This window comes from Pseudopipra pipra, chromosome 2 (genome assembly GCF_036250125.1).
Source record: "Pseudopipra pipra isolate bDixPip1 chromosome 2, bDixPip1.hap1, whole genome shotgun sequence".
Classification (NCBI taxonomy): Eukaryota; Metazoa; Chordata; class Aves; order Passeriformes; family Pipridae; genus Pseudopipra; species Pseudopipra pipra.
This window is the reverse complement of record NC_087550.1, coordinates 38,596,715-38,651,334: the sequence shown is the minus strand read 5'-3', so window position 1 is coordinate 38,651,334 and position 54,620 is coordinate 38,596,715. Positions and strand designations below refer to the sequence as shown.

The following is a 54,620-nucleotide window of genomic DNA, read 5'->3' as shown; positions in this document are numbered from 1 at the left end:
TGTATCAAACTGGCCATCATGCTGCACCCCAGTTGCATCTCATCGCATCTCACAAGAATCAAAGCATCCCCTCTCCTGGCACATGCAGAGCTGAATTTGTTGCGTGCAACTCCTCAGCTTTTACCTACATATTCTGCAGCTTAATCAATTGAGTCTTAGAGTGTTTTGAGAGAGGAAAGGTGTTTTAAAAGCACTAAAAGCACAAAAAGGCCATTAATATCAGATGTCAAGCTGTAACAAAGAACAACTGTGCTGCTGATGCTTTCTCGATTAGTCAGGGCACCCCAGATTACATTATCTCATTTGCAACTACCACAGAAAGTTATACCAGCCCCACTTTGGAAAAGTCATTTTATTTTGTTGAAACCACATGTTTCCAAGGATAGAGTAAAGCTCTGGAACCATAAATCATGCCTAGATAAGAATAATCTCAAACAGCATTTTGTAGCAGGATGTTGCTTGTTCTGTGATAATTGCTCAGCATTTGAGGCAGATTTCCCATCACCTGCCCAGATATGTAGCCAGGAAGAAAAATGCCCCATGACAGTTACAGTTCTTAGTGTTTGAAATCTAAGTGTGTGAAGACAACTTTAATAACACTGTTACACATCTGCCCAAATCCTACAGAGCTGCAGTGCCTTAGATTTCAGGGACTGTCCACTTGCAGTCAGAAGTCATAGATACAGCAGAGACCTGGGGGCCTGACCCGAGCTAGGCTGGGGAGCCACTGTGATGGGGATACAACAATCCAGACCTCTTGAGGTTCCCCAGCTTTGCTGTCTCTGTGAGCACATGAGCTCCAATATCACTGTGACTGGGCACTGCACTGGAGATGCCAGTGGAGCTGGGATGCAGGGCTTGCTGCGTTAAGGTGTAGGGAGGCTGCTCTGTGTGAAGAAACCCCAAGAAGTGCATCCCTGGCCACTGAGCAAGACTTCATAGCTAAGATGGGTCAGAGACAAGGCCAAACAGAAGGCACAAGACAGGCAGCTGTGGGGGGCAGCTCCTCCTCCCGTGCTTGGGTTGCATTTGAGAGCTACTGCCACAACACATGCCTTCAGAAGCTGCTGGGGATCCTGGGTCTCCCAGGCTGGGGCCCCGGTCACCCCACTCTGGCATCTCCTGGGACCTGAGCTGGATGCTTTCCTGCCTTGACAGTTGCCATGCAGCCCAAGTGGAGTCGTGGAGTTGAGACAGGGTCTTGTGAAGGAGTGGGAAACCAGCTCCGCACCTGTCTCAGCAGCAGAAAAGGCATATTTGAGTGGACACAGATGCAAAGTATAGTTTGGAGAGCATTAGCAGGCTGTGGACCTGCATCCAGCAACCTGGACCTCGCCCTTTGCACCCAAAATCCCTGAAGTAAAACACTGCTGACTCTACCCACTATAGCCATATTGCCATACAAAAGCCGCCTTTCCTCTTGAACAAAGCCAGCACTGATTGCAGATGGCCTCTCTTTCTCCATAAACCAGCTGTGCCCCACGAAGGGTGAGACAAGGAGTCATCCTTTTTTACCACTAATCCTACAGCCTTCCTACTTCATCCCCATTATTGGCACCGCCAACTTTGCCATTTGCACCACTGCTGCACAGGGTGCCACCTGGTCAGGGTGTGCTGATCTGGGACATGCACACACATCTGCTTGCCTTGGACACAGCCCCTGAGCTAAGGAAACAACTCTCTGTCCCATCATGAACCAGGTAAATCTCCTTTTCCCTTTTAATCCAACTACTCCCAGCTCAGCCTTGCTGCAGGCAGCATGACACGGGCAAAGCTGTCGTGTTAGTAACTGGGTTTTCTTCAACCCAGGACTGGCCACTACCAACAGAGCACCACTGAGTCTCCTATGGGATGGCATCACCTGCTTGCTCACTCCCAGGACTCATTATGGGATGCTATGGCAGATCAGAGGTCCACACCAACATGGTCCTGAAGGGAGGGACAGAGATGGAAATGAAGGGAAAGATCCATGTATGTAGGACTCCCAAATGCCTCTTGGAGTTTAGCAAAAGTAAATACTGCTGAGACATAGAGCCTCCCTCCTGCAGGCAACTGCACCAACTGCACAGCAACCCTGTGCCCTCCTCCAGCAGCAGCAAATGTCCCTGTGCCCCTCATGTGGCTGCAAACCCCTGATGGTCCCCTGCAAATCCCCTGCGTGTGCGCCAGCTCCAGTATCCCAGATGTCAGGGAACATGGCTCATGCTGTCAGGGAGAAGGGGTGAAGAGTGAGATGATGAGCAATGCAGAAGAAGGGTTGGTTCTGCCTCCGATATTAAGATATCTGCTTGTGCGTGGGCTCACTCGGCAGGTGTTTACACAGCAAAACACGTGCTGCACTCCAGGACCCCCTCCTGCCTCTCCTCCCACCTGACAGTCTGTAGTCCCCTGTGTGCTTCAGGAGCAGTCAGCTCTCAACGGAGGCAAGACAGGTGGCAACAGATTTGAAGCCAAAAGTGCGATTTCTGGATGCCGCTGAGCTTTGGAGCAGGCACAAGGGCTTCCACGCTCAAACATTCAGGGGCTTAGACCTTCAGAGAACATCACATCTTGAAGCTTCAAGGATTACACCTTCAGTGGTCACCAAGAGAGCAAGGAAGGGTTGGGGGAAGATGGCCTTGGTATGGCTAAGGGAAAATGCTTTCCCACTATGCGAAAAAATGGGCAATGGGTCTTTCCTTGCAGCAAGATCCACTTCATTTCAGATGTCTGGAAAGGCCTGAGGACCATGAGATGCACCCAATTGCACTCCCTCCACCAATGGGACCCCAGTGCAATGAGCAATGCAATCAACATCAGGACCTTGCCCTCATTCTGCCTTGCTCCCTGCTGTTTCCCAGCCCCAAATCCTTTCACTTTTGTCTCCTCTTTTCTTCAAGTCCCAGAAAACCCTCTGTAACTAAAATCCTTCTCTGACCATCATCACCTTCTTAGCAGGGATGGGCTCCTGCAGAGCTCACTGCCACTGTGTCTCAGTGTCATCAAAGCTGGAAAGAAATAACCTCGTACCACATTTAGTGAGCATTTCCCAGAGGAAGCATCTTGACACCTGCAAGTCACAGAAACTTTGTTGCCTGCACCAGTAAAACCCAAACATTTTACAACAGGCAGAATTTGAGTTACAATGGTGGTGGCCCCCAGAGACATTGCCTCGGCCCTCCCTGTTATTCCCCAGTCAGTTCATAATGTCACTACAATAAATACCAGAACAAAATTGACAGCATTTGTCCACATATCTTAAAGCATTGCCCCACTACTCCTTCACTCCGTGTATTTGCAGCCTTGGTTTCCATCCTTATCAGTCATCAGAGGAGCCTTTAGGGACAAATCGTTTGACTATGTGAGCAGCCAGGTAATAAAAGCCATGCAGAACTGCGACTGTGGCATTGATGACCAGAGAGAAGGTGCCCCCAATCCCGGTGGCTATGTCTTTAAGGACAGATGGAATGGCACAGATGGAGTAGTAGGGGAAAGCAGCTAGGTGAAGGACAAACCCCACTGGGATGCTCAGGATCCTGTAGGTGAGGGACACCACATCTTGAACAATTTGCAGAAAGCCCAGGAAGATGTTGACGATGACCCTCCCCAGATCATAAGGAATGCTTATGAGCACCATGCTGATGGCTTTTAGGTAGGACACCAACCCACACCACAAGCTGTAGAGTCCATCCAGAACTGTACCACAAACTCGCTTGACAACAAGCCACAGAAAATAAAACACAAATTTCACCAGCTCCACAAAGACGTAGATGAGGAGTTCCAGAAGTTTGATGAAAGGGGTAGCAATGATGCCAGCCACTTTTCTCACCCAGCCACTGTCTTTGGTCTCCTGGTTGTCAGTTGTTTCTACTTGCTCCCCAGAGCGGATCTGACTGACAGCTTGCAATACTGCTTCTCTTTTCTCCTGTTTTTGTTTGTCTTTCCCACAGTCGCCCTTGAACAAGTGAACTTCTGCTGGAAGCTGCTTCTCCAGCTCTCCCACCGTGAGGTCTGCCAGGCTGTTTTCATCATTAACCTTTTTCACTAGTCCCAGGGACCATCCCTCTGGAGCATCACAGCAGGCTGCCAGCCATAGGCTCTCTGGCACTGACACCTTGCCTTTAACTCGGACACTGGAAGGAATTGCACCCGCGAGGAGATACAGATGATCCTTCTTGGAGCAGTGAGGGATCAGAGCTTGCTCCACTACCTTCCTGATGTCTCTGTGCCAGTTTTTGCTCAGAGCTGGGCTTAGAGGGACGGAATTCGTGAGTGTGTAAGTGGCCATCTGGAAATCCTCATCATGAAGCAAGCTGGGATTGAGCAGCCCTCTCTCATAGCCAGAGCCCACATAGTCTGAGGTCAGGGCTTGATTTGCACCAAGGTTGGCCACAGTGCCAGTGATATCAGCTTCATGCACCATCTCATGCAAGTCATTTTCTGGATCATCTATCTGAAACAGTGGAAAGAAGAGTTATTGGATGCAATTCACCTTTCTAGAAAGCAATGTATAAAATGGGCCTTCAAATGTACTTTTCATTATGACTGCTACTACATGCCATACCTTGGATTAAAATCCTGCACCACCTCCTTACTTTCCTTGCAGTGCTTGAGAGGAGTGTATTCTCTACTTAGCTTCCCTGTCAAACACATAGGTTTAGGCTGCAAAGGATACTTGCAGCTCTCCAGTCTGGTCCACAGCATAGCCTCCAGAATCTCACCAGCCACGTACTTTGGCTTTTTTCTAGAAGAGATTTGAATAGATGGCTTGATTCAGGACCATGTTCTCATCATGCTATGATGGTGGTAGATGAAGTTCATTAAGAAGCTACCATGCCACCTTAATTCAGTCCCTCCGAACTATCAAATCCAAGCCATGGGGGGGAAAAAACAACCCATGGTATCCAAGATGCCTAGAGAAGGCATTTACCTCTCACCACTTACTGTGTAAGAAGCCAGAATGAAGACAGGTACCATGTCAGGTGACCTGAACTTCCCTCCCTTGAACAAGAGACACAGTAATGAGTTCCTAGGGCTCTTGCTGGGCTGATCATTAGTAGTCTGATCCTCCTGTCATTAATAGTCTGAAATTCATCCTTAGTGACTGCACAGCTTCTGGTATAACATGGATGAGAGTGCCTTGATGGAATCTGTGCTACCTGCTTGTGTCTGGAGTGTAGTGGAGCCAGAGGTAGCAATTACTGCAGTGGGAATTTGTCCTGGAGTCATGCACAAGGGGAGGGGGCAGGGGAGGGGGGAGGCAGTTACAGCAGTGGAAGGAGAAGCACTAAATGTCAGGGTGTGTTCAGATCTTTCTCAGAAGCATTAAATGTCAGGGTGTGTCCGGTTTTCCCCAGGTGGCTGCAGCCATGTCTCCTCCACAGTCACTCCCATTGACACTGCCTGTAGCCACTCTAGAGGGCTGTGCCAAGATTGTCATTTTCATTCCCAAATTAGAGGGTGAACATGTTGGTAGAAGCTCAGGAGTGCCAGACGATATCCAGCAGTCACTGCCTCCAGTAGTCTCTGTTTCAGAGGCTGTGGCCCTCAGCTCCCAGCACTGTGCTGGCCCAATTAAACCTGCTGCCTTTGCCCCTGGCCTATAAACTGTTTACTGCACTAGTATTGTACTTCGGAGACATCTATGGTAGTCAGTTCATAGTCTACCTTGAATCACTGCCCAGTCATTCCCTGTCCCCTGGTCACCCTGCAGTGCACTTGGACAGACATCCAACTACGTCCTTGCAACCTTACAGAGAATTTGCATCCACATTACCCTCTCAGAGTTTGCCAGCCTGTGATGAGAGTGAGGGTGAAAGGGCCAGTGCCAGCAAGTGTCAGCAGCTGTCCATCACCCTCACCTGGGAACTGCAGCTCTGGCTGGCCTCCTGCATCAGCCAAACCCCTGCAGTCAAGGCACAGGGCTCCCTCTGCACCAAGCCTGGTCACAGTGCCAAGACTGGCCATTGCAGAGGGCTGCATTGCCTCAACTTCCGGCTAAAGGATGTTCTTGCTCTTCATTTTGAAGCATCTGATTCTTCTTGCTTCGGGACTGGAAGGACACAGTGAGTCCCATGTGCTGATGCACAGGTTAGAGCTTTTTTTAAATGTACCATTTAAAAAAGACTTATTCTACACTACTGCTGACTTATTCTGCTCCTCTTGCTCAGGCAGGTCAAACTCACAAGCTGCAGCTGGCTGATGAGGCCTGACATTTTGCATTCAACAAAATCACTATCTTCTCCTGCCCACCCCCCCATTCTCCCTGTTCTGATGAGATGATGGTGTGCCATGGGACAAGAGAGGCACCTAGTGTGTTTAATTCCATAGTACAGGTGAGGGGGAGAGGGCACAGGTGTAAGGCTGTGCCCAGGAACTGCCCTCAGTGCTATGACCCTTTAGAACTCTACACCCTCGCAGAGACACTCATCCCATCTCACTCCCATGGCAAATGTTGCCATACCACAAGGACACAAAGACTCAAGACAGATCAGCTCTGCTTCCTGTCAGAAATTCCCAGCCTACACTAAACAGATGGTATAAACTTAATTTTTCTCTCTTTAAGAGCTGTTGCATACAAATCTTGCGGTGCCTATCAAGAAAATATGTCCCTGGTTACCTGTCCAGCTTCAGGCTTTTGTACATACCATTGGGATTGTTTAGGTCCAATTAAAAAAGAACATGATAAAAATGTAGCTGTGTGCTGTTCATGTGTAAGGCTCTGACATCATCTAGTTATGCTTATAATAACTCATATTATGGTTTGTAATAACTCATGCATAACTGAGGTTTTTATGCCTCCTCCAGCTCAGCCCCAAAGGCAAGCTGTCTCCTGCACTGCATTTAATCTGCATTGTAAGCTACCTTTCCTCACTGCTTCAAAAAGCTTTTGGCTTGTGTCACCTCAAAGCATATCTGCATTCATGGAGTCACCCATGAAGCCACCAGTCCAAATAACCTGGAACAGCTCAGGGCAAGATCCAAGCAGACAGGTAAACACCTCATTTATAGGATGGGGATTTAAAAAAAATTATGACCTGAACACCTGTATGGATGTTAGCACATAACAATATTGATGTGTCATTAAGTGGGGGGTGCAGTATCATAAATGGGGCAGAGGCAGAGGGGGATTAAAAGTATGGCAACACACAGCTATTAGGGCAGGCAACTTCCATTGCATTTGGTCATTTAACAAGGCAAGACAGTGCTACCTCCCACCTTCCCCACCCGAGTGAACTTCAGCATCCCACTCCCCTTGCTACTGACTCAGGCATGCTTATACCTTTGATTGCAGTGGAAATATTTCATCCAAATTTAGTGTGGGATTCATTTCTCAGGGAGGAGGTAAAGTGTGTCTTATGCCAAGGTTTCTGTAGAAAGACATTGCTCTAGAAGTACCTGTTTCTCTTGACTCTCTACCAAGAGAGATGGCAAGAGCAGCTCAGAGGTAGCTGTACTATAGCTGCACAATGGTCATCTGCCTGGTGGTAGTCACCAACCAAATGAAAACACAAGGTGATTCATCCAGCCCCTCATATATTAGGACGGAAAAATCAACTCCAGAGTTTTCCATGTCTCTCTAAGCTACAGAAAGAATCAAACATAGAGATTTTCAGACAACAAAAACGATATAAGGTAAAAGACACCTAAGTGACTTGCTCTCAACCTCTAGGAAATCTGTGGCAGAGCAGGCTTTCAGACCTGTGCCCGGGGGAGTCCCATCAGTACCCTACTCATCAGCCCACCCTTCCTGCTCTCTAATTTTCCACTAATTGCTGAATTAATTCGCTGTTTCCAGCTGCCAGTTGGCAGTGGGTGGCACTGACATTCCTCACACTTCTCACCCAATTACTGCCTCTGTGCTACATTTGGCATTTGTTTCTCAGGCAGACATTCCTGAGGAGGTAGGCATGCCGGGGGTGAGACGGTTTCCTCACCACTTACATCATTATCCAAAAGAAAAACATATGACAAACCTGAGGCCCTCATCAAAGTGCTGAGTGTGCTTCTATCACCATTTCTTTCTATTTGCTATGTTTCCACATCTCCATGTGCATGCACATACCACTGTGCAATTGAGCCAGCTATCGCTGTCTTGGCAAGGAAATTGCCCAGGAAATCAGCAATATAACCTCATTGGACTATGCTGCAGAGCAGGTGTTGCTAAGGATTCCCTTCAGAAGCCATCCGACCTAGCCTTGATAGAACATACATAATGGGTATGAAAGCTCTTCCCCAATTTGTCATCCCAGATCCAGTGTGGTAGTACCTGAGAAGGGTGTATGTACTTCTTATTTCTCGAGTTATAGGAATTTTTCATAGTCCAGATTTCTTCCCCTTACAGTTTCTTCTGCAGACTTTTTTCCTAATACTTTTCTGTCTCAGATGGAGGTTCCTGCAGTGAACTGCAGAGCTGCTACCTTCTATCTCTGAGACACCTGCATTTCAGCAATGGGCGAAGGGGACCTGCTAGTGTCAACTAAGAATACAAACCTGTAGGGATGCTTTGGAGAAGCCAGAGCAACTAAAAGTAGCACCTGACCAATTATTTCTAAAGCTGCAGTAGGTTTTTGTGGCAGGATACACAAGATTTGGGGCTCTAGAGTGCTGGCAGGAACAAAGACAAGCTGACGGGTAAAGAGAGAGGGAGTAGGGAAGGGCAGAGAAGCCAGATGGAGCAAGGCGAAGGAGAAACAAAGTTGCTGTGGAAGGGCTGCCCACTGTTCCATGGCAGGAACAGCTTTTGAGCCTGCCTGGGCAGGTCTGGAGAGTCAGGCCACAAGGAGCAGGAGTAAATATGGGGTCTAGAGGTTACAGAAAGTGTCAGTGCCCAAAGCAAGTGAGGAAGGATCTCATGTCAGCAGCTTTACCTTACTGTCTCCATGGCATTGACCAAAAATCCTTGCTCACCTAGGTCTCCTCTTTGTGCTTTAAAAATTCATCACCCTTCTTTAACTCAATAATGGTAGAGTACGCAAAACACTTCCCTCTTTTTTAAAAGGGTAAGCAGACACTTCCCACAGCTGCCTGTGAAGTGGAAGGAGAGAAAATCAAAAGGCCAGTAGGAACTCCTGCAACTCAAAGCCCAGCCAAGAGAGCAGAGAGACAGTCCAAGGTGAAGACAGGGGTGTAGGATCTCCTATCTTCACTACCTGTGGCCTTAGTATCTTATCACCCCACATCAGGAAAAATAAGCACAGCAGACACTCTCCTGGTAGAGGGGTGAGCTTTGATTCTGGCAACATCTAGCACCTGAGGGCAGCACTCCCAACACAGTGTTCGAACACTACAGCCATTCCTGCCCCAACAGAGTACCCTTGTACACTGACAATCTTTCCTGAGCTCAACAGACAGGGTAGCTTGATGTTTACTATAAAATTCCCCAGGATCATTGCTGAAATATCTGAAACACAGCAAAAAAGAAAAGCAGAGGTAAACAGTACATGCTTTCCTAAGGCACCAGCAATTTTTTAAGGATTTCCTTTAAATTTAACATCCTGAAGGCCTTGCTTAAACATGCCAAGTGTCAGGGGAGACAAAAACCACAGAGGTTCTAGCAAAATTCTGCATACTTCTGACCTGACTGAAGCCTGCACGCTCCAGGACACAGCAAGTCATTTCCCTACAACAGTCTGCAACACAGAGACACACCAAAAAGCTGCAGCATCAACTTGGTGAACCACAAATGGATGTTTTATCTCGGCTCAGTGAAGCTAAAGAACTCCTATCAACACTGCGATCACAATGGCAACAGAATAAACTTCAACTTGACACTGCGATGTTTAACTCACCGGCAGTTCTCCCTGCCCCCGAGAACTGGCTCGGCAGGACAGACACATCAGCTGGTGTCAAAGAGGACTTTCCTCTCCCCTGGCATTGCAGCAGCCTCACAGTTTTCATTATAAGCAACCTGGGACAAGGAACTATTTGTTTGCTTAGTTCCAAGCACAAAAATAAGTTCCGTTCATGTTAAATTCGTACCAACAGAAGTTCAACAAGCAGAGTTCCTGCCTCCTTAGCAGAATCCTAGCCCAGCTTCACCCCAGAGGAAATGTTCACCAGGAACATTTGCTTTACAGCAAAGGAAAAGCTGACTTACCTGCGGTTCAACCAGCCAGTTCTCCTCCTCGCTTTGGGCTGGCTTTGTAAACTTAAAAGCTGAATAAAGGGGGATTTTGTCCTTAGTACTGTAGAGGGTTGCAAAGCGTGGCTCTTTGTTGTACTGCTGACAGATTTTCACATGGAACGGCTCCGTAAATCCTTCGGGTGGGACTTGTCCAGGGAAGAACACATTACACTCAGCAAAACCAGTTTCATCCTCTCTAACAACTCTGCCCTGGGAAAAGCCTGGGAAAACTGAGATGCAAAGCAAAAATACAATTGACGTCTTCATGGTCCACTCCCCGGCGCTGAGGGAAGCCCCGTCTGCCTCCGCTGGGTACGGCAAAGGACCTATGCTCTAAGTCCATGCAGCAGCGAAACCAGAAAGCGTCTGGAATTCGGGTGTAGCGTGTGAGGGAAATGAAATATGAAACCGCAGCCGATCCCTTCGGGGAGCCAGCGCGTTCTGCAGGCAGCACGTTGAGAAACCGACCGTGCGCCAGGCTGCTCTGACACACGCTGCGGACGCCAACTGCCCGCGGGAGATAACGCCAAGCAACCTGAAATCATCAGGCTCTTTGGGAAGAGGAGGAGGGAAGCCTATGGCAGCGCAGGGCTGGAGCTGAGCAGCACCGGCTGTCCAGGCTGGGGCTCAGTGCCGGCGGGGGTGTGGTGTGCTGCATTGCAGCAGTCCCCGGCAGGAATTTTGGCTGACACAGCCAGAAATGTTCCTGGGGCTGTCAAGGGGGATGCTGCAAAGTCAGATTCACCGCCTCAAAGAAGGTATTAGTTGTCCTCTCCAGCCACAACCCTGGACAAGGGAGAGGGAGAGGAAGAAGAGAGGTGGCAGATATTGGAGCTGCTGGGAATCCACTTTTCCTCTTTTTGGGGTGACTGTAATCACTACTGCTGCCAGCCACGTGCTGCTTAGATGCCTGGGAAAGACATTCACCCCCCTCTCTCCTGGCGTTGTATGGGGCATTCAAAACCCTCCAGTATCACCTCACCATGGCAGATCTTCTCTCAGAAGAGATTAAAAAGAAGCAGAAGAACGAAGACCCTCAGATCATATACCCCTCTGAACATTTTGACCAAACCTGTAGAACTGGCAAAAAAAGGGAATGAAAGCGCTCCTCTGAGTTTATGTTCAGCAGAGCAACCATCTGCTCAGTGAACAGCTGCCTATGATACCTTGGCTACTGCTGAGTAAAAGGCTATATTCCTTCAGTGACTGGGAAAATTGGTGTTTTCAGAATAGTGGGGATGAAAAGGACAGGGCAGTTCCTCAAAGTCAAGAAATGGCATTTTCCCACCCATGAAGTGAAATGTGATCAGCTGTGTTGCCAACAATTTAAAAAATCCTGGGTGCCAATAGGGCACAAGTTCCTTTTAAAATGTGTTTTCCAAGGAAAAAAGTCCAAGTGCTACCATTCCACAAGTGCTTATACAATGTAGGAGTAGTCCATATTACAAGTGATGAAATGGGACAGTGAATGCTTGAAGTGCCTGCCCAGGGTCAGAGAAGGAGCCTGTAAAATAAAAATAGGCTAAAAATAGACTGCACTCTATAATTCCTCTACTCAGAGATGACTTCTGGAAGTATCAAGACAAGGAAATACGTCAGCATCTCTTAGTGTGGTGATATCATCTGGGGAGACAGAAGCAGGCTGGACAGGATGGGGAACAGCAGGAAATGTAGTAAGTGGGCTTGATTTTGGTCCAGGCAGGTGACTGGTCACCCAGGCCTGACAGAAAGAGTTAGTCATTTTCAGGAAAGGAGACAGAAAGGAAAGTACAGACACAAAATTTCATTTTCCTGGATGTAAAAAGGCTCTTGGGAAATCAAGAACTGAAGCTAAACCTTAGCTATTAGATGTTTTTCTGATCCCAGACTTGAAATTACCTGGGAAGCAGAAGAAAATATCTTCTCAGTTGGTCAGAGGTTTTGATGACTCAGTAGCTTATCTGCTATCGAGTGCTTTTATGGACACAACAGGGAGTTAATCCTATAGGTAGGGATAGGGAATGAGGCCTGTAGGGACTGATGCCAAAAGGAGTATTAAGATCAGATCCAAAACAGCCCTAAGGCTGTTGATCTGAGCAGAAGGGCTCTGGCAAAATACTCATTGGGTTGGCAGTGGGCAGTGTCAGCTGGTGGTGGCAGTGTCAGCTGGTGGTGGCAGTGTCAGCTGGTGGCAGCACAGGATCTGGAGCTGCCTCCTCCAAACCCATTGAGGGGTGAGAATACAACAAGCCAAGCAGCACCAGCAGTGCAGGCAAATACCCAATGCTTAATGTGATGGAGCACTGGGAGCCCGAGGAAGATGCAAAGAGGCAGATGATGTGGTCAAAGGGACATGTGAGAAAAGCAATCATAGAATCATAGCATATTCTAAGTTAGAAGGGACCCACAAGGATCATCGAATCCAATTCTTGGCCCTGCACAGGACCACACCAAGAGTCACACCATGTGCCGGAGAGCGTTGTCCAAATGCTTCTTGAACTCTGGGGAGCTTGGTTCTGTGACCACTTCCCTAGGGAGTCTGTTCCAGCACCCAACCACCCTCTGGGTGAAGCACCTTTTCCTGATGTCCAACCTAAACCTCCCCTGACACAACTTCAGGCCATTCTTTTGGGTCCTGTCACTGGTCACCACAGAGGAGATATCAGTGCCTGCCCCTCCACTTCCCCTTGTGAGGAAGCTGATCTCTCAGTGGCAGACAGGGGTGTGTAGGAGACAGGAGAGGCTGTAGGCAGGCAGCAGACTGTATGTACACAGAGTTTGCAAGGCATAACAGAGATAAAGTGTGTTGGGGAAAATAAAGACCAAGAGACTGGAGAGAGGGAAGGGCAAGAAGAGAGGTAAAGACCCAGAATATGGTGTGGACCAGGAGGAAAAGGAGGATATTGGGCAAAAGTTAGAGTTGAGAAAAACTGAGGTACTAAGGAAAGGTTAAGGAGGAAAACAAATGGAAATAGGTGTGAGGAAACACAGGAGGTAGATTGTGATAGGTCAAGTGAAAAGATGAGGGCATTTTGAGAAAAGTCACCTGTGATAAGAAAATAAGGAGAAAGTATTAGGAGGAAGACAGGAAAAGGAGAATGAAAGGAGGTTTTCATCCACTTTCATTGACCTGACATGGATGACCAATCTTCGTCTTTCCCAAGAGTCTCAAGCATCAAGATCAATGTCTCAATGAAAGAATACCTCCCTGCAAAACAAACCTGAAAAGCATGCCAGCATCCAAACCCTTTAGCCACTAAGAAGCTGCTAGGCTTGTCTGCCTGCTTTCCCACACTGATCCTCCAGCCCTGTCTCTGTTCACACGGCTGACACTGGATTTGCTACAAATAGAAGATCTATCTCCTCACATGACTGACCCCTCTACTCTAGTCTTTCAAAACATTCTTGACTCCAAATATTTTTCCAGACTGGATCTCCTGTCTTCTTCCATGGCCTCTGGGAGAGACTCCAGTGCTGTATGTGGCTGTCCCTTTCTTCTGAGAAGGAAGGGAAAAAGAAAGTGTCTGCAAGGGCAAGCAGTCTCACTGGAGAGACACCATTTTATTCAGCAGACATATCAAGATTTGTCTTGGAGCACAACAGTACCAGCAAACATGCTATGGCATGTCAGAGAGCATATCTGCCTCCTCACTGTCTCATGGGGAAACAGTCTCTTTTTAAAATTAGTTTAAAAACTTGGTCTGGGAAAGGAGCCCAGCTCTGAGCTAGAGAAAAACAAGAGTGAAACAATTTTCCTATTATAACTGAGAGATCCAAAGACTAAAGGAGGGGGTGGGCAGAAGAACAATAAACTCTTTAAGAAAGAGCTTAGAAACACTTTGTTGGGATTTTGATTCCCACCTTAAACCAGGCCTTGATGCCAATCTCTGCTACCTTTTGTCTTCACAACTTCCCCACAGTGTCACTGGTGCTGGTGAGGAATGGCCCTCCACTGACTACTGCTTTGTTGCTCACCTCTGCCGTGATGCTCACAAGCAAGGGTGGGCCAGTGAGAGGCCATTAACTGCCTCAGACTGCCAAGGATGCTGATCTGGCTCCTCTGCTTCCTCACTTGCCTTTTCTCCTGTCCAGATTCACAGGCTCAACCCACAGCAGCCAGTGGATGCCTCAAAGTAGTGTCACAGCCGAATCAGAGGAGAAAAAGATGGGGAGGTTTAAAACATAAAATTATGGAGGAAGTTGTCCATGGTGCACAGCCAGAGAAAGAGGGTAACAACTGGGAACAGTGAAGCACCCAAACATACTGCTCTCTGCTCACCGTTAGGGCAGGGACATATTCTGTTTTGTACAAAACCTTGCACACTGGGAGCCTGACAGGGACCTTGTAAACCATGAAGTAAAAATGCATTGCATAAATACTGAGTAACATTAATACAATCCAAAGGCTACATCCTTTAGCACTTTATCACAGCCTTCAGACTCAAGAGATCTCTGTTAATCTTCAGGCTGCTTGAAACAGGCACAATGACAATCCCATGCTAGACAGCAACATTAGGATAGACTTAGATTAGCAATATAAGGCAATATTTTCAATAGTGCAAATGATTTACTGTCAAAATGAGTTGTTTAGAGATGTGCTTCAATACTTCTATTCTTTAAATTAGGAGATGCTTTTTAACACAATAACACCTACAATAAAAGAGTTGATGTTTCAACTGCAATGGTCTTTATTTTGCAGGTTGTCAGTTGGTCAGAGCCACAACAGTTCTTACACACCTTAAATCTGTTTTGGACAGGAAAGTTACCCGCTTACATGCTTTTCTTCTAGGTATTAACACTGATTTTTTATTATGTGATTTGTTTTATTTTTTCCAAAGTGTGGTGTGATTCAGTCAATGCTGAGAGCTCGCTGTGCTACATGCTACCTGAAAACAAGGTGTGAGACAGCTCCTGACAGTCTGCATTGACAGAAGACTGATGGGTGGGAACAAAATTAGAGGTACAGACTTGTTAGGCTTGCATCACCTCAGAGGAGGGAAGGAGAAAGGCATAATCCTTGAGAAAGCTAAACCTGCTGACAGGATCCAGAACCTTTAATCAAGAGACAAGGTAGTAGCCACACCCAGTAACACCACTGTCTCCAGTAATAGCAGTGTTTTGGAACCAAGGAGTGGGAGGAGGAGCAAGATGTTCTGCATTAAATGTTTGGCCAGACCTGACAGATGGAGGTAAGCTGCTTCCCAGCTCCAATGTCCTCTGTGCCACTTGGATCGGCAGTGGAGATGCCCATATGGAACCTGCCTGTCCTAACAGAGAGGAAAGCACTGCAAGGGTGTGACTTGCATCATCCCACGTGTCCAGGGGAAGACAAGATAGCATCTTCCAGATATGCCTCTGTCTCTGCAGTGGCTTTAAAGTGAGCCCAGGATGTTCACATCTGCTCAGACAAACTTCACGCAGGACCTAACGTACTCCTGCCACCACAGGAATTTAGCCCAAGAAACAATAAAGTGTGTTGGCTGTGTGAGAGATGAGTGAGCAGCTCTTTCTCCATTCTCATTTCAGGCCTTGGCCTTGCTACTGAAATACATATTGCAACTGCTGCTAGGTATAAACATAAAATCATATTTTCCACATATATTGCTTCTTGTCCAGTACTGCCTGGGGAAAGAGTCAGATGTGAAAAACAGTCACCAGTCCCAGGATCCTGTCACTGCCATGAGTACAGGGCTCAGATTCTGCCCTTAGAGTTCACAGAATAGCACTGGTGCACCACAGCCAGGACAAGGTATTTTCTCTAAAATAAAAAAGCAGCAGTGCTTTTAGTCACACTGACTGTAGGATGGAAGGAAGTACTGGCCTCAAATTAGAGCTCTACACAAACAGGTGGCTACTGGAACTGCAGGTTAAATTACAAGAGCAAAACCCAAAGCCTCTGAAGAGCTGACCTGGGAGCCTCCTGGTTTTGGGAACAGCTCAGAAGAATCGGGTTTTGCAGTGCCTGCTGGGATCTGCTGTGTAACTGCTGACTTAACTTTCTTGGGCGGTGGTATTAACGTGTCTGTGTCTGTGTAACACTTGTCATATACCAGGCTGAGGAGCAGCCAGTCCCCAGACACATGGTTCATCGGGTGATATTCAAGACGTGCTAGTCTTCAGTGCTGTAGAGTCTCATGTCAAGATCTCCTCCCACGCAGTAAAACTCAGGATGTCGGGATAGGATCCCCACAGGATGCAATAGAACAGTACTCATAGGAGCCAGCACATTACACAAGGACCCTCTTAAGCTACATGGTCACTATGACACAGTATATGGTTTTGGCACTGCTTTGTAAAGAAAATTGAAAGCCTGCACAAGTCATGACCATCACCTCTGTGCAGCACCAAATGAACCAGAGCTCCCTCGAGAGCACCCCAGCCTTCTAACATCCCTCTAGCACAAGCCAGTGCATAACCACTCCATGTGTTTATGACTGAACATCCTGACACCTGATGGGAAGTGCTTTGAGGCCTACCAAGCATGGACTACAGAGCTCATAGCTGGTAAAGACTGCAGGAGTTGGAGTTGTTGGAGTAGGCAGGCTCCAGTACAATGAAAACTAGAAGGGGAGAGAGATGTAAACAGTGCAGAAAGCACATTCATCACACGCCAAACATTCCTGTGCAAGCCCTACCCCCACAGGCACCATCTCTATCAATCTTCCCCTCACAGCTGCTCACAGAACTGCTGTGCTGTGGTGAGTGGGACTCCCTACCAGTGGGATGCAGCACCTTGCACAGGACCAGGACTTCCTCCCTCTATTCCTGTTTAAAATTTTACCTTCAAGGATGGCAAAACAAAGTTACTAGGGGCACAGTAAGGTAGCATGGATGGGAGCAATGAGGTCAAGCTGCTTAATCTGCATGTTTTTGCAGGGACAGACGTGAGATGTGGCTGCTTGCAACATGCTCATGGCAGGTAACTGGCCAAGGAGAACAGGAAAAGGGAGGGGAATGTGAAATTTGGTTTCAGTTACTAATCCTCAGCAGCAATGATACAGAAACAGGCAGGGTCTTGCCAAGACGAGACACGTCTGCAGAGGTGTTTGCAGCATACACACCTTCTTGATGTGCGGTGAGTCTTCAGGGGAGCAAGCAATGCTGTGTTCAGAAGGCCTCCATCTGCAGGTAGGGCTTTGCTTACACCCACTGTGAAGCTCCATGTTCAGCTGAAGGAACTGGCCACCACAAACTCTGAACCAACCAACTCTGATAATCAGGTTTTGACACTCCTAACCATTACTAACCACTTAAACTCCAACTGAGCACCTCCTGCCCCTCTGCACAAATCCCAAAACAGAGATCAAAACCCAGAAAGGGAAAAAATTTTACCATCCATAAAGGGCTTCATTCAGGGCTACTGATCTTGTAGAAGAAGCCTGCTTATCTGTAGTCTGAGTTCCACAGCAGGACTCAGTTTACTAGTCTGCCTCAAAGAGAGGTGACGGTTTTGATGGTAAAATTGCACATCAAACCCCTCTAGGCTTTGTAATACAAAAAATCAAATTTCATAGCCTCCTCTTACATTGGAAATTGTAGCTATAGGTCAGAGAGCAAATGCCTTTGGTCCATTATTCCTAGTTTTATAAAGAGGGAAATGCAAAAGACTTGAGGAGAGGGGATCATTGTGTCAAGGTTCCCTGGCTAGTAACAGTGGTAAGAAGAAAAGAGCAGTTTCCTGGGTGCCAGCCCTTTTCACTGACACAGTTCCACATATGCAAAAGGCTCCCTTGAGGCCTCAGCAGCTAAAATACTGTGAATTTGTAATCAAGAGCTAAAAGGAAAACAACCTGGCTGATCCCACTTCTGGGTCAAGAGTTCATTGTTTTCCAAGCTGTTGTTCTTTGTTTCCATCTGAATCAGAGTAAGCTCGCTTCTGCCCACGTCTGAAAGAAACAATGCAAGTGGTTAAAAGTCTTCCAAAGCCAGAGTTGCTTTTCTACTGAGCAAACCCTCTGAACACTGTGCTAGTTCAGTAACTAAACAATAACCAAAAGTTATCACAGTGGTTAACAGAACTCACTGCTGGCTGATACTAGCTACAATCCTCTTAGGTAGGAAAACGTGTTACATTCATGTGCCATCTTTGGAGGTAGTGGAAATTGATCCTATGGCTGACCTTCTTTTCAATGAGTTTGAGGACTGCACTACTGAGATGTTCCTGGAAAGGAACTTGAATTGTGTTTTAACTTAGTCAGAATGGCATATAGCTGTTTTACTCTTCTTATAAACTCTTCCTTGTACTCCTGGTTTGGAGACTTGAGATAAATTAGGAGATTCTGTGCTTTCACACCGGCCGCTCTATTTCTTACAGCCCTGTTTATGAAAAGTACTTAGCTCCATCTTGAAGCTTTCAGTAACTGAAATTTTAAATCCAGATGAATCACATCTAATTTAATCTCCTCTTTGGAACAAAACTATTGATTGAACAAATATTGATAAAGAACTAAATCAGAAAAAAACTTACAGAGCAATATGGGTACCAACTCCTGATGTTATTGCTAAAAGTCACAGCTGCAGCTGGCTCTTACAGAGAAGGGTGCACCTTCACTCCACCATGACTGACAACTTCACTGGTTTCTTGTTCCACATCTACACCGAGAAGACAGAGGGAAAGTGAGCAGGGCCAAAGCCAGAGCCACAGGGGTGCATGGACAGCCAGTTTTTCAGAGTCTGGGCACTGCGCTACTGAGACTCCTCCCAGTTAGACTGGGTCACCATCACTAAGGAAAGGATAAAATTAACTTAGCTATTAGAGATGTTTGGCTAATAAATAAAACAGTGGAACAGTTCTGTGTAACAGTGGATGCAACTGTAGACAGAGGTATGTTCTGGCTGCTTGCCTGGATGTAAATACTGCATGACTAAAATTATTTGCTTTGCCCAAGCTCAAAAACAATCAATTCAATAGAAACAAGAGAGATTCCATGGAGCTGAGTGTGTATTCAAAGCTGTGAGTCCAGGAAGCGTGAACTGTGTGTGTCTTGGGGCACCATTCCTTCCTCCAGCACCCTCCTTCCCCAGGTCCCTGAGTCCCTTTTGGTTGACATCACATCTCATGTTGAAAAAGCACTGGGATCTCAGCGGAGAGCCGTGTGCATCGGGAAGCAGACAGGGAAAGACACAATAAACAGAAGACTTATCCAAAACCAGCGTGTCAGGCCTGCAGCACTGGTCCAGCTCGTTTAATGTCTGGCAAAGGAACCACAGTCTGAGGTGTCTGATGAATGTCATGACTGCCTTGGGTAGGATCCAGATCAGGTCCTCATCCTGTGTCTTTTTTTTGCAGAGAATTACTGCTGACTCCTGGGATTTTCCCTCTGTGGTGAATAGGTCACAATGTCTCTCTGTTACTGCAAAGCAGGAGTTCATAGCTGCTCAATCCACCCAGAACTGGAGCACTGAAGGCACAAAAACAAACAGCAGCCCAGGGGATGAGATGGAGCACAGAAGCAGAAAGTTGGAGAGACAATGCAGTGGGAGGTGTCAGGGAAGAGGTTAAGGGCCAGGATGACTTCGTCAGCAAAGAGAAGCAGCAGTAAAAGGTTTTTACTGTCCCATGGCAGCAGGGAAGGTGTGACGGAGAACTAAAGAGCCAAGATGGCCTCATCGGAAAGCAACCCCTGCTGACTCACTGACTGAGTCACAGCCTTGCCCAGCCTCTGTTCTTTTTCCAATCAAGGAAACAGCAACTTCCCACAAACTTCTTTAAAGGCTGCCATTTGCTGAGCATTCCCGCACCAAGTTTCCACTCTTGAACAATCCCCTGTGCCCTTCCATGTCTGTTACCCAGCAGGAGGCACAGTCCTTCAACGTACACAGTGTCCTGAGGGAGGAAATGGTGATGTGGCCTCTCCAAAGCAGAAAAGGGATTTTCTTCTGATCAGCCCATGCAAGCTGTGCCTCAGATGGCAAAAGACAGGCTCTCACAGGAAGGGAGGCAAGGGAAAAATTCAAGCTGGGAGATTTCCATTCTGACACTGAACCTCTGCCCTGTTGGGGAAAATGCTCACCTTCACAGTACCACATTGCTTTGAAAGAGGAGATTGCACACCCTGCTGCTGTTCTTTTAGGGTGGGCAGAAGATGGCCTACAGTGAGAGACACAAAAACTCAGGAATGACAATTGCCTCAAATAAATTCCTGTCTGGATTCAGAAAAAAATCCGTGAAAATCAACAAGTAAGAGTAATGTTACAGATGGAAGGGGAACCAGTTAGCAAAGACTATACATAAGAAGATTTCAAGAATAGGAAAATGATACAGGAAATAGGGGAAAATCTCTACACTGGCAAGGCTAAAAGGGAGTTTTTAAAGTCCGTTAGGAACATAAGCAATCTTCATTACAGTACAGGCCAAGAAGTAGATGAGAAAAACATTATTAAGGCTCCTAAGAGGCATGAGGTCTTTATAAATGTTTTTGTTCTCTTTCAGGACGCAATGTCTTTTGGGATCTTGCCATAATCTCAGAGAATGACCAGCACTTAGGTGAGATCAACACTCTAGAGCACTGGGATAACCAAAGAATGTTAGTCTCCTGGTACAATCCACAAGTAACTATAAAATTGCACTAAGAATATGTGCAGGTACCATAAAGAATTTGGGACCATAACTAAAAGGCTATGCCAGTGACACCAGCAAGGGATTTATTTTTGAGACAGAAGCCTTTAACACAGCCAAATATGTTTATTTGTCTCAGCTCAAAAACTACCTGGAATTTTCTAATCCGGAAAACAACAACCCTGAGAAGAACTCAAGAGTCACCATGGACATGTATCTGGGACTCAAGCACCCAAGGTAGTGGTGTGGGTAAAAATGCCAGTGTGGTCCTCAGACAAATAACCATGTAGAAAGCTGGGGGAGAAAAGCGGTTCTATCTCTCTAGTTCATGTTGATGGAGAAGATGCCGAAACTGTTCTTATATTTTTGTTGTTCATAAATTGGATAGGGAGCAAGAAAAAGCCCTCAAATAATTGGTTGGAGGAAGGAAACAATCATAAGACTAGAAGAGCCCAGGCTGCTTACCTTATCCAAAGGCAGTGGCAAGCCTAGATTACAAAGTATGTCTGGTGAGAAAACAGGCTTTTAAAATTGCCACAGAAAGGCACAACAGGCACCTATGTTTGGAAATGCAAAAATAAGGTGCAGTTTTAAACTGTGAGGGTAATTAATCACTGGAGGAAATGATCAAAGGAAGTGACTTCTCCTGCTTTTCATGTTTTCCATGCAGTACACAATACCTTTCTAGGGGCTGCTACAGCCAAATTGCTCAGCAAAGATTAGAGCAGACATGGGAAGAGGGATTTGTTATTGTCTGGTTGTTTACACTGTCTGATGACATTTTAATGCATCATCTGGAATACGGGAATTCACACTTGTCACCTTTGCCATTGAACTTGAGTGGTGTTCCCTTCTACATCCATGCTCTTTTTCTTGATGGATCTTTAATCCCTTCCCTTATGCTTGGCTAATCAACTTCAAAAACACAGGGAGAACATCCCTAAATGGCAAAGCAGCCTGGAGCTGGCCAGCCTGGTGGGGCAATAATTACCCACATGCGGAATCAGCCCTGCTTGGGAAAGAGCTACAGGATGTGCCCTGTAGGGACTGAGAGACTGATGGCGACATCGAAGAGTGCAGACAAGATCTGAGAATCGTTGCTGGATGAAGGCTCCCTGAGCACCTGAGTGGAAAAGAGATCTGTTAGGCCCCAGAGAAAGCATGATGCTAAACTTCTTAGACCTAAACTGAGTCCAAACAAGTTAAAGATTGGGCAAAAATCTGTATGTTCAGAGATCTTTAAACCCAAAAGTTGTGGGCCTATGAAGGTTAGGTGCCTCTGCAACAAGACTTTCAGGAGTCTGGTCTCAGGCACCTCCATTCTACCAACATCCATCTTTAGAGTTCAAGTCTTCCAAGGAAACCAAACCCTGGACTATAAAACACATCTGTAACTACTTGTACTTCACAGTGATACACACAAGGTGGGGGAAGGAAAGCTGCTTGGGGAACAATTTTGGCCAAAAACACTAGGCCGTTCCTTTGCTATTTAAAGAATCTTCCAATCTGTTCAGAGCAGGGACTGTGCCAATTTTTAGCACACACAGAATGTTTGCCTTTTCCTCTAACACAGCAGCAAGAGAAGTCCTTTTGTTTCTTGAGGTCTGTAATAGAGACTCGATACCTTCTTCCAGATAGCTGTTACAACTGAACAGTAGGCACTGCCTTCAGGACATGTTACTGAGAAAAATACAACATTCTGCTGTACCACGACAGTCAAATTAGTGAAACAGCTCCTCCACAGATTTGTAGTCTAGGAATAACACCCACTATCATAGGATGATGCACTGATTTCAGGCTTCTGTGATCTATAGCCCAACAGTACCAAATTCCCAAAGCCAGACTTCTCTGTGATCTTGTGTCTAAACTGCCTATAGTGGAAGAAATCATAAACCCATTCCAGAGGGTGCAGATTGAGGCTCGCAGATGAGAAAGTGCGATGGTGGATACTTGGTTACTGACAGGGGTAGCTATTAGGAAATGACACCGTTGTTATTGTTACTATTTACCCGACTTCGGAGTGAAGCTAAACATTTTTGAAAAACTGCTTAAAATAATAGGTTTCTTTCTATGCTAAAGGCCCACTTCTTCCAAGTGCTTTCTCTGATGGCTTGCGGACCGAAAGGGTCCACTTTCCACCGTTGCTGCGTAGCAGCTCCCTGGATGGCAATATCTGTGGGACCTCTTGTGGGCTCTGTTCTAAATTGCATGTTGGCTGCAGAGTGCTAGGGAAAAATGTTTCCGTGTTCATTTGTAGATACATCAAAGAGCCTTTTACTTCATATACTTTCGTGTGGATTCGCAGAAGTTTGATAGTAAAGTGCAATCTACAGGGAACGGTAAAAACAAGGAAGGAATTGCATTTTAAAGGGGAAATTTAATCCCCGACTGACGCTCGTTCATGCTTTGGCTTCTTTACAGAGACAGCAGTGAATATAAAATCAAAGAATGGTTAAGGTTGGAAGGGGCTTTACAGACGGCCTAGTTTCAGCCCCCTGCCGCGGGCAGGGACACCTCCCACTAGTCCGAGCTGCTCAGAGCCGCCATGGCGGACGCGCTCCCGGCCCTCTCTATGGTCCGCGCTCCCGCCGCGGTGCATTGTGGGCGCGTGGCGGACCTATGGCGCCGGTGTAGGGCCTGGTGCGCAGGGAGGAGGCGGCCGCGCTGTGAGTGCCCGGGAGGGCGGCGGGTGGGCGGCCTGGGGGGGCTGCGGGGGAGCCTTGAGGGGGGAAAGGCGGCCGTGAGGCAGGAGGTGCAGGGGGGGAGCTCCCCCAGCGAGAGACGGGCTGCGGCCCGGCGCTGCGATTCGACCCCCCCCCCCCCCGGGAGGGCGCAGCCCGGCGAGGCCGAGGCAGTTCAGCTTCAGGCCGGTCACTCTCTCTTGGCCCATAACTCCTGGTAGCGCTAAAGAGGCTTTTTCAGGCCCGCGTTTCTGAAACCTCAGAGGTCGGTGTGGCGGTTCCCGAGTGGTTTCAGGTGGGGTTTGGGTCCTTTTAGGGCAAGGTGAACACAGACTGACTTAGTCCTACGAGGAGCGTCTGAGGGAGCTGGGGATGTTTAGCCTGGATTAAAGGTGGTTTAGGGGGATCCTTCTCACTGTCTGCAACCACCTGAAAGGAGGTTATAGCCAGGTGGGGGTCTTCTCCGAGGCAATTAGTGACAGGACGAGAGAACACAGTCTTAAGCCACAACAGTGGAGATTCAAGTTGGACATTAGGAGGAATTTCTTCACAGAAAGGGTGAGTAGACGTTGAAGTGGGCTGCCCAGGGAGGTGGTGGAGTCACTGTCCCTGGAGATGTTTAAGGAAAGACTGAACATGGCATTTAGTGCCATGATTTGGTTGGCAAGGTGGTGATCAGTTGTGGCTTGGACTCCATGGTCTCAGAGGTCATTTCCAACCTAATTGATTCTGTTATTCTGTGATATAAGCGAACCAGAGGCACTTGCCAGACAATTTGTTAATGTTTCATGAAACTTATGCAGCCACATTGGATACCATTCTTCACCTGAATTCATGGATCCATTGTGTTACATATAATTAGCATAGATAAGTTACAAGAGCAAGTGACTCTCTTGCATCATGGGTCTGGCAGAGTCTGTGCCAAGGCAGAGCAAAAATGTCTCGCTGAGCTTCAGCTGACTTGCAAAGCATCAGTGAAATGTATCAGCCGTCCTTGATTAACAAGTTAAGCCTAGTTACTGTCTCACTTCTTTTTGAAGATGTTTCCTTCTGCTAATTTTGTTTTCTCAGTGTGTGACCCACTCAGTGGGTCAGTGGCAGTAACTGTGTTCTGCCTGATGGGATGTTACTTTCAGCCACAGGTTCTATTGTAATTTTGACACTGAAGTTGTGTGCTTTGTGCTCTCATTAAAAGTGACTAAATAACAAATAATGTAAGTAGAGCATAAATATTTGTATACCACAAAAGCATACAAAGCAATGTCATGGGTTTTTTCTTTGCTTTTTAATATTTTTAGTAGGTTCTCTTGTCACCCTTCAGTGTTCAACATTCTGGTTGGTAGGACTAGTGCCTTTATATTCTCTGCAGGTTTCTGTGTCCTAAATATCTTTAGGTTTTGGTTAGTGGATGTGTGTGTCTTGGTGAAGCAGAAATGAGAATCATTTCAGATAGATTTAAGATCACAGATAGATAAATCAGATAGATTTAAGAATTATAGAATAACCTGAGTTGGAAGGGACCCATACTCATCGAAGTCCATCTCCTGGCCCTGCACAGGACAGCCCCAAGAGTCACACCATGTGCCTCAGACCTTTGTCCAAACACTTCTTGAACTCTGTCAGGCTTGGTGCTGTGACCACTTCCCTGGGGAGCCTGTCCCAGGGCCCACCCACCCTCTGGGTGAAGAACCTTTTCCTGATATCCAATGCAAACCTCCCCTGACACACCTTCATGCTGTTGCCTCAGTCCTGATGGTGCTGGTTGATCACATGGGGTTTTCTGGTGTTGGTTAACCCCCTCCAGCTCTTGGCTGGCATAGTGGTTTGGGATTACAGGGTCTCTGGGTCCCCTCCAGCAGCACTGAACACAGTGAGTGCTGACAGGGTGTCTGCATGGCTGAGGCTGGCTGAGTCTGTCTCACTCCTTTGCCACAGAATAAATAGGAGCAATTTTGCAGCATCAGCCAGTTTGTTTTTTAGGACATGCTGGCAATATGTGAGTTCCTGCAGTTTCTCAGGGAGAGCTGGTTACAACTTCTCCATTTGCCCAAGCTTTTTTATTTACCTGTTGTTTACTAAGGGTGAAGCTGTCAGCCTTGTGCCACCAGGAAAACATTGATCCCAGCCCTTCAGAAGGTGCTGCTGGCCAACTGGAGCTCTGCACAGGTCGGTCCCAAGGGACTGTGCCCCAGCATTCATAACAGGGTCGTGCCTGCACTGGAAAATGGAGCAGGGCCATGGCCAGGGCTGGAGCGCTCAGGTTGCGTGATCTTCGTCAGTGTTTAACAACCAGCACCATCCTGGGCGTGCTGTGCTATGTGTCCACCAACATTTCTGGTGATGGTACCTAGATATGGTTTGTGGAATAATGAAGGGATCATTCCCTGCAGGCAGTCATTTTTGACTGCAATTTTTCAGGAGGAGAAAGAGTACAGTTGCAAGACTGAGCCGCTTGTTTTAAGAATTGGAGACCAGCTCCTGGGCAGTTTTATTTACTTTACAAAGGTGTCTTTATATTCTTGTTAGAATCTGTGTGTTGTCTTTCAAGCATGTTGGCAAAGATTTTATTTTGAAAATCTAGATAAATTCCGTTCAATAAAAAGTTCCTTCAGTTTCAAGGATCAGGAGTCAAGCGATAGCTGGTGTTCTGTGGTGGGACTTGTTACTGCTTTTACAGTTCAGGAGCAAAGTAGCTTCTGATGAATGTCTTTCACTACATGTTTAGTAACAACTGGGTTTATCCCTTGATTGTTTAGGAGTTAAAATGACGACAGCAGCAAGGCCAACGTTTGAACCTGCAAGAGGAGGAAGAGGAAAAGGTGAAGGAGATTTAAGCCAACTATCCAAACAATATTCCAGCAGAGATCTTCCTTCTCATACTAAAATCAAATACAGGTCAGTATTGGTGTTTTGGGTCTTAGAGCAAAACAGGCTGGGAAAGATATTTTTGTTATGAGTGGTACCTGAAATTTTCGTGGTAGATGTTGATGTGTTCGACAGTGAGCAGGGTCCAGAGCTTGGGCAGCAATGCTGAACAAGTGGGCTGAAAGTGAAAGTCTCAAAAGCAGACTTAGGAGATCAAATGCAGTGCAGGTGATTGGAGAGGTTTAGTTTTAGTGGTATTTGTTACTGCTTGTGGACGTGAAACATCAGAAGGAGAATATGAGCATTGGAGACTGAGCACTTTGGGCAGTGGAGTGGAAAGGAAGCCACCGAAAGTGCTGTCACTTGCAGAGCAAGATGGGACGGGAGAAACCAGGTTGAGCATGTCTTAAAAGTGGGAAAACCACGTCATGTTCTTGGCAAAAGACCACTTGGTAATGGCATTAAGAGGAGGCAGGAAAATCACAGAATAGCACTCAGGCAGTAGTATGTTTTGGAAGAGCTGATGTTAAACACTGCAGGTGGTTCATGCAGGTCCTATGAGAAGAAATTGCTTTAGCCACTGAGAAAGATAATGTGATCTTAGGAATATTTTCCTCTGTATGCATTGAAATGCATAAAAATCTTTGTTATCTTTTTGAAAGATTAAATAAAATCTGGAGTCAATGTGATACATAGAATTTCTATTAAATGTGACAACCTAAAAATGTTTGTTTTATCTAACTGATGTTGCTCTTTTCCATGAAATTACTGTCAAGGTTTTACTTCTGTGCTTTTTTGTGTAGATGTTTACCCTGTCACCTCTTCCCTCCTGGCCCTTTGGTTTTTAAGAATACATATTCATAAGGGAGTTGGAGTGTTTTGGAGAATACCAAAATCAACAGCACAAAAAGTACTGTCAAATGTGTTTTACTGGTGCTTTGTTTTTTAAACAAAAATAGGATTTGGAACACCAGTCTGTTGCTTTGAAAGAAGTGTGTAGGGACAGGTATGTACAGGAATAAACAATGTATGTTTTAACAAATCTATCTGTGTGAGAGGGAGAGATGGAGGGAGCATTAAGTGTCTTCTGTTCTTTCTTCCAAATACCTAATACAAAGTTGTCTTTGTTAAATTGCCAGGACTGCATCATTGCAGGAAAAGTTCAGTGTTTCAGTCCCACTCATGTTCGCCTGAATGACACAGGGTTTGGGGGGATTTTGCAGCTCTAAAAGGAATTCCAAGTTCAGGTTTTTAATTACAAAAGCAAATTAAATACTTCATCATAAAGACAGACTGTGCACACAATGTGTTTATAATGGCTCAAGTCTGGGTTTCATCCAGGCACTCTTATTTCCAGCACTAGGTTCACAGAGAGGTGAAAGGAATTGCTGCTTGTTTTTATTCCTTAGTTCTTTTCAAGATTTCCACAGTAATTTCAGCACTCTCTAGGTGGCACTTGGTGTGACTCAGATATACATAGTTCATTGCTTTTGGTCAATGTGTTATATAAAAGAGGGACAAACATGTTTCAAGACGTTTCACTAAAGCTCGTGTTTTGCTTGTTCTCCCAACCTTTTTTATTAGTGGTCATGGTCTATGAAGGTTTATGAAAAGGATGTTCTAGTCTTGATCTTGTCTGTAAGCTTCAGAGACTGGGTTTGCAGCAGCAACTTCAGGGAAGAAAATGGTGAAGAAAGGTCACCGTAGTGCTGTTCACCCCAGGATTTATTGGCCTCCTTGGAAAAATTGCTCCCAGATGCAGACTGTCAAAATTCAGACTTTCTTTTCCCCTTGTTTGTTATTTTAGACAGACCACTCAGGATGCTCCTGAAGAGGTGCGTAACCGTGATTTCAGAAGGGAGCTGGAGGAGAGAGAACGTGTCGCTGCGAGAGAGAAGAACAGAGACAGACCAACCAGAGGTAAAAACAGAGAAACAAAAATCTGAAAGGCTTTGTGTGACACTGCTCTTGCATGAAGCTTAGTGTTGTAAGAAGTTTGCAGGTTACAGACAGCATGTCATGGGAGTAGAATTTGGGGTATTGGTCTGATAGTTCAGAGCTGTTGACCTGCAAGGGAATGTCTGCTGGCTTTCATTCTGGCTTCATGCTAGCAGGAATCTAGGCCAGCCAGTAGAAAAGCCTAGGCCATCATGCAGGCCAGCTGATACAGTGTGGTTGTAACGAATTGGCAACAAGTATGTACAGCTAATAAAGGGCTTTTTCTTGTACTTGGACAAGTGAGACAGGAAGGAGAAGGGGGAGTGACTCATCTTCTGGTGTTCACAGCACCAGCGTAACAATAAATCTGTTTTGAAAGTACACAGTTCTGTTCAGATACAGGGAAGTAATAATTAAAATCAAAGAGCATCTTGAGAAATACTCATTTTTAGCACTAAGCTTGGCATACTTTAAGCACTTTAGGTGTAAAAGTATTGCACGGCTTTCAAATTTCAAGTTTTGGTTTGGGCAAAAGTAGCCGAGAGTAATGCTTTGGGGTGATCCTAAATGGGAATCCTCCAGTTGGATATATAGAATAAGGATATTTTTTCCATAGCTGTTCTTTCTGTCTCAAATAATGACTTAAAAAAATTCTGGAGGCCAAATCGTAAGTTTGGGACGTTATCACTTCTCTTGAGGATATCTACAGGGGAGGAATTAGCATGGGCATTAAGACTGAGAAGTGAGGAAAAAGTGAGCATAAGCTTGTTTCTCTTACTGTAATGCAAGACAAATATTTTGTGAAGATTTTTGCTTTCTGACATTAGATGCTGTTAAATGAAGTGACTTACTTTAAACTCTTCTGCCATAGAACATACAACATCATCTTCTGTGTCTAAGAAGCCTCGGCTAGACCAGATTCCTGCAGCAAATCTTGATGCAGATGATCCGCTTACGGATGTGTGTATCTTTTGTCTGTCTTCTTTCCTTTTATTGTCCTGCCTTCAGGATTTGCTCTTAATGGAATATGTAGTTTTATGTTTGCTAAAGATTTAAGACAGGTTCCGACATATCTTCCTTTTACAGTTTCTGTACTGTGGTGAAAGTCCAGAGCGGTTCAGAGGATTCTGGTCCGTGCTGTTCTTGGAAAGCACACAAAAACTAGGGAACTGAAAATACCACTTAAAGTGTGGGTAATGGGTGACTTTTTTGTCCACTACTGGGTTAGTTAGAATTCCTCAAAGGTAGAACTGCTGGGATATATGCAAATGACTGTCTGCATGAGCAAAAGATGCTTACCCTTGGCTCCTTTCCCCATGCTGACTTCTAGGTCAAAGGTTTGACAATAAGCTCAGGGTTTTTTAATCCTGTGATACTGGGTCCCAGCAGCACTGGACAGAGTATTCGGGCACAATGTTGTAATGACTTATGTCACAGTGATTAGAGAGTGTTTGAGGACGGCCATTCTCTAGGGTCTGTCAGTTACACTGCATTTTTAATTGCAGTCATCCTGAAAGCACAAACATATTTTTGTCTTGACTTTACAAGAGCAAACAAACCATTTATGTTGTGTTTTCTGCTACTACAAGCACCCACGTGCTTCAGAAATCAGCAAATAACAGCCTTAGCTGGGCAGACCACGATTGTTTTTATTAAATGAAATGAATGAGCTGATTCTTACTTCTATTTGTTGCTATTAGGAAGATGATGAAGATGAGGACTTGGAAGACAGTGATGATGATGACACTGCAGCTCTTTTGGCTGAACTGGAAAAAATCAAGAAAGAACGAGCTGAGGAACAGGCTCGAAAGGTAAAATCTCACCTGTTTAAGAGCACCTGTTTTTTTTTGTAAACTGGTGTTTATTAAAACTGGTGTACCTTAAGTACTTAGGGCAAGTAAGAACTGCTAAACACAGTGCCGTTCAAGTATGATGTATTTGTTCTTCTATCTAATAATTGTCAAGAATATAGATACACTGAATGTTTTACTCACTGAAACATTTTATTCTCTTCTCCTACAGTTTGTAGAGGCAGTCAGTCAAGATAATCTTGCTTTTCATATGCAAGTCATCTGAAGACAGCTATCCTGCCAAATTGTATAGGTGGCATTAGTGAGCTGCATACTATCCAGTGTAATTTAATTTGTTAATTAGCTTTTATGAAACAAAAAAGTTATTTCTGAAATAAAGATATGTGCTTTTTGATGCTGCTTCTTATGGCTGCAGGTTTCATATAGTAGTTGTTTTTCATAGAATTGGTGCTGTATTGCCTTGACAAGGAGCACCAGTTTTAACTGTAAGACCGAAACTATTTCCATGTGGTTATACACAGGCAAATTCATTTGAAAAATGTCTCTGCAAAAACAAACAATAATACAGCAGTCTTTTCAGAACTGGGAAACTCAATGCACATGTAGCTTTCACACCTCCCTGTAATCTCTTGTCTACAGACAGAAACACCGTTTTCTGCCCTTGAAAGGGGAGTGAAGTCCTCCTTGTAGTTACAGATGTTTTCCTGTGAGTGGGATTAAAACCTTTGCTTTTGGCTCTTTGTGTAAGAGAGACTGTTGGGCTGGAGTGCATTAGCAAAATCCCTGATTGATTAATGGACTTCCTTGGACTTTATCTGGGGATAGTCTGTGTTGTCAAACTGGTCAGGATTTAGAATTGCATTGGGTACTGGCTATAACATTGTATTGCAATAGAGTTTAGAGTCCAGGTATTTAATCTTCACTGCTGAAACACTCTGTCTTTGGGGGTGCAACAGAAGTGGATACATGTAGCATTCCCTCATCTACTTTTAGCAAGTGCTTTCTTTTTTTTGAATAGGGCTTAAATCATCTTAGTGCATTTGTAAAATGTTGCTTCCTTCAGTAGTTTTGTACATTTTTATAAGTATATTCTCCTTTAGAGTAAACCAAAACAAAACAAAAACCCCAAAGCAAACAAACAAAAAAAAATCTGTCAGAAAACCAAGCCACCTGTCACCTTTTTATAAACTAATCTGAGATGTTTTTTAGAACATGCTGAATGAACACATTAAATGCTGAACAGGAGGCTAATCAAAGGCTGCTCTGTCAACTTAATGTTTTGAAGCCACTGAACTACCCCTGACCTTTCCTGTAGCTTAACACACATATTCATAGTTTAGTGTTTTTCATGAATGCTTAGTTGGCAGTGAACAGGGCATAGCTTCTAGCAGACACTAGAAAGAGCTAGGAGAGAATAATGTTTTAATTGCTGTAGGCAGCAATGTAGTGCATGCCTGTTCTTGCCTAAAAATATAGAAATGTACTTTTAGAATCAACAAGGCCTGTAAAAACCAGTGAGCTCTGCAATTTTGGAGTTAAGTAGTACGGAAGGCTAAAAGCTGTACCATGCTGCTTCAGTGCAGAAATTTTGCTGTAGAAGACTGTTGATACTTGATTCTCCATCTGGCCTGTGAGTGGTCTCATGCATTAAAGTATGTCTGAAGACATGTCTCGTCTCTTTATCTGGGCATTTGAGGCACATCACGCAGAAATGAAATTGTCTTTTGCAGTAACAACATGGTGAAAATGACTTAAAAACACTGGTAACAATTCTTCCATGTATTTCTGTGTGAAATGTACAAAACTGCAAATAAGGTGTATCCATGTGTAGGGAAGACTTTGACTTCAACTGTCCTTGCACAGTGCTTAAAATGAAAGCTTAGGTCCGTGTGGATTTTTCATTTTGCCTGATAGTTGAAATTATATATCTGGATTAAACAGCATAACTTGTCACATTTCAATGTAGAGAACTTACATTAGAAAAATAATGGTAGTAAATTGCAGCTCAGACAACCAAGTGCGTGCTTCTCTTTTCACGTGTGGAAAGTAAGAATCTCCATGAAATTCTAATTTTGTCACTAGAGGGTGCTAAAAGCCATGAAGTATTTAGGATAGCACTTGTTTTATTTTCCTTTCTTAACTGGTATTATGTTTTACCATCATGGACATTCTCCTTCCCCCAGAAGCAGAGTTTGTAATGTCCAATGCTATGTGCATACTCAATATTTGCATGTTTACATTAAATGAACATTTGTTTCTTCCTAAAAATTAGTATGTTATTTATTTGCAGTAGTGCCCACTATTGCACACTCACTGTCTAGACCTACACTATTCATCCTTTCACTGGTTGGTAGCAGGTAGGCTCTCTTTAAAACTGGCATCTTCAGTAAATAAAGGGTGCTCTACAGTTTCTTAGAATTTTATTTTATTGGGGTTTTTTGAGAGTAGGAAACTCTATGTTGATGAAAAAAGTAAAAACCAGGGTGGGGCTCAGTCTTGGAAAGAGTCTTTTAAAGGTAAGTAAGGGTCTCCTTCAGAAAGACTGCTTATGTGTGTTGGCTTTAAGTGGTACAGTCTCTTTAGATTATGCCTTGTTTTCCATGGCATTGAAATAAGGTGGTACTGGCAAAGGATTTTATAGTAAAAATATATATATAAAAAGATATATATTTATGTAAATATATATTTGTATATATATTTATATATTTTTATATATATTTATATATAAATATATATATAAATTCCTTTTCTGTTCAGATATGGGGGATTTCATACAGCTATGTATTGCAAGCCGTAATTTAAACATAATTTTGTAAGTAACCTTGTATTAATCAGTCATCTGACATCAGGATAACATCTCATGTGAAGTCTTAATTGTGTACTTGCTGTTAATCCTAATCCATGTACAGGAATGCTTTATCTGCTGAAATGCTGCTGTCCATAGCAGGCAGTGTGGGTAAACCAGTGTCCAAGCAGAGGGAAACTGCAGAGTGAATGCCTGTTCTCTCTTCATTCTGCAGGTCATTCTTGAATCTCGTTGTTATATGGACAGATTATTGTATCTTTTCTTCTCATCTTCTTGGACCATTCCAGGGTCTTAATAAGATTAAGTGGGTAAAATAAGTAATATATCCCGAACCTGTGCGATATGTAATTTTCCCCAGATACTTTAGTTATTTTGATTTATTAAAATGCTAGTCCAATTATTTCTGAGACTTCAGTTAAGAGTAAGCTGTATTTTTGTTGACTCTTTTCACTCGTCACTTTGGTGTCCATTACTTACATTGCCATGAAAGGAGGACTGCTCCTTTCAAAATGCATATCTGGTGAGACAGCAGTTAAAAAGAAAATATGAGAATCTGCTTTTTTCAGGTCATTGTGTTCTTTGTTAACTGCCCTTATGTGGTAATACCAATTTCCGTAGAAATCCTCTAAATCTAATTTTGACAATGTTAGTTGTAAGAGGTTGTAATAGTTTGCCAGCCAAATAAGCAGTTCTTCTCAAAGCTTGTTAACTTCTCAAAATGCTTAAATTCTCTTGAATTACGTAGAATCATTAAACAAATACCATGAATGTTTTTTAAAAACTGAGCATGGGAGTCCTGACTTTTTTCATGCCATCCACAATTGTAATCTAAGGTTGTTTCTAGTAGACACTAAACTAACCAGGAAATTCTAGTTTTGAAAGCCTTTTCTGTGGAATAATTCTAGGTCTTTATAGAATTGTACAAATGCTGGGTACATTTGTACAAAGACTGTACAAATGCTGGGTCTGTGTCTGTGTTGACCATCCATGGATAGGCTTCATGTAAGCATTTCAGTGTTCTAAATTCAGCTTTACAATGCTCTTGATTTTCAATTTGCAAGTGCTTCCTTAAAAGGTAAACTGAAATAATTAAAAACAAACTTCAAATCAGTGAGCAGCTGAATGTACAAGTGCAGTTCCAGCAAAGCTGTTTGAACATCCAGTCATTTTTTGCCTAGTTGAAGGCAGACTTAAAGTTTTTGATATGTTTTTCTTAACAGTTTTATTTCACCAAATGTTTCTCTGTAACTAAATATATTACTTTACCAGTGGTCACAGTAGATCTTAGCTCTGCCCTGTGTCTTAGCCGTGTCACAGGCATTCAAATAAAACATCAGAAAATGAGTCTTGATAAATATTAACCTTTTCCCTTAAATCTTAAGGGTCTGACTAAAACTAGAATATCAAATTGGTGATATAAGACAGAATTTCAGTAAAGAGGCAAAAGCAGTTTCATTCAGTTATTTGAATCGCTGTGTTGCACAGAGTTAGTAATTTGCACAGGATCAAATAACTGGGGTGAATCTCTGCATTACTGAGTTTCATTCCCTGCTGCTAAGGGCAGGGCTGTCACAGTGTGTAATTCAAAAATTAGCATTCAAATCAGGTTATGTGATTTTTATTTTTTTTTTCAGCCTTCAGTGAAATGTGGGTATTTCAGGTTTCCTTTCAGCTACTCAACATCTATGAAAACAAAGTAGGGTAACTGACTTTATTACAATGGAGTAGTTTCAGGAATTTCAGCACTTTCTGTAAAAGTAATCTTGCTCTGTGCTAAGGGTAGGGACTATGCTAAAAAAAAATAACCATAGTAACAATACTGTTTGTCTTTCCTTTGCTGTCAGAAACAAACATGCCCAGGGACTGTTAAATCTTAAAGCAAGATAAGGAATAATTGTTTAGTTAAGGTTAATATAGCTCTGTCCACTTCTTTTCCCCCAGCTGTGCTGCTGCATGGTGAGTGCAGTTGTGCAGCAAAGGCTTGCTGTGAGATCTAATTTACATAGCAGCATGCCTGTCTGCTTGCTCTGGGTATGGGGCTCCCTCTACCAGTCCAGTTGTATTCCCCACCCCACAATATTCCTGTATTGTTACCTCTGCCCCTAACACGGTGGTTACAACGTGGCTGATGTCTGATGGATCTCTGCAGAGAGTTGGTGCAGCACGTTGCCTCTGAACAGCACAGCGTTGCTGGCTGTAGTGAGGGAATAATCCATAGCATGTTTTTTGCTGAAATGGCTTAAGAAAAGCGTTATAAACCACCTCGTGTTGCGGAACACAAAGGCAGGCAAAGAGGCATTATTTTAGAAAGGGTGGAGTGAATACAGATGTATTGTTTTCCCCCTTAGACTTTTCTTCTGCTGTGGGTTTGTTGTATTCATAGTGCTGTAGCTTAATAAGCCTTTGTTCCACCACACACAAGAACAACGGAGGCACTAGGAGCTGCTTATTTTGTGAACAGCTGTGCTAGATTGTGCCTCAGAGGTGTGAAGCTCAGACAGCTATGAAGGTTATGTCTGGTCTGTTTGATTTGATACAACCCATGCTCCAGCGCCTGCAGTGTCCCAGCTTTCAGTGGAGGAGTGGGCAGTGGAAGATTTATGTGGAAAATTATGAAACATAATGAAAACCTCTTTTGGCTGGAAATGAGGGATTTTGTATCTCTGGCCAAAATATATCACTTAGCTTAAGTGTAAATGTCAACTTTACAACGCTGTGAATTACACCTAGTATTTTCTCCACGTCATGTCTCTAAGATACAGAACTTAGTAAATTATCTTTTTTTTTTTGTCTTGAATACCTTCTTTGGGAAATTTTAGTGAAGCTAAATAATGCAAACAAGATCTTTGAGACCAGACTTTAGAATTAGCCTGTTTCCTGAAAATCGTAGCAAATATATTGAAATGTCATCCAACCTAGAACAGCTTTGAACAACTGAATTCCATAAATAAATTACCATATGTGCCGAGTCTTCTTTGTAAAGTGACTAAAACTGGCGATGCCTTAGTCAACAGATCTGCTTCCTTCTGTTCTGAAAAATATATCTGTTTCTGCTATTATGAGCCTCAAAAATATCCCAGAGACAGAGGAGCTAACTAAAACTTTTATTTGAATAAAAGGGAGAGTTGACTAGACAATCCCCAGTGAGGTCTCTCCACTTGATAGAGGTCGCAGCATCTTTTATCCCCTTGCATGAAACCCAGGTCCCTCCGTTTCCCCAGTGGCTGAGGTACTCCAGGGTTACAGACTTTCTGACACCCCTGCAATGTGTCCCCCATTCCATGGTCATTAGGGAAGAGGTCCCTAGCATTTTCAAAATGGAGGTTTACTGATCCTTTGCTGTTGATAGATCCCCTTGTTTCTGGGCAAACGCACCTTTCTGTGACTGACAACTGAACAACCAGTAACTTGTTGCTTCCCACCACCAAATGCGACCACACTACAAACTTTGCAAGAACATCTATTTATTCCTAATACTTCTTTGCTTTCACACTCTAAATCTGTTGATTTTTAATGACAAAGATAAGCTTATGCAGTTTGTTAGTACTTAGTTGTTCTGCCTCTGCAGGTCTAAAAGACAGCAGAGCTGTGTTTGTTACCAGAGCTGAGAAGCAGTGAAGGGCCACACAAAGTGCCCATGGGCTCTGCAGCATCTCCTACTGCAAATACAGAAAACTTTTTTTTCTGTATTTTCTGAATTTTTTTTCTGTAATTGTTGTCACTATAAAATGACATTTGACAGTTTCTGTTAATGTTATGTTCATAATTGTTTTTATTAATTTAATAGGTGCAAAAGTAAAATGTAATCATATGAAATTCCCAAGATTGCCCCTACCACTTCTTTCAATTATAAGGCAGTTTTTGCCACCCTCCAGTCCTCTGCAATTGTAATTCACTTAAGTCAATGCAATATTTTGCTAGCAATAGCCAGCTTTAGACAGAATTCAGTTGAGCCTGAAAGGCCAAGTTGTTGGGGCCAATGTACAGGTTATGTATCCCAGCCTCCACGGTGGTGCCGTGGAGATGCAGTCAGTAGAGCCTGGAGTGTCTCTGGTCTCCTGTGTGAGTAGTTTAGTATGAACAGAAGGCCCATCTTGACTTCATATTGTATCCTCTTGACCTCTACCAAGATGTGAGCTCAGGTGCCTATGGGCCCATGTCTAGCTGTAGGTGTCTTAACCCAGACCTCAGTCCCTCTTTTGGTCTTATACAATTGCCTGTAGTGTAATACTTCTTGAAAGTGTTATTTCAGTTTTGGTTGTTTTTTTCTATCACCACATTTTATCACTTCAGTCTGATAATGTTTTTCTTTGTTGTCAGAAAGTAAGCTATGTCAGGCTAATTGAGGCTGAAGGATATTACATGGGTTATGTCAAGCAGATAGAAGTTAGGATGAAGTGTAACATGCCTTTTAAAAATCTTATTATAGGAAATTTGAGTGTGCATCTTTATGTAATAAGAACACTGGAGTACTGTATGCATATTTTTTATGATTCTTAATATTGGCTTTATAATTCCCTAGTGATTCTCAATGTTTACAATTCAAATGACTGAGTGCTTTTCACTTCTCCTCATGCAGGGTAGAGAGTGCTGGAAGCATCAGCTTTGTAGGAACTGTTGAGATTAAATCCAAAATGGGGGAAGGGAGGGAAGAAGAACTGTAATTCCCACCAAAAGGTGCTGGCTGACTCCAGTTGACCTTTGATCATTAAAAAACCACTGTGTGTGGAGAGCATTGTAGTTCTGTATTTGTCAGTGGTGTGTGGATGCATTTTCATGCATCGTAAAAACCCAGTCTAAGATAGTAATGTCTGCCCCAGATAAAGTAATGTGTGATGCAGAGGTTTAGTAACTTTGGGTCGCGGCTGAGGTTACTGTCTTGGAAGTTTGAGGGCAAGACTGTGCTGTGCTCTACATACCACCTTCATAAGAGTTCACATGGAGTTCAGTTCTGAAATGGAAAACTGCCGTGTCTGTTTGCATGTATAGGACTTGGAAGAAGTTCTTTCCACAGAAGCATTTTACAACAGAGGACTATTATTTTCTTACAATGGTCTTATTAGTGCCACCTTCTCTTGAGTATGAATTTTTGGTATGCAGCTTTTTTATTTGCTTTCAAGGTTTGTCCCAGGCTGCTTGTGTTTTCAGAGTCTCACTTTTAATGGAGCATTGAAGATTAAAGTTAATGATGCAGAGCCCACCTCACTTTGGACAACACAGAGAACACTTCACATGCTTGCATCCTGTTGTAAATTTGCTTAATGGTCTTAAAGAGAATGTGATCACCTCCCAGGAGACACCTCAAGATCAATACTGGGTTTTTCGCTCATACCAGTATCCTAGATTTTGCTTGGTTTCAAATCAATGCTTTGCATGCATGAGCTGTACAATAGTCTGAGGGCTGCTGGACTTCTGGTGGGAAGACATGACACAGAGGGCAGTAAATTGTATTTCACTGCTGTTGGCTCCTCCATGTTACACGGAAAGAAGATGGTAAATCAAAGGTTGCCATAGTGTGCAGAGAAGCTGCATCCATTTCTTGTCTCTTATCCACAGAGAAAAGTATAATGTGAGTTTATATTTCAAATATGGGGAGAAATTGTTGTTCCATATAAAATATTTTTGCTCTCTGTGTTTCCTTATTTACTGTGGTGGTAATAACTGAAGTTGGAATGCAAATGTTGGATTTAGAGCTATGTTTGAAAATGAAAACTTTAGTTGATGTATGTTAATAACTTTAAACTGCTGTGGTTTGTGTTAAAGCTCCATGGATACAGCAGCAAAGGCAAGTTTTGCCTATGCACGTGGTTTAATAAGGGCATTACAGTGCTTGTCCTGAAGCTGTGCCCTGGTTTTAAGCAATATGCCCTTTTGGGGAGCTTTTGTCATCCCACTGGCTATTAATTGCAGCTGGTTCTATATTTTATTTGTGAGAAGCAGTGTAATGGTGGGTGTTTTTTCATAACTAAAACTTTACCTTGGAAGGTAAAATCTTTACCAGTGATCCTGCATCATCTGGTATTCATAAGTGTGTGAAATCCGTGGTGTTCTTAGGACAGTTGAAGTATTTTAAAAGAAAATTTCATAGCATCACGAAATGGTTTGAGTTGTAAGGGACCTTAAAGATCATCTAGTTCCAACCCCCCTGCCATGGGCAGGGGCACCTTCCACTAGACCAGGTTGCTTACAGCTCCATCCAGCCTGGCCTTGAACACTTCTAGGGATGGGGCATCCATCCAGAATTTCACATACCTGATCAATTTAATTGAAAAATATTGTAAGTTGTAGATAGTAATAAATCACTTAGTATTGATTAAATATTTAAAGCTAGAGAGCTCTGGCTAGCATCAGCATCGAGTTCAGCACTTAAACCTAATAAACACTTGCATCAAGGAAATTGTTTCCTCTTTTGGGATCCCGTAAAAGTCCTCAGGCATGAATTTTCTGCAGTTCAGAAAAAAAACCTTACCAATCTTATGATCTCTTTGCCTTTAATTTATATAATTTTTAAAAGCCCTGGTTTGATTGTCCTGCAGTGCTAATGAGACTTCATTTTTTAACTAGAATGTCTTCAGACCTGGTTAGTCATCCAAATTTAAATTTTTCTTTTTCCTTCTGATTCTTTCATCAGGGATCACTCCCGGCAGTATTTGTGAAAGCTTGTGGAAAAATACGGTGACATAAAATGAATATTACACATCAATTCTGAAGTCTGTGAACATTTAAGTCACTAGATATGTTAATAGAGCTTGGAAGCGTGGGCAGTGAAATTACTGTGTGTTGCTTGTAGTGCATTGCTTCACTTAGGCTTAAGTTACAAGCATTTGACAGTACAAGGAGAAGAAAATTTTTCTGCTCCTTAATATTGGAACTCTTAAATAGTCTTATGACATCTTTTGTTCAGTTTCACCGAGGAATTCTCAATATCCTTTTTAATTGGTCCCGAGGGAAGTTTTAGTTGTGAAACCCAAACAGCTGCTGAAAACAGAGAAGTTTCAACATGCTGTAAGGTTTCTTCTACCTAGTGAATATTGTATGATGTACTCTCTTTTCTCATGAGGATAAAGAAAGTCTTTTAAGCTGTATACAATTTTTAATAAATATGTGAATGGTAAAGCTAGAATTTAAATGAATATTTGATGGGGCATCACAGCTAAGTAGAGCAGATATGAGTGTTTGACAGTTTATTAGCAAAGTTAGGCTCTTTAGAGTATCTCTGCTTCTATCCTCATAAGCAAGTACCAAACACTCTGAAAAGTCTGAGCTAGAAATTAAAGCTCCATCTGTGCAAGTGTTCACAATTAAATAATTATTATCTCTACCAACTAGAGGAGAAAAGCAGCGTAGAAAAGTAATATATCCTCTTCTGGTTCTCAGGAACAAGAGCAAAAGGCTGAAGAAGAAAGAATTAGGATGGAGAACATTCTGAGTGGTAACCCACTGCTGAACCTTACCGGCCCAGCACAGCCTCAGGCAAACTTCAAAGTGAAGAGGAGGTACTGTGCAGTTTGTTTCCTGATACCCATCCCCTTGCTCCCTCTCTCTATTCAGTCAGAAAATGTTATCACTGCTACTAGTTTTTGTTTCCTTCCTCAGATCTTGTCACAAGCAGTGTAATGTAGGATTGGGATAGTGATGCAGGTAGTGATTGTCTTGTGCCTATTAAAATTAGTAAATACCAGCCTTTTTCTCAACACAGTTCTTGTTTGCAGGTATTCCAGTTACTGTTGGGTTTATCAAAAATTAGGCCCATCAGATTAAAGGTTTTTTTTTCTGCTCTGTTCAAATTGCCATTAATTTCTGTAAAGATAACCTTTAATCTACTAATACTCACCTTGCTTCTAACTCGTGAGTATGTAGGAGATGCCTTAGAATAGAAAAATAGATCTTCTTTTCTGAAAGACTAAAATCTAGTCCTACTGACTAGTTGTTCTTTAAATAGGAGCATCAAACTCCATTTATATGTTTTTTGTAAATTGCACCTAATTTTCATACAAACTTACTGAAGTTAAAAACTTTTGTTTTCAGGTGGGATGATGACGTTGTCTTCAAGAATTGTGCCAAGGGGATAGATGAAACAAAAAAGGACAAAAGATTCGTGAATGATACTCTGCGATCAGAATTTCACAAAAAGTTCATGGAAAAATATATCAAGTAGTACAGTTTTATGTGGAGTGGTGCAGAAGGACTTGGAAGGTCATGGTCGTTTCCTCCCTTTCCCTCAGAATTTAAGTCTGAATATTTGGTCATGGATTCCCAAATGATTTTCCAAGATCATCAGCATCTTCACAATTAGTAATTGCTATGTATCCAGAGTTTTTATTTCTGCATTATGTGTTTTCCTTTTCAGTTTTAATTAAACCAGTTTGTGTTTCATGAATGTTTTTATGTTCATGTGTGCTTACTTTTACTGGCCACCTTGTAAATGGTAGAAGAGAGAAGCTGGTTTGCAATAAACACTGCTGATCGTTTAAATTGCTTTCCAAAATGCCCTGTAATTGTAGTGATGGTGTTTCGTAACTTGCACAATGTAGATAAATGTCAGTACTATCAAAGATGGGGACAAGCTGAGTATGGTAAGCAGTGCGAACTGAAAAGAGCTATACTTGCTTTAGCAAACTAGACTTCCTCTTAATAGCTAGTTAGAAACTTAATCTTCGGGGTTTGTTTCTTCCTACAGTCAAGCGAGTTAAGATTTGGCAGGATAGCTCCAAGTTCTTAGCAGCTTTCCTGCTTTTTGGGCTCTCTTGTCTCAGTACATCTGGAGCAATGCTGTGTAATGCCAAGGGGAGCCTTGAGCGGAGAATGCTCTGTGGAACTATAGGTTTTTTCCCTCCTTAATAAACCACTGCAGTGCTCAATCCCTCAGCCACAACCCCGTGGCCACAAGGTTCAGTCTGTGTGTGTGTCCTTCAGTGGTAATAACAGCGCTGACAGAAACTTGCAAGTGTTCTTATCAAACAAGTGATCTCAAGATACTGTAGTACACTTTATTCCTTAAATGTCCATTTTAGCACTTAACTGGACAGTATAAAATATGAATGACTGCAAAAAAAATTTCAACTGCGAAGGGCTTTATTTTTTTCTACTCTTCTGTCATCTTCACTTGCATTTGAAATCTTGGCCAAGTGATGCACTGGATATGAACATAACTTTTTCAAACCATAGTAGTTACCTCTCTGCCTAGGGGGTTACAGTGGCAGAACTTGTGTGTTTATGGAAAATTCTAGCCCTTTTCCTTGGCTATGTTATGCTCAGTCAAGTTCATTCTTACAGACACTGTGGTTTAGTATTTTCAAGCTCTTAATTTGAAAACGTATTTGATTTTCTTTTTAAGAGAGTAAATGAGAGAGCATAATGTTTTAGATTTTTGTTGGGCATGACTCTGGTATCCTGTAAAAGCTTTCCTTAGCTTTAGCTGTATTTGCCACCCTTTCATTAAGCTATGCATAGCATACTTATGCCAGCAGCTAATACCCATATTTACTTGGAAACGAGATTTTCAGCATGCTTAAGGTCATGTGAGCTTCCACAGCTACCAGAGAAATATGTGTTTGTGTTACTTCTGCTCCCTGCCTCATGATACAAACGATTCTTGGGAGGCAGAAAAATGGGTGTAGTTTGTAATTCTCTTTAAATTAAAGCTACTAAAATCTTGGTATATAGGCAACATACTTAGAAGGGGGGGGTGTTGAAGTTCAGAGCCATACTTATCAGGGTCTGGAGAAGCCAGCTGCTGCTTTAGGTCTGACCTAACAGCATAGTTGTCATGGCAACAGCAAAAAAAATACATCGGTCTTGCAGTATTCCAAGATATAATCACTGTGCCGAAGTGAGCGAGTGAGCGTACAGTTTTATTGGAGGGGGAGACATAGTTGGAATGCCAGTTCAATACCCTCATGGAAATCATAAGTGCATAATGCCGTCATTTGTGTTCCTGAAGTGACGTAACTTTTCTTGGAGAAAATAATACTTCAGAGAAGTCGGGTGGCTGGGGTTGGATGAGCTCTTCCTCAGGCATGCAGGCAGTTTTCTCCACACCTGCAGGAACATCCCTTTCTTAAACTTCTGTATAACGCATAAGTGTGCTCGATCATTTTTCCCAAAAGCTGGCTCTCCCTCCGTGGTTCTGGTGAAAGAGCCATAGGGACAGTGTAGCTCCGGGCTGCGGCTTCGTTTGCGGTTTTTTGTCGGCATTGTTCTTCAGCTCCACCACAGAATTTGCAGATCCTATCTCTGACCTCCCCCCTCAAAGCTTTTGTATTTTAGCCTCCTGCAGTGTAAGCTGACCCACAATCTGAGAGTCAGCAATACAGCAACACAATATGATAATAAAGGAGTCTCAAGCCTTATCTCTTGGTGGGTTTTGCATCATTAACTACTGAGTTTTCTTCACCAGTCCTGGAAAATCTAAAGCAGCACTGTGCTTTTTGTTGGGGAACTGCTTTCAGTATAGATACTGTATTGATGCTTAATTTTCTACTGTGTTCCTTCTACTGATCTGAGAAAAAACAAAGCAGATAATTTGTTTTTGTAAAACTGCAGTGTGACTGAGTTCTTAGAAAAAAATTAGACTGATATTCTACACCTCCGCTCCCAGCAGAGGTTTGGTTTTTTTCCAGGAACCCCTGTTCAGTATGACAAATAGCTTCCAACAAGGACGGTGGACCTGGCAAAGGCAGCTTGTTTCAAGAGATGCAGTGAATGAAAGTTAACATTCAGCATTTCAAAGAAGGCAGTATTTTGCAGTTCCTAATGGTCAGGATTGTTTAATCCTGTGTTTTTGTAAGCAACACCTGGACTCACTGTAACTGTCAGCTTGAAACAAAGCCACTTGTTTTATTAAGTTTTCCCGTTGTTTATGGCTGTCTTTGCAGTAGCAGTGCAACTGAAAACCAGGATCTATTTTCCATAGGGACTAGCAGTTAACTTCTAAGGTTTTTTTAAAAGCTTTGTCTTTGAAAATTGTTCTTGGAATATGTTTTAGAATTCTGAAGGGATTAATAGTATGAGGAATAAAGCTTAATGATAGTCCTGCAGCTGGAAATAATTGTGCTGTGTGTATACAGGGTTCTGAAATGTTTAGCTCTTATTTTTCTTCCTCGAGTAGATGGCTGAATATTACAGGCTTCACATTGCAACCAGCAGAATTATTACCTGCATTTTTCAGGATTCCACATTGTTAAAGGTACCATGTAGGCACACTATGAATGCCTGGAAAGAGTTTTGGAGTTTTTTAATTTAAGAAAAAAAAAAAAAGGGGAGCCTTTTTGGTGAGTTCCAGTTCCTCTGCTCACTTGTATTTTGTCTGAAGTAAAATCCCGGAGCAGGGGTGATCTCGTACTTGCTCTGTTTGCCTTTGAGCACCTCCTGGGCAGCCCAGCTGATGCCTACCTGGTGTCTCCTTTCAGCCGTGCAGGTATCAGTTCCCACTGAGCTGCTGAAATTTCTCTCTACAACTACAAATATCTGAAAGTCTTTTATGCTGGAGGAGAGATCTGAGCACAAGGTCACACCATCAAATCAATGTTGCCTTGAAGCGCTTCACTTGAAAGAAGTTCTCTGGGATTCAAGCCTTGAAGGGATGTGCTGATGCTCAGAAGGTGCTTCAGATTCAAGTGTTTATTCATATCTGCAGCTAGGGCTAGTTGGAGCTTGGAGCCTGAAGCCTTAATTTTTTTAAGGAAAGTCAGAATCACGTGTAGGGGCTTCTCTGATTTTGTTTCTTTCTCGTTTCTTAGTGCTCTGGGATATGGATTCAGGGAAAGGAAATGCCCACAGAAATGTTTCCATCCGTGCAAGTCCTCATTTCATCTCCTGTCAACTTTTGGAATGAAGTTTAGTTAGTTGTTAGTCAAGAACAAAACTTCCTGTCTAATTTTGTCATGCTTGTTTGGGTGAAAAATTTTGGGATGCTTTTTCCAGAGAAATAAAGTCTATGTTTTGGTGTAAGTTCAGCTACACCTTCCCTGGGAAGGCAGAGGGACACATCATATTTACCAGTAAAAGCAAATTCAGCCTTACTACCACACTTTATGTCCCTTAAGATACAGTGCAAGAAGACCATAAATAGGCACACTTGGGAAAGTCATGTTTCCTAAGAAAGGCTTCTTTGAGCTCTCTTTTTGAACTGGGGATAAGCAGAAAGAAAAGTAATGTTTCCAGGGGTGTTCAAGTCACTCATTTGAAATAAATTTAAAAAAAACCACAAAAACCAAGCACAGTGAATTCTTATGTTGTTCAATCATAGATACATTTTACCATTGTGCTGCTTCCCTTCTTTGACTGAGGCAATACAGGTTGGCCTTTATGACTTTCAGACTCTGTTTTCTTGGCATAAGTGGGCATATCATGGGATGTAATTCAAGAATGACCATGGTATTGTGCCTGCTGGGGAAATAAAATTGAAGATGAAATAGTGACTATGTCTGTTTTTCAAATTGCTTTAGTTCAGAGAGTTGGAATATACCGAAGGGATGTGATAAAAATGTCTGTGCAGTATGTTTTTCTTTCCCCTTTGTAGCATCTGACCAGCAGTTCAGGAGCAGAAGCTTAATATCTCCAATCTTACCAAAATTTGTCATTTCAAGTGGGAAACTGCAGCTTTGGTGATTTAAAAAAAAATAAAACACAAAAACCCAAAACTAACTGAGCACAAAATTGCTTGTGTGTGCAAGTGCAGCTCTAATGAGAAGAGTCATCTAGATCTAAACAAATTATGTCTCCTAATCCAAATCCCAGTTTGCCACCAAGCCTGAGAAATACCTTCTGAAGTAGAGGGAAGCAGAACTGTATAGGAGGTGGAAAAATTCAACAGAGAAATCTGATTGCTCTCTGTTAAAATCAGTATCATCTAGATAGGAAAGCTTATTTCTAAACTGTACTAGGGTATCATTTTAAAGATCACAATGTAAATCTGTTATTTATGGAAACAGATTCAGAGTTCTTGTGAATATTCTTGCTGAATTTGTCCATCTGGTGCAGACCAACATCACAAAAATGTTGTGGTCCTTCTGAGGACAACTATGATCTTGAACAAAATCAGTTGTCGCCTAATTCACGACCTAGTTTGCAAAGGCTGATAGCTCTGTGTGCTGTTTGCCAGCCCTCAAAGCTTAGTGTGTGGTAGTCTTGGTTTCCTCCCTTGCTCTGAAGAGGTACCACAGCTGGAGGCTGCAGCTGGGGGTTGTCAACATCAGGCAGAGAGTGGAAGAAGTTTGGGTCCTGTTGGGTTTCTTTCTTCTGGTGAAGTGAACTGTCCCTTGCACCTCTGGAAGGATTGTTAAACCAGCTTCCCCCATTAAAACCTACTCCTGCTAGCAATACATGGATTCATGACATTTATTACTGCAAGATTGTTTAGGACAGTGCAGCATTGTGATTTATTTTAGAAGATGAGACTTCACTGGAACTTCTTTCTGGTTTAAAATTTTAGGGCTGAATTCATTTCAGTTGGAGGCACAGATAAGCTGATGGTAATGACAATAAATCATGTTTTCTGAGAGCTTTAGAAATTATTCATAGATGTGGAAATCTATAGCTGTTTTATGCCCACCTCCTCTTTTAATTTATGCTTGCTTTTCAAACACCAGTTTTTAAAAAATGTATGTTCTCTCAATGCAGACAGTGAGAGAGGGAACAATTTTAGAAAATTCCAGAGCCAAATAATTAAAAAAGAATAAAAAGCAAATTAAAGTCCTTCTTTATGTAATATCCCTTTCTGCCATTTCTTCCAGTAAAGAATAAAAGCAAGATGGTGCTATGTAGGCATTAGAATAGGGGATTGTAATCAGGACTCTGGGGTCTATTTCCAGCCACTAACCTAGGATGGTGGCCTGGATTTTATTCCCTCTGATGTACTTCTGCTGTAGAACTTGTTATATTTGTGGGGTCAGACGTGAAGCTAAGGGGTGAAGCAGTGATTTCAGCCCTGCTCTGAGATGGAATGAAAGCAGGGTTCAGGTTTTTCTCTGCTTCACTTTGAGTGAATTTTCAGGCATGTAAACCCTTCTAGTCCCAACCCTGGATCTGAGCAGAGATCAGGGTGCTGGCTCTTACCAGTTCACACTTTCCAGATCAGACTCCTGCAGGAGGATGGAGCTTGGGACGTGCCTTCGTCTGCTGAGATGCCTGTTAGCTCAGCCATAGCTGCAGAGGACAAAGATCGTGTCTGGATTTAGGCTGAGAATGCCTGTGGCATTAAAATTTTATTAAAATTACGCATTGTCTAAGGCAACATTTTTGGTCAATTAGCAGTGATCTGTCTCAGAAACATATTTTTAATTTTACTCTTCCTTTTAATAGACAGCTACTAGCACCTGCTGATTGCAGATGGGAGCATTTATGGATAAAGCCTTTCCTATCCATAATGCTGCAGCCTGGCTGGCTCCTCTTCAGCATTTGTTGGTTTGGAGTGGATTTGTTATCTAATTTCATCCATTTTTTTCCATGATATTACTCCTGGCCAAGAATATCAAATCTGAGAACTGGAGCAAGCGTGTTGCAAGGAAATGGAGAAATGCCATGAAGCGCCTTGGTACAAGGGAATGCCAGGAGAAACTTGATAGAAGAGCTGGAGGGTGCTTGGATTGCACTCAGCTGGAGGTGGATGCAGTGCAGAACTAGCAGATGCAGAAAGTTAAAGAAAAAACAATAAAATGATGAAATTAAGTGAAGGAAACAAGGAGATCGGAAGGAGTGTGATGGATGAACAGGAAAGATAAGCAGAGTAACACAAAGAAGCTCTTCCCACTCCTGCAACGTGGCTTAGCTGCAAAGGTGATAACTCACTAAGTGGGACCAGATGGGCTCCTTTGTCTGCTCTCGACAGCTCAGCAGCACTTGTTTCAGCTGCCCCAAAGGATGAGTTTCAGAGTTTCAGATTGTTGCTCTTTTGACAACCAGTTCAGGGGCCTGTCAACAGGTTTTCCAAAGAACTCAGTGTCTTCGAGAAAATGCTGAGCAATGTCTGAGATTGTGGTCAGTTAAGAGGCATCTGAAAGGGAGCTGGAAGCTTTTGAAGCTCTAATTTCTATCCCAGAATGCTCAAAATCCAGTGCTCTGACACATTAATCCTGTGACTGGCATGATTCTGGTTTTATCCCAGCGTTACAGCACTGGCTGTGGTGGAGTTATTCTTGGTCCTTGCTGCAGTAAATGGGAGAGCAAGACCAAGATGTTTCTAAATACTTGGAATTCCTTTTTTTAGTGAAATGTGTTTTCTAAGTGGAAATAACAATAAACCAAAGACTTTTTCTGAGTATCCTAGCCATCCTAAGAGTCAGCCACATCTTGTCCTGCCAAGTGCAGGGAGTCTGGTGAGATGAGCTGCCCCCACCAGCCACAGGGACAGTGAATAACTGTGTCTGAGAGTACCAGCTGCGAATCAGAGGTGACAGGCTGAGCTTAGGAGGGGTGGGTTGCAGCCGAATAGCATCATTATGGACTAACCCAGCAGCTGCTCTTCCTGAGGAAAGAGATTTGTCAGCAAGTTGAAAACTCCCTGCAAGTTTTCTTTGCTGACGCAGCAGAAAGAGAGGAGACATGGGGACAGTAGAGTGGGGGCGTGAAGGATGCAGTGGGACCAGCACTGGATCTTCAGCTAAACCAGCCTCTGCCAGCAGGGGAGTGAGTCCAGGGCTTGCTGGGTTTTTTTGGGGTTTTTTGGTTTTTTAAATTCAGCATTCACTAGGACAGAATATAGCTGATTTTTTTAAAGTAATATCCAGGAGAATCAGAAAGTATGAAGATGTTCCCAAGCATTCTCTTCCTTTTTATTGTGATCTGGGAAAGGGGAAAAGGTTGATATCTACAGGCGTTGCCTTGTGGAAGACAATGTGAATTGGCATTGGTCACCAAGGCTAGAAAAACTGCTGTAACAACTAATGCCCATGAACCCAACACGACAAATGCAGCAGGAATGGCTGTTCCAGCTCATACCCATGATCTCCCATATCCTTGGCTTCTGGTGTTTCCATGCTGGTATTTTTACAGGCACAGTTGTAGGGGAAAATGAGGAGGAAACGTGACACTTAATTTTGAGGTTATGAGCTTGTCCATGGAGTCACTGCCAAGCAGAGCACTGGTGTGGCAGGGTAGTGCATTTTGGATGTGACTTGGACCAATGCTTGCCTTTTTGCATTGGAATTTGGTTGCTGCTATTCCAGGCTGCCAGGTAAACAACAGCCTGATTGTGAGTTGCTTGTTCCTTGATGGAGTTTCTGCCTTTTATGGACCTCTTCAACATTGTAGTTGTCTTTTAAGGCTGTTTTCAGGTTTACAGGGGTGGATGAGACTTTCTTGTTTGCCAGGATTATGCTGAAATCTAATCCAGTCCTCTAAAACACTTGTAAGCACTCCCTCACTCATCCCAGTGAATGCAATGTGGAATTTTACAAGTGTGCTCTATTTTCCATCCTGGGGAAGCCCAAGACACGTCCCTCACCAGGACCTCTGTAGTTCCCCAGGAGCGTGACTGCACCACTGGCACAGGAGTGAGTATCAGGTGGAACAAGGCAGCTGCATTACCATGCAAGCTTATGCCTCAGATATAGGAGTATTCATGCAGTGTGGGTCTGGTCCTAGTAGAGTCTCTGGAAACTGCTGGGACACCCATTGGTTTTGGTAGGGCAGCACTGCTGGCTTCACACCTCCTTGGAGATTTACCTTAATGCAGCATTCAAATCCAGTTCCAAGAGCTAGCTTTTCCTGAAAGGTAAATGGACTAGAAATAGAAATCCTCTCCTCCCATCTCTGAAAAAAGGTTCAGGCTAATTATAAAACTTCTCGATTGCCCTCAAATGCAAGAACTGTGTGATGGCTGTGTTGTGAAGGAATCAAGGTGTAGAGCAGGAAGCGGAGCTTACGGGCCTGGTGGTTGGTGGTTGTGTTCTCTGCCTGAGGAGCAAATGAAGGTGCCAATGGCAGCTGGCTTACTCGGTGCCAGTAAGGCTGCAAGATGGGTATGGTTTGACTGCAGTGCTGTTGATTGAGTCAGGTCAAACACTTGGACCTCATGATAAGTGGTGTATTGGAGCACTCTGGACAGTGAGCTGCTGTTGGCTCTCGTGGCTCTGCAGTTGGCGCAGGTTGCTTTCACTCTCTCTCCCTGCCTACCAGTACAGCGATAGTACAGAGTGATGGAAAGCACTCACAGCTCTGAAAAACTTATTTACACTTGTTCTGGGAGGCAGCAAAAGGGGCAGCAGTTGTGATTTGGGTGCAGAATGAGAGTTTCAAATACTGCATCTCTGAGGAAGGAGGACAGCCCCCCCTCAGACATGCCACGTGTGCTCTCCTCTGCTTCTTTTGCGGAGTTTCTTTTGGGGGAGCTAAGCAGCTCTCATGGGGCTGGAGATCTGAAGGCAACACCCAAAAAGGGGGATGTTAAAGGAGAAGAGGAAGTACAGCTGTGCTTCTCACCCCAGAGACCTTCACTTCAGCAAGTGAAGAGCTTTGAGTCATCACTTCAGCATCCAGAGGAGAGACCGATCAAGCTGCTTTCCAGGACACCCTGTACCATAGGGAACACCATTCCCTGGGGATGTACACTGAAGCTCTTCAGCAGCAGTAGAGTGGTGATGGGGAAACCCAGAACACCGCAATCAAGTCTGTAGATCCTGCCTCCTCACCCATTGGGAGAACTCATTCCATGACATTTTAACATCTTTGGAGCTGCGGAGTTTGAATTCCCCCAAGTCCATGTGTTTGTTCTGTATTATGCCAACACCTTATTTCTTCTCCAAGCGTTTTAACCCAGGGCTACCCACTGGATGTCCATTAGCCAAAAGCTGGTCCCCACAAGGGTTCCACCAATGAGTGGGACTCACCAAGAGGGAGCTGGGGGAGAGAAAGCCCATGTGAAAGCCCTTCTCCTCAATATCAGGCACACAGAAGGAGCCCAGTGCTCGTGAAAACACTCCAACATTTTTTTTCTTGCTTTGAAATATTCAGATCCCAAAGCCAAGCCTTGGCCTCACTCGGCTGCATCTTCGCAATCTGTTAATGCTACCCCAGGATGACGTGGAGACCACAGTGAAGACAAAACAACCTCACTTGTCTATCAGTGATATCTCTTGCAACAGCCTCTTTGTTGTTCCAGACCAGGGAACTCTTCCACATTGCAGGCTGTGAAACACCGCATGACGGGTCAAGGCAAGGCCAGAGATCCCAAGAGAAAGAAATGAAAGCAATCTCCTTTAATATAAACTACATGTTTCCTTGTCCGTGCTCAATTTACACTCTGCATTTCTGACTCCTCTCTGGCAACCAGTGTTTATTTGGCAGGGGACAGGTCTCATTAGCTACAAAGGGCAACATCAGATTCTTCTGTGCCTTGTTTAAACTGTATTTTTGCTTGTGTTTTCCTTTTAAAATGATTGAGCAAATGACTCAAAAGTGGCAGCACCCTTCCCTCTTTCCACATGCCTCCAACTATTTTAAAAGTTCAAGGAAAAATAAAACATTGAGTCAAGTAAAGCATTTCAACTCACTGATTCAGAAGGGTAAAAGAAAACTCATCTCCAGAAGACAAAAAGAAGTGATCTTTCTGCTTCTACTGAAACTGCTGGCTGGTATTTATTAAAAAAAAATGGTTCATGGTAACACAGACTAATATTTTAATAATATTTATAATAATCTCTGTTTACACAGAAGTCATGTCTTATTTGAAGGTCACTTCTATTAATTCTGTATCTTTTCCAGGAATAGGACCTTCTTTCTTTGGAAAACCAAAAGAAAAGTGCAAAAGCTGTTATTTATGTAAGACTGACCTGTTCGAGTACTCAAATGCAGGGTGGCGCAGGGCTGGAGAGGCAGCAACAAGGTAACCATTGCCCCATTGCATTAACCCACGCTCAGTGCTAAACCTTCCTTTTACCTCCACAGGCCAAAGAAATGTTCTTTTTCCAACTAATTTCCTCTCTCTGCTTCTCTTTGATCACACTGTGGAGCCAAGCACCCCGCCTCATACCAGCTAACTGGAAGGAAGATTTACTCTGTTGACTTGGAAATGATGAGCCATTTTCAGAGCTGGCAGCCCTGGCCTCTCACCCAAGTACCACCACATCTGCCAGAGGCAACTGTCTGCCCCCTCAGATCCCATACCACACCACAGTCCCTCCTTGCCCACAGGAGATGGCTCCATCCCATGGCCTCCTCCCCTGTGCTGGGATGCTCTGGCTCAGCATCCCCATTGGGAAGGCACAGTCTTCCTCCCACACAGCAGTCACCATACTCCGCCTTGGGCTCCAACCTTGAGGACCTTAGTTCAGTCTTTTCAGACTTCAGGAGCCTCCACCACTCCTATTTTTGGCACTGCATTTCCAGAATCACCTTGTGCATTTAGAGCACTGAAAAATGTTCAGTGAAAGTTCATCACAAGTGTCATGTCAGCCAGTGAGCAAGAAATCCCTCTCATGCTTACAAGGTGCTTAAATAGTGGCTTGCCCCCATTAACCAAAGGTTCTGCAGTGCTGTTCCTCTTCTATCTTCCTCCTCCTGCTCCCCTGGTGTCCCCTGTGTGGGCTGGAGTCTTGGCTTCTCCCAAAGCTCCAATCTTCCTTGGCCTCCCACAGCTCCCACAGCCTGTTGCTTTGCACTGGTCCCACTGCAATCCTCACCTCCTCCACTTTGTTGGATCATTTTAATAGCTCAGTCAAATGCCAACATGTGCTGGTGCTCCTGGATTTGGGGAGATGTGTCTTGAGCATGTATCTCCCAGGTCACGTTCAGCACCTGCTTCCCACCATATTTCCTGACCAGGATGGTATGGCTGGACTAGTGCTATGGGATGGATGGATCCTTCCAGCCTGGCTTAGCAGAACTCATTCATCCCTGGGGACTGTGTCAGGTGAAGGTGTGTGACTGGGACCACTGGGTAAAGGCCAAGCAGGAGGGAGGCAGGTGCTATGGATGCCCCTGCTCCCAGGGTTGCTCTCTTCTGTAAAGCCATGTCCCCACAACTCAGCACTCAGGCCAGCTCTCCTCTACAACACTGCTGGGGCTCACAGACATTGTCAGTAGTTTGATGGTGAGGGTTTTTTTATTTTAAGAAGCTTCCACCATAAAGTGAGGGTTGCGCCTTAGCTGGCTGGGTTGGGGTTTTCCTAGCACATAGACGAGGGGGATGGATGCCTAGGTGGTGGGATCACAAGCATACGTGGGTGTTTGAGAGTATATTGGGTTTCTGTAGCAAGGTTTTGGTAGTGGGTGGCTTCTGTGAGAAGCTGCTAGAAGCTTCCAACACATCTGACAGAACCAATGCCAGCCAGCTCCAAGACAGACTTGCTGCTGGCCGAGGCTGAGCCTATCAGCAACAGTGGTAGCAACTCTGGGATAACATATTTAAGAAGGAAAAAAATTTATTGTGCAGAGGCAATTGCAGCCAGAGAAGAGAAGAGGGAGAATAAGTGAGAGAAACAGCCCTGCAGACACCAAGGTCAGTGAAGAAGGAGGGGGAGGAGGTAATCCAGGTGCCACAGCAGAGATTCCCCTGCAGAGCTGGCAGGATCTCACTGCTCCATGGAAGGCCAACAGGCAAATAATTTTGTGCTAAAGGTCCAGAGTCTGAGCTTACATCCTCAACCACTTCTTTTTGGGTGTAACATCCATGTAACATCCTAGGTGGGGCTGTTTTAGCTTTTGCACCCAGCTGGTGGTTGGGTAAGTGCCTGCTTCTTTGGTGCAGAGGTACCTACTGCATCCTGGCATGGAGCTATAGGTGGGACAAGATCCCCCAGGCTACACTGGGTATGTGGTAGTGGGGGGACACCAAAGGGTGATGTGGCTGACAGTTAAAAGGAGGGTCCCAACCCTGGAACCTCTCCAGGACCTTCCAGCTCCTCTGCATGGATTATTTTTATGACTTTCTGGATGAAAAATTAAAGGTTTGTGATTTATGCACATCCTCAGACAAGCTGATGTGCTGATCTCCACTGGTGCTTTGGGCCAGTCTCAAGGACAGCAAGTAAATCCATTGAAGTGGTGGGCTTGTTTCCAGCCTTGCAGGCTGCTCCAATGTGTATAGGTGTGCTAGCAGGAGCCAGGACCAATTTTGCATCTCCAGGGGGACAGCATGGATTTCAGGGTCTGGCTCTGATCACCTTGCTCCTTGGGGATGACACACCTCTTCAGGGTGCTGCAGGGCAAAGTCCCTTTGCTGTGGGGAAGTGGAGATTTCTGCTGTGAAAATATTAGATATCATGACACATTTCAGCTCCCTTTTCAGTTCTTCTCCAGACAGCATATTGCATTGCCATGTTGCCCATAGCAACTTGATGATCTCAGAGGTCTTTTCCAACCCAGCTGATTTTACGATTCTATGATCTTCTGGTTGAAAATAAGCAACCTGTGACAAATGGATCAGTTTGCTGGTGGATATGTAAGAATGGTTTATATTACTACCATTACTATTACTATTATTATTATTATTGCTATTACTATTATTACCACTATTATTTATAACTTTGGGGGTCTTGCAGCAACTGTTTTTGGTTAGGAATGCAGAGATGGGCAATCCAAAACAATATCACCCAGCAGGCACTTCCACAAGCCTCAAGGCACAGCGGCCTGGGACAAAGGGACTAAGGCCACAGCAAGTCTGATTCTCTCTCCTTGATTTAACAACTGCTTTTCTTGCCAGGAATGTGGTGGGAAGAGGCCTATGGCATCACTAGGGAGTCGCTTTTCCCAGAAAAAATACCTATGTGTCTATGTGTCCAGGGAAGTTGGACAGTGGAGCATGTCACCAATGCTCAGGCTGTGTGATGTGCTGCCAGTCTCCAGGGATGGTGCTGCTTGAGGAGGTTCCCTCTCACCACCTCACGACCACTGCTACATGACACACAAGTCAGAGGTTTTTGGCAGAAGGTATCTTCAG

The 54,620-nt window shown here is 43.8% G+C and overlaps 2 protein-coding genes and 1 long non-coding RNA gene across 5 annotated transcripts; 1 reads left to right on the top strand and 2 right to left on the bottom strand.

The window, feature by feature from the left end:
• Window positions 1–337: 337 nt before the first annotated feature.
• Window positions 338–10,795, bottom strand: ENDOD1 (endonuclease domain containing 1). The gene is made up of 2 exons (XM_064645103.1): window positions 10,079–10,795; window positions 338–4,432 (listed from the first exon to the last, which is right to left on the bottom strand). The coding sequence occupies exons 1-2, from the start codon at window positions 10,370–10,372 to the stop codon at window positions 3,299–3,301; spliced, it is 1,428 nt and encodes a 475-aa protein (XP_064501173.1). The 5' UTR covers window positions 10,373–10,795; the 3' UTR covers window positions 338–3,298.
• A 3,953-nt stretch (window positions 10,796–14,748) lies between these two features.
• LOC135409496 (uncharacterized) lies at window positions 14,749–23,254 on the bottom strand. Its single transcript, XR_010428235.1, has 2 exons — window positions 18,552–23,254; window positions 14,749–17,970 (listed from the first exon to the last, which is right to left on the bottom strand). It is a non-coding gene; the product is annotated as an uncharacterized LOC135409496 (long non-coding RNA).
• On the top strand, window positions 23,210–41,218 carry CWC15 (CWC15 spliceosome associated protein homolog). 3 transcript variants are annotated; one of them, XM_064645104.1, is made up of 7 exons: window positions 23,210–23,308; window positions 26,080–26,218; window positions 27,996–28,108; window positions 28,998–29,086; window positions 29,827–29,937; window positions 40,121–40,239; window positions 40,772–41,218. In XM_064645104.1, the coding sequence occupies exons 2-7, from the start codon at window positions 26,088–26,090 to the stop codon at window positions 40,899–40,901; spliced, it is 693 nt and encodes a 230-aa protein (XP_064501174.1). In that variant the 5' UTR covers window positions 23,210–23,308; window positions 26,080–26,087; the 3' UTR covers window positions 40,902–41,218. The 3 variants fall into 3 exon arrangements, with proteins under 3 accessions (XP_064501174.1, XP_064501176.1, XP_064501175.1); XM_064645106.1 differs by lacking the exon at window positions 23,210–23,308 and adding an exon at window positions 23,570–23,588; XM_064645105.1 differs by lacking the exon at window positions 23,210–23,308 and adding an exon at window positions 23,612–23,881.
• Window positions 41,219–54,620: the final 13,402 nt, after the last annotated feature.

Coding starts and splice junctions, on each gene's coding strand:
- ENDOD1 (XM_064645103.1), bottom strand. CDS start 10,372: ATGAAGACGTCAATTGTATTTTTGCTTTGCATCTCAGTTTTCCCAGGC. Junction 4,433..10,078: donor ACTGGCTGGTTGAACCGCAG/GTAAGTCAGCTT, acceptor CCACTGTTTCAG/ATAGATGATCCAGAAAATGA.
- CWC15 (XM_064645104.1), top strand. CDS start 26,088: ATGACGACAGCAGCAAGGCCAACGTTTGAACCTGCAAGAGGAGGAAGA. Junction 26,219..27,995: donor CATACTAAAATCAAATACAG/GTCAGTATTGGT, acceptor TTGTTATTTTAG/ACAGACCACTCAGGATGCTC. Junction 29,087..29,826: donor CAGATGATCCGCTTACGGAT/GTGTGTATCTTT, acceptor TGTTGCTATTAG/GAAGATGATGAAGATGAGGA.